Below are 54,075 nucleotides of genomic sequence, written 5' to 3'. Positions count from 1 at the left end.
CACCATACAAATTATTATTATCGTTAATATCAATACCTCAAAACAAGAAAAACTAATAACTATTTATAAGATGATGTAAAGTGAATAGCAAATGATGAATCAAGAAGTTGGAAACACAATTCAAATGATAACAAAGACGATTTCTAAATAATTGAAATCCCAATTCAAGTGATTGAAATCCAAGGGAAGGCAAACATTGTTATTGGCAACAATATAGTAGTAATTTATTTGTATTGCTTTGAGTAAACCAAGTCCATCCATCAAGCCATGCAAAAACCATGTCTAATGATAAAACAAGAATGATAATAAGAGTAAGCTTAAAATGAAGAATGACATCCTATTTTTTTGTGATGCCCAAAATACCCTTGTTTTCTAATGATTACACATATTTATTGCATTGCAATATTAGTGAATAGTGGTAGCGGTTGTGAATTTCATTTATGGTGACAATTGTAAATAGATAGATTTAGTGCATTCCAATAATTGACAATAATGATAGTGGTTATGTATTAAAAGCTGGCAATTGAAAAATAAAACACTCCAATATACTAAAAATTGAGATTAAAATTGTTAATTAGCCACAGTTCACATTCCAATTCCATGATCATCAAAAACAATGATACTGAAACCAAAAAAATTGTGTTCGTGTGAAAAAGTATACTTGTTGCTTTTTCTTTGCATTGGATTGTGCTAAAATATATGAATAAAAGCAAAGGAAAATGGAAAAGTCCAACTATCTCTATCTATGAAATTTCAATTGTCATGAATCATTATACTCCATTATTGTCAAAAATAGCAATAAAAAGAATTCAATAATTTGTTTGTACTCAATTCATACGTAATGATTGTGGTTTATAAAAAAAATTGAAACAATTGTAGTTTTATATGTAATAAAATCACTAATATACAATAAATTTGGTAAATCATGATATTATCAATATTTGATGAGTTAGAGTTGAAGCTATAAATAAAAAAATGTTTGGTTCATGAATTCAAATTTTAATCCTAAGGGACATGTTAACTACATTGGAATGCTTTCTTTCTCTTTCTATTTAATCAAATTTTTAAAAATAATTTGTTAAAGAAAATAAATAACATAAAAATACTAAATTATCATATTGATGATCAAAATTTTACAAAAAAATCTTATTATTTAAAGAGTAATATATTTTAGAATATTATAATCACGTGCAAAGTAAGTACAGTATTTACTAGTTATGTAAATCTAAGAGTACTATAATGCTAAAAATCGAGGATGCAACTTCGACTTCTACAAGCTTTAAACTAGTTGTGAACTTTTAGGCTGACCACAGGTCCACAAAGGCTAGCCAGAATAGTGTTGGAGTTCCACGAGATTAACCAGAATAGTGTTGGACCTTTTTAGCTGGTTATACAGAACACAAGCTTCATTTCCATGACAAAAAATTTCGAGTTGTACCTTGAAGGGGTTCAAGAGGTAATACAGATATTTTTAATCAGGACAGACGTTCATACATCACAAAGAGTAAATTATTCTTATTCTTAGCTATAGCACAGACATTCACCATAAAAGAGACATTGATTGAAGTACAGGAAAGCTCAGCATGTCTGAGACATCATGCTTCAGAAAGAGAACAAGTGTTTGCATCATAAAATTATTATGTTACCGTAAGTTAAAGAAATGCAATAAATCCAGTCTCTAAATGTGATTCCGAAATTGAATCGTTTTGAGAATGAAGCCACTGAAAGAAGGAACAATTCATCTTACTCACTGAGAAGTAGACAGCATTAATGTTCATCCAAGAACCACACAAATCCAACTACAAAAGCAGATTGCTTGTGGCAAGCATCAAACGAAAAACATATATCTGTATTTAAAGCCGTTAGTTGATCACCATATACAGAAGGCACACACTCAGCTTGAAATTTGAGTTAACAGAGTTCCAAAAAGCATGAGTAGAATAACGCACAGCCAACCATTTGGCTGTGTATTAAGAACGAACTAGCGTCACTGTTGATGAGCATATCTTTTGCTATGTTTAAAGAATCCAAGAAAGCTCAATTTTGAAGGCTGTAGTTTGTTTGCGTGCAATGATCCTTTCTTTTTGCTCCCCACCCATTACAGAGGAACTACTGCTACTAAAATATTAAATGTTCTACGGCTACTTTCAATTTAACCATAATAGTTTAGTTAAAGTAAAAGTTATCCAAATCAATATCCACACAATCCTCTAGAAAATTTCCAACTTCTCGTACTTGCCAAAATCAGAAACCTTTCAAAACGTAAATTTACACAGCAGAAATAGCTGCCTCGAGCCCTACTAAGCCTACCACCACCCTCTCTTCACCTGATATGAAGCAGTCATGGTACTCGCCGCTGCCCTCAGAGGCATTGCATTAGTTGCAGAAATGTCAATCATTCAATTCAAAGCATGACAATAAAGCCACATTTTTGCTTAAAAGTAAATATTGGAGTCTTAATTTTCCTTTTGCATTTTCACAATCTCCTCTTCGTTTTGTTCCTTAACACTAATTTCCTTTTCTTAGTGGGTGTGATAGCGATAGTCATGATAATCATGTTAATACTTCCAAATTCACTTCAGTGATGTGATTGAAACAAAAATATACCAGGATTATTCAGAAACTAAAATTGAAATCAAATAATAAATGCAAAGGACTTACAACATGTGCCCCTATTGTTAATTGCAAAGAGAAAGGAAATGTTTTTCTACGATCCAATGTAACAAGTGAATATCATCTCAAAAGTTGAAAAATTCCAGAATTTGCAAATGCAAGGCAAGATCTATGATGTGGCTTGCACTCTTGCAATAACATCATTGGAGTAGACAATCAAATGTTCTGCAAGGTTGGCCATGAACAAGGAGAAAAATCCCAAAAGAAAAACAAGAACTAAAAAGTAAGTCGAGAAGATTTTCAGCAGGAAGCTGGGATCATATGCACAGGAAATGACACTCCTGTGATTTGAGGCATTGGAGCGTTCCAAGAAAATGAATCTGACAGAGGAAGGTACCTTTACACCCTCAAGCTCGATCAAGTGATAAGCAAGATTCTATGTCGAATTAGTTCACTATCGAAAGCTATGAAGTTTACATTAGAAACCTTGGGGCCAGTCTTTCCTCTCCCATTCTGCCCTTACATAGTAATTTGACCAATGAATACCACATTTTATATGCATAATGGAAGTCGGGAGGTTGCCAACCACTCTTTTTGTAGCAACCAGTGCTGAGAGCAGTCACCTATTTCCATATCTTCAAGATCTGTAGGTCGTTGTTCTTCAGCTCTTGTGCTGCTCCAAGTGAAAGATTGTACGTGTGCAGTGTGCAAGACAGCAGCCAGTATTTTGAAAGTGACTCTTCTTCCTCGGTGCCACTAATCTTGCATTCTCAACGAGAGGGGAAATTCAGGATATCCACCATCAAAAGGATATGTTTGTATTCTGGAGGCAACAGTGAGCTACAAAAGCTCTCAGCTACAGGATGCTGCCACACTTTTGAACATTAATGCACGAGAAGGGATTGCATCTTTCCAAGCAGCAAATTGAACCCCTTGTAATATGAACTTCTGAAAAGAGGCACTAAATAATCATTGTCCAAATTCTGGAAATAATTATCAAATACAACAATGATTTGCCTTTCAAATTTTTGTCTATTTCCTATGTAGAAAGTGGGAAGAGGAAGAGCAGGAAAGGCAACGACGGGTTACTGGTCAGGGAATGCCCTCTTTAAATACCAGCTGTTGTTTCAAGAAGAGTGCTTGAATTACAGAAATTCATTCCAATTTATCGAAGGTCTACAAGGATATATGAAAATATTTACAATGAACACAAAGTGCGACATACCTAGAATATCTTGTTGCGTAGGATAAATATGAAAATATTCGTAGAAGTGGAGCAGAGCATTAGAGATGGATTATGCAGCAAATACATAACTAAACAAGCTATACCAGAGATAGAATGCAGTCAACTGTACTCCATGAGGAAAAGCATACAAGGGGAAAAGATAGCAGAAACCACTTCAAATTAGTTGTCTTTTCCTCTTTCAGAAAAATTGATTCTTCAGTATGTATTGCTTCGTTCAGTTTATTATTATCAAGGGCTAAAACAAGTGACCTGAAGTTTTATGTTTTGGGACTCTCAAGTCACCATTATATGAAATGTTGATGGTTAGTGTCAAAAAGGTACTCATCCGACGTTTATACCGTTTGTGTAGAAGGATCTTGGAAAGTTGAAATTTACACGGCAATCACACGAATACAAGGTGTAAATAAGAATGAAATTAAGTCATAACTGTCATCAACACAAATATCCATCAGTGATTTTCGGCTCATTTTCTTTTTGCACCCTTACTACTCTCTCTTCAAATTAATTTTATGAACTCTTCATCTATTTAGGATCAAACACAGACAAATATCCAGCAAGGAGCCTTTTACACGCCTAATGCTGCCAAGTCAAAAGGGTAAAATACCATTGTAACCAACAAAAGGTACACAAGCCTGGACCATATTTAGAAAGGGCCATGCCAAATCCGTAGCAAGAAATATTACCTTAATGCAAGGGATAATGATAAACAAAAGGAAGCCAAAAATATTTGAAGGAAACCAACAACTTACCAGAAAAAAAATTTACCAGAAAACCTCAAATTAAGAATGGGAGCTGCAAAAGAAAGCACTGCAAATGTTTAAAAGAAGAGTACAAGGCATGGAAGTACTTAACTTGGAGAAATGTCCGGAGATGTTCTGCATGGCATATTTATGTAGAAAGAGAATGAAGGACATACAGGAATTGACAACCTTAGTGGTATGCAACATTCTAATCTAAGAGCAATTTTTATGACACAGATAAAACCATAAAGAAAAGGATTTTTTTTTGTACCCCAATACATCTTGCATGTACAAAGTCCTCAATAAGGAATTATATCTTCCAAGACAAATAGGAAAAGGATGACTCTACTGGAACCCATGACAATTTGTGTTCAATACAAAGGTGTTGCCAGGCTGTGCCATATCCCTTCAATTTATCATTTCCTCCATCCATTTCCACAATTTTCTTCACCATTTCATCTTTTTGGTCTTGCTTAACGTCTTATTATATATAAAAGCAAATGAATATTTTGAAGAAAGCTTGGTGCAAAGAGCTAGAAAGGAGCAGATCACTGAACATACCTAAGGTGACTTGAAGATTCTATTGAACTTTATATGCTACAGACGTTCTGGAAGCATACATAAGAAATTCAAAATGACAAAATACAAGCTACTAAGGTATCAATGACCAAAAAATATGATGGTGATAATATGGGTCTTACCAAGTATCCTCTCAACTTAAGGTCAAAAGAAGCTTGCCAAATCTGGATATGAAACAACTATCAACATCTATAGAACCTGAGATCAACTGACCAAGTTCTCCAAGAGTCACGATATTGAAGCGTCACTTTTCAACCAGTAACAAGAAAACCTTAATAGACATTTTCACTTGTGTAACTAAGCTTGATCCAATTGATACATCCCATGGTTTAAGCAGGTTACATGCCAGAAAGAAGTCCCTTTTCTATTCTAAAGAACTTCAACTAAAATTCATCACAGGTAAAAGGATTAAATAGCTCGTGAAGATTAACAATGGTGTAGCAGTTCAGATGGAGTTAATAGGAATAAAATAATATTACAATGATGTCAACAGGAACAAATACTCATAGAGTACAAATGAGTAACAATTTCCTAAGTTGAGTTTACTATAACTTGCAGATTGCATTTTAATGAACTGTGCTGTCTGTTCAAAACAATTTCAAGACTGCACAATTGTCACATAAGTGAAAGCACGGATCTTGATGCTCCTAAGAATTGTCAGGGGGCCATAATGAAAAGTCAATGAATTGCAACGTGCAAAAAGGAAAATAATTTACCTTCAGAGAAATTGTGAGTGCATAACTGATCACAGAATAAACACATCATTGACATCCATGAATTGTCAGTTACATTGCACCAATCATCTTCTTCCCTTTAGTGTCATCAATGTGGGCAGTTTTTTATTTCTGCCATAAAAAGCAGATAGGTAGACCCTCTTCTGGCAATGGCTGAAGCTGAAAGCAATAACGAGCTGTATTCCCTAGACGGGAGAGTGCAATTCTGCACCTCTCAGATACAACAGATTGAGATCAAATTAGAGAAGCCCGGACTGCTCCTAAAAAGATGAAAATTGTTTTGTATTATAGCTTAGAAAGTAAACAGAAAATTGCAAAGCATGCACATAGAAAACTTTTAGCAAGTTTAAGAACAGTCTAACAATCATAGATGGTTAACAACATATTGAAGGTTTCCTTCCTCCATCAGCATATACCAATTGAACAAACGTGGAGAAGAAAGGCCAAAGACTTTAGCCCTCTATTTAATCACAACACAGAAATCCTACTGTACTATACCAAACACTCAAACAGAGCTAGCCAATATGCGAAAGAAGTTGAAAACACTCAAAGATTAAAAGTGTTTAAAAAAATATAGGGTACCTTAATCCAAAGAGATGATGGAGGTCTAGTAACTGTGGGATCCCTCACACTTCTAGCGTTTTTGTTAAGGGATTAATTCTTGATCAACTACTGTGCAGGGATGTCTGTAATCTCGGGCCAGTCTTGTCATTTCTCCCATTCCAACTTTGGTTTCAGCAATGGGCAGTCAAAGATTTCCAAGGAGGTTGCGAGTCCCTCTTCTAGTAGGGATTGGAGTGGAGTACAGGTCATGATTGTTAGCTTTTGAAGAAAACAGTAAGGTGTCAAAGACCTGAATAGTTTAGCATGTTCAGATTCTTAAGGATCCATAATCCAAGAGATTCAAACAAGGCGACAGTCCTCCTGCACAACTCTACAAAGCTACCACCAATGCTCAAGTGTGTGAGAGGGAGCTTCTCCAAACCCCACTCTCTCCGGTAACTCATGAGCTCTTTGCAATAGGAGATCTCAAGATAATGTAGGCTAGAAGGCAAACGACCTCCTAGGAAGCACTATTTGTCTAGTTTCAGATATCAAAGAGGTGGGAGGGATTTATCCTTTTCGGCAGGAGGCACTTGATGAGAGTAATCTACTATAGATAGGGGGGTGGAAATCCTCCCTCTGCAAAAGACATAAGATTAATGCAGAACTCAATAAGGATTGCTATGACATCAGTCAAAAAAAGTCATCTTTGAGTACCAATCCTTTATTCAAGAAGAATGCTTGAATACAGAATTTTTTCAATTTATCAAGCTCCATAAGGTGGCATGCAAATATTTACAACCAACACAGAGTACAACATACCTAGAATATCTTGTTGGATATGGTATATATGAAAACATCAGTAAGGTGGAGCAGAGGACTAAAGATCGATCATGCAGCATATAAATTATTAAACAAGCTATACCAGAAATGGTAAGAAAAAAGAAAATGCAAATGCAAACCAAAGAGGCAGAGTGTAGTCATTTGTTCTCATGCAGGAAAAAGCTTATGAAGGAAAAAGGCATCCAAGAACACACTTCAACTAGGTCTTTCTACATCCAGAAAAATTAGATTTTGGTATGCATTGCTTACTTTATTTTTCTAATTACCATGGGCTAAAATAAGTCAACTGAAGTTTAATTGTTTTAGGATTCTCAAGAAACTATCATTAGAATGATTGATGATTAGTGGCAAAAGAAGAAAGGTACTCATCTAAAGTTCATACCCTCTTTGTGCAGAAGGATCATGTGTCGCTCAAAACTTACACAGTACTCCGACAAACACAAGGAGTCGATAAGACTGAGATCAAGAAACACAAATATGCATTCCAGCCATTTGATCCTTTTTTTTCTTTCTTGTTACCCCATCTTGCAATCTGAAAATCAATTTACTGAAATCTTCATCTATTTAGAATCAGAAAACAAATAATGTCTAGATAGCAATGGTGCCTTTGATATTCCTTCTACTCTAAATTCTAAACTGGTGCTTAGCATCCCCAACCAACATAAAGCACCCAAGTCTAGACTATATTTAGAAGGGGCCACGACAATTCTGGATCTGAAATCCAAGCCTTAACGTGAGGAATGATAAGAGCATGATGTTGAGCCCCAATAAATGCATGACAGATTTCAGCTTGTGATGTTCAGGTTGATGGTTTTCCAGAGTGGTCTATTTGCTGCATGGAAAATTGAGGAAGCTAAAAGATATGTAGAGGTTACCTGCATATTAACAACAAAAATTGTTCAATTAAATAGTAAACCTCAAATTGTACATAAAAGATAAAAGAAAGCACAAAAATAGTTTAAAGAAGGCATAATCAGATGGAAGCATTTAACTTCATGACATCTTAGGAAAAATGTCCTGCAGTCGCATAATGGTGCAGAAAGAAATTAAGAAATTTAGGAATTGACCCCAAAAAATAGAAAAGAAAAACTTCAATGATCTCGTCAGGAGAAAAATACTCATATAGACAGGGTGTCTAACAGTTCCTCTAATTAGAGTTGACTAAAACTTGCGATATATTTGCATTACATTGTACTTTGTAGTGTTCAAACATTTTTAAAAGTTCCCATGACTGTAGCATAGAGAAAGCATAGATCTTGAAGTCAAGCAAGCATACTCAAATACAACAAATTGCATTATGTAGAGAAAAAAGAAGAAAATAATTTAAATTGAAAGTGAATAGCTGATCATAAAATAAGTTTATTGTTGACATCCTTGAAATATGTGCTACCTTGTGCCAATCTTCTTCTTCTCTACTCCAAACATAATGTCAGCAATTAGTAGTTCTTGGTCTCCAGCATAAAAAGGGATGTCACTAGCCCCAATCTTCAATGGCTAAAGATGAAAGCAACCTTCGAGGACTAAGAAAGATGTTTCACCTAGACTGGAAGAGAGCAATTCCTGCATCAAATTTTGAAAAGATTAGAGCACTTCATAAATGCTCCTTAGAAGAAGCAAATTGTCTTTTATTATACTTCAAAGCAGAATTAAAGGATTGTAAAACGAACACATTAACAACTCAGGCAAAATGAGGTCATAGCTTCAAACAGGAAATTATTGAGTGCATCAAAGAAATCACAGAAAACACTTAGCGAGTTTAAGAAGAGTCTAATAATCGTAGATACCTTATAGAAAATTGAAGGTTTTTTTTCTTCATCAGCAGTTGCACAGTTACCGAGGAAAGCATTTGTCTGCCTGAGTTGGTGGCCTACTTGATTGGAATCTACAGAGCAGAAATGTACCAAAGCATGGACTCTTATTTTAAAAAAAAAATTGAAAAAGAAATACAATGGTGAAATCTATAGCTAGAAAGTAATATATTATGAGATTGTTGCATCAGTAATGGCCACTACCTCAACTGTCCTTTCAGCACATCCTAGTTATTCACAACAGGCAATTCGCACTGCAATCACAACAAAAGATGCATTAATTAGTTGTGATTTTGCCTTTCGAGGCTTCAGAGTATTTGGAGAGAATAAAAAATATGAAGAAAAGAAAAAAATTGAAAAGCAAAGAAGTACCTCTAATTATATGAATCGATGATGATGAGGGTCTTGTAACTCTGGGAGGCAGGTCCTCACCAGCAACCAGCGTCACCATCAAGGAACTAGTTCACCCTCGACTACTACGCAGGGGATGCGGGCAACCTTGGGCCAGTCCGGTCCTTTCTCCCATTCTAACCTTGGTTCCAACAGTGGGCAATTCCCAATATGTAGTCTGGTGAGGGAGGCGGGCAGTCCCGCTTCCGGTAGGGACTGGAGTCGAGGGCAATCAGAGATGTGTAGATCTTCAAGAGAGGTGAGGTGTCGAAGAGCCGAATAGTTTAGCACTTTCAGATTCTTAAGGAAGCTCAAACAGAGTGTTCGAAGCGTGCAAGGCAACAGCCAATCCTCCTCTGGAAACGACTCTTCATCACTATCAGAAATCCTCAAGAGCGTGAAAAAGGGAAGTTTCTCCAAACCCCACTCTCTCCTACGACTCATGAGCTTCTTGCAACCGTAGATGACAAGGGATTGTAGGCTGGAGGGCAAACCCCCTTCCGGGAAGCACTCAATTTTGGGACAATTGTTTAAATGCAGACGTCGAAGAGATGGGAGGAGGGACTCCATCTGTTTCGGCAGCGACGTGAGCTTCTTGCAATCGCGGATGCTAATTAGGGATGGCAATGGGGGCGGGTGCCCGCGGGGGGCTCACGGGGCGGGGGTTGGGGCGGGGGGTGGGGCGGGGGAAATTCCCCCCGCTTAGAAACGGGGCGGGGGGCGGGGGTATACTCCCCCGCCCCATCCCCCGCCCCGCCACCCGCAAAAAAATATATATATATATATATATATAAATGACTATATATTATATGTAAGTTAATTAGTTATAAACTTATGATAATGATATTATTAGTTAGATGTATTATATAATGTATATTAGTTTATGTAATATAATTGATATTATCAATTATATGAATAATTATACATGTCTACTAATAGAATTTATTAATTAGTTATACTAAATTTACTAATACATTTATACTAAATTTCTAATTACACTTAATAGAATAACACTTTTTTCTCAAAAAAAAGCACAAACACAATGATGAATTAGTGATTGCATTTGTACTAAAAGTGAAAATTTGACTATTTTAGTTATATTTATTTATCATATTGGATTGTATTCAAATAACTTCTGTTTGATTGTTTTTATGAGTTTCAATTGTAAAATTACAATGAATAATAATTTGGTGATGTGTTGATATTTTAGTAGTTGATTATTTATTAAAATTTAATTATAATAAAATTTTATAATAAAATTTTATTAACCCCCGCGGGTGCCCCCGCGGGGGAAGCGGGGCAAGGCGGGGCGGGGCGGGGCGGGGGGAGCGGGAGGCGGGGGACGGGGCGGGGGACGGGGGGAACTAATAGGCAACGGGGCGGGGGACGGGGGAGGGGTCCCCCGCCCCAACCCCGCCCCGTTGCCATCCCTAATGCTAATCGTCGTTAGATTGGGGGCTGCCAATCCTCCCTCTGAAAAAGACATTAATAGATCATCGTAGCCGTAGACGTCTAAGGATTGAAGTGACGTCATCACACTAGTAGTAGTAGTAGTAGTTATACCACTCTGATTCTCAACACTCCTGCAGTACCTAATTTCAAGACGTTTTAGCATAGGGAACGAGGCAAGCCACTCGGCTTTGACTTTGAGGTCACAACCGCCTAATACCAAGTACTCCAAGGCCCCACCACCCTCCAATTCCAATTTGCAACCCATGTACTCCAGTGATTTAAGTGAGGCAGGCAGTCTACTCATGTGCGAGGGGCAGAGAGACCGACAATCATGAATCGTCAGTTTCTTAAGTCGGGATAATTGGTTGAGCTGTAGGGGCAACTCCTCCAAATTTTCTAGCTCTGAAATATTCAATTTCTTAAGCTTGGATAATTGGTTGAGCTGTAGGGGCAACTCTTTCAAATTTTCTAGCTTTGAAATCTTCAATTGATGAAGAGATGAAAAATTTTGTTGATTCTCTCCATTCAGGATGCTCAATTGACCATTGTCCCACACAAGATTGTCGCAGCCAGATATCTCAAGGCTTTGCAGTGATGGAAGTTGTTGGGGAAGTTCTCCAATCAATTTGGGACAATCACTTATCCTGAGTCGTTCAAGTCCATTGAAGACTTCACCCTCTGGTATGTACCAACTCTTCCACTGTGGCAACCACCCGATTGTCAAATTTTTCAGAGATGGGAATGGTTTGGTTACATTGATGTCTCCATAAAAATCTTGTGTCAAGACTGGTATACAACTCATTCCCACAATTGCAAGTGATTGCAAGGACTGTAGCTGCCCGAGTGTAGGCAAGGAGTGGCAATATTTACACCCAGATAGACTCAAGGATTCCAAACTGCTGAAAGAAGAGTTGCCTAGCCAATCTGGAAATGTTGTCCCGCCATTCCACTGCAGGGTTAACCTTTCAAGGTGTTCCTTGCCTTCCATGTTCGCCATTGATGCATCCATACCAGCAGAAACATTTTCTAGCCCGGAGAGGATTAGCTCACCACGTAGCATAGGAAGCTTGCCCAACTCCTTAATCGTCGAACCACTGTTCTTCCCTATGACAAAATTTGTCAAGACTTGAAGGTTTATCAGTCTACCCATTTGTGGTGGCATTTTCTTCAATGGAGTTCCACTAATATCCAGGCAACATAAGTTAATTAACTTTCCCAAATTTTTTGGCAACTCTTCAAGTTGTCTGCAATTTGACAGCAACAAAGTTTGTAGATTATAGAAACTACATATCCAGTCCGGCAGCACCTTTATTCCTGTTTCAGAGAGATTCAGAAATCGAAGTTGTTTCAAACCACTATATGACTTTGGTAACTTCACAATATTCTCATAATAGGACAAAGATAGAACCCTTAAAGACATGAATTGGGGCAAGGCATCCTCAAAGAATTTGTTGCTTAGACGAATCATAGAATCCGTTCTCAATGGCAAGAATGTCCTTATATTCTTAGTCTGACTCAAGAGATTAAATTTGTGAAATGTGTCATACCAACTAGGATGGTATGAAAAATGTCTTGCACCAGATATTGTAGCATTGCCTTCCTGATGATCTTCAAGCCTAAGGCAGTATTTCCCAAAGAAAAATCTAGCCAGATCGTTGACAAGGTCATGCATGGAGAAAGTATGGTCAGTTGACTGATGAAATAATGACCTCATTCTCAGTTCATGAATGAACTTCTCACCCTTGTTTTCAATTCTTTTATTTTCTCCAGGGTACTCTAAAAGATCATTAGCTTGCCATAACTGAATAATTTCCTCGTTTCTAAACTGGTAATCTTTGGGAAACACAGCACAATAAGCAAAGCACCTTTTAAGATAGGAAGGAAGATGAATGTAGCTTAATCTCAATGCTGGCATGGGGCCACCTGGAATATCCATTTGAGTCCACTCTTCACTTGTCAAAATCTCTTTCCATTCTTTGGGGGTTGTTTTAGAGCGCAAAACACCTGCAACTGTTATCACAGCCAAAGGCAACCCTCGACACTTCTTCACAATTTGGTTTCCTATTTCTTCAAGTTCTGCATTTTCATTGCCATCTCTATTTTCAAACGCATGCTTCTTAAATAAAGACCGGCAATCTTCCTCTAGCATGGAATCCAAATGATGAATTGACCTTTCGTTGGCCATCATCATTGCAACATTCTGATCCCGTGTTGTAACAATGATCTTACTTCCACGTGATCCACCTTTGAAAGGGGTCCTTAATTTTTTCCACTCATTGTAGTTATCATTCCAAACATCATCCAGAACAAGAAGGAACTTTTTATTGGCTAGACCAACTTGTAGCTTTCCTTGAAGGGAAAACAATTTCTCATCCTTGTCAAAAGAAATACTGAGTTCCCTTAGGAGTTCTTTTGTTATCCTTGTAGCATCATATTCTTCTGATACACAGACCCATGCCCTGGCAGGGAAACTCTCTGCCACCCTCGAATCTTTGTAAACTATTTGGGCCAAGGTGGTCTTGCCAAGCCCACCCATTCCAACTATTGGAACCACGGTGAAATTGTCTCCATTTGCATCCTCAGACAGCAACTTTTGAATTATCCTCTCTTTATCAGCATCTCTCCCAAAAATAGTAGTCTCGTCAACCAAAGCTGTTTCAAATTTTTGATGTGACTCTATTCTGGAATGACCAACTTGCAAACCCAAGGGACTAATTTGTTTGTTATATCCCTTCAGCCTCTCCACTATCGTTTCAATCTCAGGCTTAATCTTCTTAAGGAATTCATCACCCGAAGATGTACAAGTGCTGGTAGAGCTTTCGTACTCAATTTCGACCTTAATTCGCAGGGCTTCAGTGTTCATTCTGTCCAGTAAATCCTCTGCTTGATAAAATGTATCACGAAGCTCCTCAAGCCAGTCGTTGACATATCCCTTCGGTATTTCCTTGTTCTCTGCATCATCGAGCACGGCTCCAGCAGTGCGAAACTCACTCTCGAGCTTCTTGAGGAGGAGAGCAACATCGGTCTTCGGATTACGAAACAAATTCACGAATTCCGGCATAGCCATCCTATCGAATAGCACTTGAAGGAAAGCGGAGAGGAATGAGCCTCCCACTACGGCAGCGGCCATATCTCCAGGCGAAGATAAAATGAAAGAAACTTGCACAATGAAAACAACGAGAGACAGACACCTGCAATAAATGAGAATAGTCAATTTTGTTTGGGAAAGTCAAGCTCAAAGAAAGAACATGAACACCAGTTCATTAGGTGTGGCTTTAGTTAATTATAATGAATTAGTTAAAAAGGAAGTGGCAGCCATAGTTCTCAACCTGTCATACACTAACCAGGGATTTTGACTTTTGACAAAAAAAAATTTTGGCCAATTAACACAGACGCATAGGTTAGCGTTTTAAGTCTCTATTTAAATGAAAATGAACTTTCAGACAAAAAAAAAAAAGAAAACAAAAAAATCAGGGAACTTTTTTTTTTTTTTTTTTTGCCTTTCACATAATTTTTTCGTATATTTTTATATTTTCTTTATTGATATTGATTTTTTATGAATTTTAAATTCAGTATAAAACTTGTTAAATTGACTTGTCAGGAATTCAGGAATAGCCATCCTATCAAATAGTTATAGCACTTGAAGGAAAGCGGAGAGGAATGAGCATCCCACTAAGGCAGCAGCCATATATCCATGCAGAGGTAAAAGTGAAAGCCACTTGCACAAGGAAACCAACGAGAGAGAGAGACCAGCAATAATTTTGTTTGGGAAAAGCCAAGCTCAAAGAAAGAAAGAAAGAACATGAACAGCAGCAGACCAGTTCATTTGGTGTGGCTTCATTTGATGTTTTTGTTTAATCAATATGGGTTTAGTTAAAATAGGAATTGGCAGCCAAAGTTGTCAACCACTAATTTGGGTTTTGACTTTTAAGCTGCCGAAAGTTGTCCAACATGCGAATTTTGACTTTTGACTGTTTAGTTAAATTTACCTTTTATGCTTATAATTTGATATTTTATCACGTAACCCCCTATATGATTTAAATATCTATATATAATCCCCTCTTGGGTTAAAGTGTCACCGTTTGTTTTTCCGTTAAAACTAACGAATGGTTAATAGTAAAAAGTTTAAGTCAAACTAATAAATTGATAATTTACCCTTTTCTTATTTCTTTTTTTTTTCCTTCAAACATAAAAAAGAAGAAATTGAAATAAAAATAAATAATAAGAACTAGAAAATTTGATTAAAGATTTGGTTTTAAAATATATAATGATATTTGTAGTAAAAAAAGATTTGATATTTTTTGTTTCTTATATATTTGTTTTATATTTCCCTTCCTTCTTTTTTTTGTTTCTTATTTATGTTTTTGTTCCCTTCCATCTCTTTTGTATTTGAAGAAAATTAAAATTTTGTAAGTCAAAGTGTAGGTTTTCAAAATCATCTCTTTTCTTTCCAAAAAAAAAAAGAGAGATAGAAAAGGAAAAAAAGAAAAAAAATAGTGAAAGGGTGAATTTCTCAATTTATTAGTTTGACTTTGACTTTTTATTATTTACTATTATGAAAAAACTAACAGTGACACTTTTAATCCAAACCATGAGAAAGTGATATATATGCTTTTAAAACATAGGGTGTTATATAATAAAACACTAAATCATGAAAAGTACGTGTAATTTACCCTTTTTTGGTAATTAATACATAGGCCTAATAGGATAGCATTTTGAGTCCCAATTCAAACGGAATTGAACTTTCAGAAGGGGGAAAAAAGAAGGAAAATGGAAAAAAAGGAATAAAGAATATTTAAACTTTTAAAAAAAATGAGAGCAGTCAGCACATAACATTTGAAACAACAAGATAGAAATTGGTAAAAAAACCACACTATTAAATAATAATTTTTCCCTCACTCTCATCATTATTATTCGTAATATTAGTTTAACCTTTTTGCAATCGTGTATAAATCCAATATCAATTCCATTAAAATCATCATATCAACAGCGAAAAAAGAAGTTTATGATGGGAATCAGAATTCAATTCATTCCAAGAATTAAGAGTTTGAAAACCAAAATTCGAAGTTGATACGAATTTGAGTTACACCAATTTCACCTCCAATTTATCTAATTTACAATATTGAAACGTTAAAGATGATTAGAACTTAGGGGGGCACGAAGGATAATCGGGAATTGGCTGAGTGTTAGCTTAGTAGTGTATTAGTTGAATATTAGTTCTTGATTTAATTGAGGTTTCCGCTTGTAACACTTAATCGACGATCATAATAAAATTCCACCTTTTTCTGAAAGCAAAAGGAAAAAAAAAAAAAAAAAAAGAGATGATCGTAACGACCATATGTGACGAATTTTAACAGAATTCAATAGAATTTGCAAAATTTGATGAAGAAAAGAATTTGAAGAAAAATGAAGCTTACGGTCAAACGGTATCGGGCTTGGTACTTATAGTCAGTCCAGGCTTGGTGATATCGAAGAATGATGCCAGGAACTAGGAAGGCTTGGTGTAAAACCTGTGATCAAAGTTCGTTGTTGTTCTACAGAATATACAGAAAATTTATGAGCAAAGAAATTAGAACGTGGTCTGAAAGAAAATAATGGAAACTGAACAAAATCACTGGGCCAATGGCTCAGTAGCCACCAGGGAGGAACTTAAGTCCCTCCTTGGCCTGTAGGTGAGGGTTCGAATCTCACCTGCAATGAAAAAAAAATCTAAAGATTGTGTCATAGCACAAACTGAACAAATACATGGGCCACGGAGCAAATGTGTGCCCTGCACCCTTTTGATGGTGGGAATATATGATCATTGACTGGGGAGAAATAAGTTGTCATTTGATGTGATTAATCTACAACACTACGAAAGTGGAAATTGATTCTTATATGACAGTACCAACTCTTATTCAAAATGCTCCATCTATTATTATGATGAGCGTCCCTCAATTATTTAAGGAATGCAAGTGAAGATCAATCATGCTTATGCGGTTTATTTTTTTTTTAATCTTTTAAATATAGATTTATCTATTTATGCTGACAGTGTATAAAATTATATTTTAAATTTAAGTTGGAATTAGTTAGCAAGCAAACAAGGAGTATATTTTCTCCTTTAATTCTTTCTTTAGATTCTATTTTGCAAGAATTTCTTGTTTTACACAAAGGCCTCCCATAATTCTACTGATTAGTTTTACATCAAATTAGATATGTCCATGGTTATTGCTTCGCAACATATTTGCTGCAAAGAGGGCTGCCACTAGAGGTGTCAAAATGAGTGATTTGGACGGGTTTGAGTTGGGTAAAATGGGTAATGGGTATAAGTGAGTCAACCCATTTTTACCAATTTAATTAGATGGGTATAAATGGGTAAGTCAAAAAATGAATTGGGTAACCCAATTACCCCTTTATAACCCATTTATTTTTATTTTTTGTAAACTCATTTAAATTTATTTTTTGCAAACTTAGTTATCAATTTATACCGCTCGTTGTACCCATTATTAATTTTAAATATTTACTTATAATGTTCAATAAACCTAATTACCAATTTTTTTTCATTTATACTATATGTCGTAAAATTACATATTATTTAATAATTGAATAATAAGAATAAAAAAAATTTGAACTAAGTACTATAAAAGTTAATATAAAACCTTAATCCAAAAATTTTGAACCCCTAACATTTTTTTCATATATAAATTTAAAATTTCATTTTAGAAGGATAAGAAAAGAGGCTAAAATTTATCATAAATTGGTAATGCTAAAAAATAAGCAAGTTAACAAACTAAGAGAAAATAAAATAATAATAATAATAATGAAACAAAAGTAGTTAATATCATGACAAAATGAAAAATTTGGAAAAAAAAGGGTGAGGGAAGAGAAGAGACTTGGGGGAAGAGAATTCTAAATGGGTTAATTGGGTTTGATGGGTTACCCAATAATACCCATTTAATGGGTATTATTGGGTAACCCATTTATATCCATCTATAAAAATTTAAAATACCCATACTCATCTATTCATGGACGGGTATGGGTAAATTTAGTTAAGTGGGTTGGTTTGTCATCTATAGCTGCCACCAGTAGGCCAATATGGATACTGTCGCGAAACAACCATTAGATCAAGATCGAGTGGGGGGGAAAGAATTTGCATGACGTCTCCAATTATTGAATTAGCTGGGTCGTCAAATGCACTGTGGATGACTTTTCTCAGGCAGGAAAGAATTATTGGACGCAAGGATGTAGAAAATGTCGTAAATGAGCATTTCTGACGATGATTATTCAATATCTAGTGCATTTCGCCATTGAAAAGAAAAAGCTAAAATGAAGCAGAAGCAACTTGATAGAAAGGCAGACACGGTGGATGAATATTTCAAACCAACGAAAGCAGAACAAAAAGAAGAAGAAGAAGAATATAGAGGTGGCAAAATGGACGAGATAGGCAGGATTTGCTTGGGTTTGAGATGGAATCGGATCATATGGGTTTGGGTTCAACCTTACCCATACGTGTTTTGGGAATAATTTGGACGGGATCACTTTGGGATATGTATAAATTGATTCCGCCCAATACCCAAATCTATTTTCTATATATATATATATATATATATATATATATATATATATATATATATATATATATATATATATATATTCCTTTAATTTATTTTTTATTTTTTGTATAATTTTAATATTTTTTATTTATTAAATTTCTTTTTGTCTTATTATGAATTTATATTTTCATCAAATGGGGAATGTAATGCAATTTCCAACAAAACCATATTACCGTAAAAAATTATCTTTGAGTCAGCAAATAGCAGCATTGGGTAATCAAATTAGTCCACTAAGCCTGAATAACATTGATTTACACTCTAGAATGATCAATAATTACTTAAAAAAGATATGACATTTTGGTAAAAATGAACATATTTTCTCCTTGAATTAAACCAAAAAAATGAACATTTGGTTTATTCATACATGAAGTTGACGTTTTTACTTCCTCAAAAGCATGAAAACAAAAAGGCAAAGGAAATAGCTAACCAGAAAATAAACATGCAAGTGCCTTATACTCACGATTTCCACTCAAGAGTAATGATGGTTGGCGAGGAAATTAACCGACATTGATTCCTTCGGTTTTTTTTTTTGGGCCAATTACAATAATATTTTTATAACCTAATATATTCTATTCTATAGAAAGGAGAAGTTTAAAAAGACTGTATAAGAGATTAGTAAATATACAGATTCAATTAAATTAAAAAAAATATTTTGACAACTCTTTTAAATTTTTTTTAAAGTAGATGAAATTTAAATCTTCGACTTACAGTCGAAAAAGATAATCCCTCTCTGAGAAAAGAAAAGACAGACTGACAAGTGAAGAAATTGTCCTGTGAGGTGATTACTCAAAAGTGACTGCGAGACCTATGGTACTATTTCAAGAAAAGGGCAAGAAAGGTGCTTTATTTTCTTTATGCAAATTTTTGGCCGAAAGTAAAATAAAGGTTGTACAACATGTCATTCTGGTTTCATGACCGGAATATGCATTCTGAAAAACTCCTTGCCCACTTTTATTATGTATATTTTATCAAATTATACATGTTTGATCTAAAAGTATGAAAAAGTGTTTAAAATGTTGAAAAGAATGTGAAAGTATCATAAACCTTTGTGTGACTCTACATCTGCGTAGGCTGAGCATTCGTGTGAAAGCAGCCAAAGCCTAGAAATTCTGCTTTTGACTATGGGGACTCTGTTTGGATTATAAATTATTTGAGATATTGTTACTGTAGCACTTTTTGTGATGCGATGTATGTGAGATAAAAAGATAATTGAAAAGATAAAAAAATATGTTAGAAATTATAATAATGATATAAGTAAATAAATTTTGACAAATAATCCTCTATCCAAACAAATCCAATTGTATCCTGGTCAGGAAGTCTTGGCCAGTCAGGTTAGGATAAGAATCCAAGACCCGTAATTTGGGGTCAATGAGTAAATTTTTTGTGGGGCCAAGTTTTACTCTTTTTATTTTCTTTTAAAATTTTTTTAACCCTCTCTTTCATACCGGCGTCCTTCCCACCTTAAAAATGTCAGATCCAGGATTCCAACATGAATCTAACAGCGGAAAGAATTTTAAAAGTCATCCCTAACCTCATGAAAATCTTTCAGAATTTCAGGGACAAGTAACATAAATTTTTAGACTTTGGGACGATCCGCTGCCCTTGTTTATGTCATTTGAAGTTTAAAACATAGACTATTTTAGGTTGATTGTGTATTAAAAAAAAGTTGATTATCGACATTTTTGGAAGTTTATAATTTGACTAGTGGTTTTGAAACGGAAGATCAGAACTCAAATCAATCTCCATATAAAGTCAAAATTATCCTCTTTCTACAAATCTTATGGGCACGGGATCAAAAGTTTAAAAATCAAACTCATTTTTAACAATTTTAACTCCATTTGATCTAAGATTTACACTAATAAATGCATTAACATCACCATAACAAGATTTTTTTGGTTTTGGTTTTTGGAAGGGGAGGGGGGAGGCGGAAGGTTCCTAGTATGAAGGCCCTATTTGTTCTACAAATTTCGCAAGGAAAAGGAAAAGGAAGAAAAGAAAAGTAAATTCCTTTGGAAATGTTAAATTCCTCATCTTGTTTGGTTATGCACGAAAGGTAGTAAAGAAAATGATCTTTACAAAAGTTTTTTTCTTTTTTTTGGTCCTATTTGGTTTGTGGATTTTGAAAAGGGAATCCTTTGCTTTTCTTTTTTTTTTTTCTTTTAAATGAAAATTAACTAATAAGAAGATGAATTTTGAAAAGGAGGTAGTGAGGAAAATGATCTCTGCAAAATACTTTTTCCCCTGTTTGATTTGTAGATTTTGGAAAGGAAATCCTTTGCTTCTCTTTTTCTTTTTTAATTATGAAAATTAACTAATAAGAAGACAAATTTTGAAAAGGAAATGGAAACGAAAATCTCTTCTTTTTTTTTTCTTTTCAAAAATTAAAAACTTGACAGACAATCAATTAAAATAAGTTGGCAAAATATTTTAATTTTGACGCCAAACTTCAAACTAAAATTGTTTAGATCACCTCATCCTCAACCTCAAACCTTCACTTGCAAACTTGAATGGAAACTGGAAACTAATTGCAGAGTCTATAAAAAGAATATTAATAATAATAACAGTAATAATAAAGAACAATAATATTTTGCTAAGACCATATGACACGAATTTAACAAAACGCCATGCAATTGCAAAACTGAAAAATGAAAATGAAACTTACGGTAGCAGACAAAACAAGTTTGCTTCGAATGATTTCGGGCTCACAAGTCAGACCGGCAGTTGATGAAAGCTTCTCTATCTCTTCTGCTCCTTTGTTGAATTGGTGGTAATGAAGAATGGTGAGGAATGAAGTTGGAGAAAAGGTTTGGGATCGAGTCTGTGATCAAAGAAAGTCCTTTGATGAGAAAACAAAGTCATCAGAAAACAATATGAAATTTGAATGTAATCTGAAATGATGAGAAGATAACGGAGCAATTGCGTGGGTAATAAATAGAAAGATCAGCGACAAGAAATTGTCCTTTGATGTGATTAATCCAGAATTGTGTGGGAAATATATATATTCTTGGATGTGAGAAAGAAATTAGTACCCCGCTTAAGAAAGTGAAATGCAGGGACAAAAGAGAATGGACGCTGGTTCATCCATTGAGAAATTCTCAATGATTGTACTCAACCTTTGCTTCATGACTTTGCTCCAATTATCAGTCCATTTAATTCCAAAAAAAAAAGAAAGAAATGAAAAAAAAATCAAATTCTAAAAAATTCTAAAAATCTGGAATAGTGTGGGACCTACAAATTAATTTTTCTTTTCCATTTCTTTGGTTTAATGATTTGAACTTGATATCTACTTGCAATTTAAAAAAAAAAATTATTCTAAACCAAAGTTGTCTGACAAGTTCTTCATTATGAAGATCATTATAAGAAAACACCAATAAAATCAAGTTTACAAAACATAGTAAAGAAGTTGTATACTCAGTATTGAATTAAAAAAATGTGTTAGTATGTCAAATTTATATTGTAGCTCATGTTTCTATATTCTATTTCTTATCACCCTACATATGGAAAAAAAATCTATCAATGTGAACATATCGCAAAGTTTTACTTTAAAGTACTCAATGAACAATAAGTTAATTGTAATACATGTTTAATAATGGGATATATTTGGAGACAATAAACAAAATTCTAAGAAAAAAATATGTAATATAAAGCTTTTAATATGAAATTAAATTTTGTAGATCAATTGATTTACTAATATTCTAAAAATATTTAGAGAAGTTAATATTTTCCACAAGGCAGAAAGTTTAAGTGAAGGGGAGGCAATACTATTTTTCTAAAATTCTAATTTGAGGGGTGGGGGGAGGCAAAACAATGACTGTAATAGGAAACTACCAATACTTTTTAGGGGTCAAAGGGGATTAGGCAAAGTTGGGGTTTTGGGCCCCGGGGATTGGGGGAAGCTACCCCTTCCGGCCCTAGGACTTTTGAAGATTTTTTTTGGTCCAATTAATACATAAGCATAGGATAGCATTTTGAGTCTCTGTTTAAATGAATATGAACTTTCAGACAAAAAAAAAAAAAGGAAACAAAAAAATTAGGGAAGTTTTTTTTTTCTCTCACATATTCTTTTGGCATATTTTTTATATTTTCTTTATTGATATAGATTTTTTTTATGAATTTTAAACTCAATATAAAACCTGTTAAATGAACTAAACACCAATTGAAACGTTAAAAAATGAGAGTGGTCAACACAAAACTTTTGAAGAAATTGAAAACAGAAGAGAATTGGTGAAAAATATAAGAACTACACAGTTAACAGTAACTTTTTTTTCCTCCTTTTCGTGATAATCATAATTATTAGTTTTAACTTTTTGCAATCATGTATAAGTCCAATAACAGTCATCATATCACCTGAGAAAAAACAAGTTTCTCACATGAATCGAAATTCAATTCATTCCAAGAATCAAGAGTTTGAAAACCAAAGTTGAAAGTGGATACAGATTTGCATTACATCAATTTCAACTCCAATTTATTTAAAGTTTACACTATTAAACATAACCACACCACGTTCAAGATGATTAGAACGTAGGGAAGGATTAAAGATAATCGGAAATTGGCTCATTAGTTCAAGGGTACAAAACAAAAGAGTCACCTATAATCAAGCGAATATATAGGAAAGTTTCCGTGATTTCAAAATATACAATCTAATAATTTAAACTAAAAAGGCAATGAAAATCATTAAAACTAATGTGGGTTGATGAAATGACAAAAATATCCTAATCTATATAAGGATAAAATGTAGAAAAGCTCCCTGTGATTTCAAAAAATATAATTTTCATCCCTTTCATACATAAAATAGTCGTTCTGATTTAGTTAATATCTGTATATGGGATAACATGAAGATCACAAAAAATGCTCACAATCATTCATTGCACACGTAAAATACAACAGCCCTTTAGATGGCTTTTTTGATCTCAACAATTTTTACTTTCATTTTTTCTAAACACTCACAAATCTTGTACTGGTATCATAGGGTCTAGTTCTATTGCCCACTCGAGATATTGAGAAAGATATAAGCAACTATTTTGCAAAATTTTCCTTCACTTTATACAAAGAAAAATATTGAAATTCTTACTTTAAATTCTTAAAAACAGACCCTCTAAAATAATATTATTATTGGAAAAAACCAAATTTTAAATTTTTTCAATACCTTAAAAGTAGTGTGTATAATACTAGTGGTTGATTTTTCTCAAGAAACTTTACTCCCTTTTCAATATATTTTTCTGAAAGTGTTTATGTTTTGAAATTATAGATGATTTTTTTTTTTTTTTTTATGTAGGTTGGCTTAACTATAGGATGCTTTTCTGTAAGGGATAGAATAGGTATATCAACCAAAATTGATTATAAAAAACTGTTTTCAGGTACAACGAGTTGCAAAACAAGTGCGTGTGCTTTAAACACATTAATTTTGACGATTTCCATTGATTTTTCAGTTTCGTTCGAACCATGAGATGTTGGATTATATGTTTCGAAAGCACTGGGGCTTTTCTACATGTTCGCTTAACCAGAAATGCCTTTTTTATTTTTTGTCCTTAGTTCAATATTAGTTCTTGATTTAATTGAGGTTTTCCCCTTGTAAAACTTTATCAATGATCGTAATAAATTTCCTTCTTTTGCTAAAAATAGTGGCTGTAATTACCCTATTTGACAAATTTTAACAGAAATCAATAGAATTTGCAATATTTGGTAATGAAAAAGGAATTGAAGAAAAATGAAGCTTACGGTCAAATGATATCGGGCTTAGTACTTAGTAGTCAGTCCAGTTCTGGATGAAGCTTCACTGCCTGTCGACTCCTTTTGATGTAGACTCTGTGCTCAAAGTTCGTTGTTGTCCCACAGAATATACAGAAATTCTACGAGCAAAGAAATTAGAATGTAATCTGAAAGAAGACAATGGAAACTGAGCAATACATGGACCAGAGAGCAAATGTGTGGCAAAACACTGCACTGAGCCCTTCTGATGGACCAGAGGTCTGCCAGCACTAGGCCAATATGGATATATTGTCGCGACACAACCATCCCTTAGATCAGGATTGAGTGGTGGAAAAAAAATTTGCATGATGTCTCCAATTATTGAATTAGCTGAATTGTCAAATGCACACTGTCAATGACTTTTATCAGGCAGGAAAGAATTATTGGACATAGAAAGTGTGGTAAATGAGCATTCCTGACAAATATTATTCAATGTCCAGTGCATTTCGCCATTGAAAAGAAAAGCTGAAATGAAGCGGGACATTGATTCCCTGGTGATCAAGAAAAGGACAACACAGACTGGCAAGGGACAAGAAATTGTCCTGTGAGGTGATTTCTCAAAAGCGACAGCGGGACCTATGGTACTATTTTTGGCCGAAAGTAAAATAAAGGTTGTACAACATGTTATTCTGGTTTCATGACCGGAATCTGCATTCCAAAAAACTCGTTGCACACAACCTGTTTGAAATCTGAGTTTTTTTGAGAGTTTATCTAAAACTTTACTGTAATGTACTGTAAAAGTTTTTGGAACAATTTTGTAGAAGTTTTTGTAAGGTGAAAAACTTTTTTGTAAAAATTTTTGGAATGTGAAAAATTTTGTAGAAGTTTTTATAAGATGAAAAACTTTTTTTTTCCTTTTGTTTTTTTTCTTTCTTTTTATCTTTTTCTTTCCTTTTCTTTTTCTCTTTTTTTTTTTTCCTTTTCTTTTCTTTCCTCTCCTCTTCTTCTTCTTCTTCCTTCCCCCTCCCCCTTCCCCGTTACCTCTCCTCTGCCTCCCACCTCCAGCCCCTCCGCCAGCACCACCCCTGTTCTTCTTTTTTTTTTTTTTGCTTTTCTCCTCTCCCCCCTCCCTCTCCCTCCCCCGCCACCCCTTTCCTCCCCTCTCCCCCGCCACCCCCAAACTGTTCCACCATTCTTTTCCTCTCCCTTCTGCCCGCCACCCCTCTCTCTCCCTCCCCCGCCACCCCCTCTGCCCACTCTCCCCCTTTCCTCCCTTCTCCCCTCTCCCTCTCCTCTCCCCTCCCTCTCGCACTCCGACACCCGAGGAAGGCGGGCAACTGTGCATTATTATTATTTTTTTTTTGCTTTTTCACTCCCTCCCTCCCCTCCCCTCCCCTCTTCCCCTCTCCCTCCTCCGCCACCCTCCCCCTCTTTGCTCTGCGATCTAGTCGTGCGACCAGATCGCACCTAGCAGAAGAGGGGGAGGGTGGCGGGGGAGGGACTCAAAATTTTTTTTGAGGTTATCGGCGCCGGGAGAGGTGGTGGAGGTGGTGGCTGGTGTGGTGGGTTGGGTGAGGGTGGAAGAAAAGTTTTTGGGAAATTTTTTGTGTATGGATTTTTGAAGTGTGTAGGTAAAAAAAACTTTTTGTGTATAAATTTTTTTGGGATTCCTGTAGTAAAAATTGTTAAAAAACTAGTAGCTAAAAAACTTGTTAAAAAACTAGGGTGCCAAACAAGCCTGTAACGTATTCTGACTATCTTAGGTTGATTATGTAATTTAAAAAAGGTTGATTATGGAATATGGCATCACATTTCTTAAAGCTTATAATCTGACCAGTGGTCTGGAAATGGAAGGACTTTATAGTTTTAGAGCTCAAATCAATCTCCATATAAACTCAAAATTATCCTCTTTCTAAAAATCGTATGGGCATGAGATCAAGAGTTTGAAAATTAAACTCATTTCATCAATTTCAACTCCAGTTGATTCAGGATTTATACTTTAACATAACCATAGCATGACCTTAAGAGGGAAAGGGTGGGGGAGGAGATTCCTAGCAATAAGGCCCTATTTGTTCTCCGAATTTAGCAAGGAAAAGGAAATCAAAGAGAAGAAAAGTAAATTACTTTGGAAATGTTAAATCCCTCATCTTGTCTGGTTATGAACAAAAGTAGTCAGGAAAATGATCTCTACAAAAAAAAAAAAAAAAAAAATTCTGTTTGATTTGTGGATTTTGAAAACGAAATCCTTGCTTTTCTTTTTCCTTTTTATGAAAATTAACTAATAAGAAGACAAATTTTGAAAAAGGAAATGGAAACGAAAATCTCTTTTTTTTTTTTTTCCTTTCTAAAAATAAAAAACTTAACAGACAATCAATTAAAATAAGTTGGCAAAATATTTTAAATTTGATGCCAAACTTTGAACTAAAACTGTTTAGATCGCCTCATTCTCAACCTCAAACCTTCACTTGCAAACTTGAATGGAAACTGGAAAATAATTGCAGAGCCTATAAAAGAATATTAGTAATAATTACAGTAATAATAAAGAACAATAATTAATTTTGCTAAGACCATATGAAACGAATTTAACAAAATGCCAAGCAGTTGCAAAAATTGAAAATTAAAAATGCAGTGAAGTCGAAGCGAAATGAAACTTACGGTAGCAGACAAAACAAGTTTGCTTGAAATGGTTTCGGGCTCTCTATATCTTCTGCTCCTTCGGTGAATTGGTGGGCTCTGTATCTCTTCTTTCAGTCCAGAGGGTGAATTGGTGAAATGAGAAACGGTGACGAGTGAAGTTGGAGAAAAGAGGTTTGGAAATAAGAAGATGTTTACCAAGTCATCAGAAAACAATATATGAAACTGGAATGTAGTCTGAAACGATGAGAAGATAATGCGTGAGTGATAACCAACGAATAAATAGATGGACCAGCGACTAGAAATTGTCCTTTGATGCGAATAATCTAAAAGAGTATGGGACCTACAGCAATTATTATTATTATTATTATTATTATTATTTGGTGCAAGGGAAATGCATTCAAATAATTCTAAATTAATGACTGCATAGCAATTAACTACAGTCCAAATCCCATAAATATGTTTCTTTCCGATCTTTGTAATATTGAAATAGTAACATTTAATATGGCTATACGAGCTTAAAATAAAATTAGAATTGGTTATATTTCCTACCCTACCGTCTTTAGCTTCAAGTTTTGTATAGAGGGGAAACATATTACTTTGCTATATATTAATTTGAGGAGTTAACTAATCTACAAAAGCATGGAGATCTAGCGAAACTTACTGACCAATTAATTAAGCAATGCTTTTCTTTCTTTTTTTTGGAAAAAAAAATGACACAGGGAGTTTCCAAGAATAATTTGAAGAATTAATATGTAATTTACACGATTTGAAAAGCCAGTTCAAAGGACAAAACTGAACAGAGGGATTTTGAAGGCAACAACCTTACGAGAAACGAGAGGGCGAATGCGGTCTCAGCGAGGACGACCTTGACCCGTCCAGCGTCCCGGAAACTGCAAAGAAAAGACAATAATGAGATCAAGAACAGTTAACCAAGACATTTTGTATCAATGAGATTTTTTCTTCATTTTTACTTTTCCACCCTTGCTCGCATCCTTTCCACCTCCTCGTGTCACGTCTACTATTCAAATCTTGAATCTTTATAATGGACAGAACTCTAAAAGTCTTCCACTAGCTATTGGATCAACCACAGTAGTTAGAGATTGTTCATTATCCCACAAAAAAAAAAGAGCCTCATTTGTGGGATAATTTTATTATTATTACTACTTGCACAAATTTGCCCACTTTGAGTCCCTCTTTAAATTGAAAATTAACTTGAAAAAGAAAAAAAAAAAAGGCAAATGAAGAGCGAATGTCCTCCTTTAATTCCTTCTTTATATTTCACTTTGCAACAATTTCTTGCGTTGCGAAAAGTCTCCCCATAATTCTACTAACTTGTTTTAATCACATCAAATTGGATGATCGATTTTTATTGTTTGTCAATATATTATTGATTGCAAATAGGCTGTCACTAGTAGCCAATATGGATATTGTCGCGAGACAACCGTTAGATCAAGATCGAGGAGGGGAAAAAATGCATGACGTCCAATTATCGAGTTACTTCCATTGTCAAATGTACAGTATATATAACTTTTCTCAGGCAAGAATTATTGGACGCAGAAAGTGCCGTAAACGAGCATTCCTGACAACGATGATTCAATTTCCAGTGCATTTCCCATTGAATAGAGAAGATAAAATGAAGCAAGCAACTTGATGGAAAGATAGACTTGGTAGACGAATTTTTCAAACCAATCAAAGCAAAGGAAAACAAACAAACAAAAACAAACAACAAAGAAGAAGAAAAGAAGAAAGAGAAAATTAATGGTGCTTGGTAAGGAAATTAATCGATATTGATTCGATTTGGTGGCTCGTGGAGGGAACGCGGTTAACTATAGCCCTCTTTCAAGAAACGGAAAGGAAAGTCGCTCTATTTACTTTGGGGGAAGTGAAATGAAGGTTGTATAACTAACATGTTATTCTGGTTTTATGACGGAAATGATATGTGTGTGCGTTCCGAAAACTCCTTGCACAATTTTATTTGTACTTTGTCAAATTATACATGTTTGAACTAAAAGTATCAAAGAGTGCTTAAAATGTTGAAAAAAAATGTGAAAGTATCACAAACCTTTGTAGACTCTCCAGTCTCCATTTGCATAGCTGAGCATTTGTGTGAAAGCAGCCAAAGACTAGAAATTCTGCTTTTGTCTGAATATGGAGACTTTTGTGTAAAAGCAGGGAGTCTTGTAAAAGCAGCCAAAGTGTTGCTGAACCCTGATCAGGAAGTCTTGGCCGGTGGGGTAGGATAAGAATCCAAGACAACCAACGACCTCACTGATCTTATGGCTATGGATAAGAATGGAAGACTTCGATAAAGATTTTAGTTTTCAAGTAAAGAAACTATCAAAACAAGCATCTCTCCATCAACAACAGAACAAAAGAAAGTATACTTTGCTGAAGTGTAGAAGAGTTTCCTGGCAATTTGGCTGAACAGAGATGGCCAAGTTGAGATTGGTCCGAGTATTAATCGTCCTACTAGTACTCATGCTATGCAAGGGTATGACTTTAGATTTTTTATACCACTAGTAATAGTTCACTAGCTTTGCACGTGATGGTAATATTTTAAAATATATTATTATTCTTTAGATACTAGAAATTTTTTATGAAATTTTGATCATCAACATCATAATATAGTATTTTTATGTTATTTATTTTTTTAAGCTAGTTGCTTTTAAAAATTTTATTAAATGAAAAAAGACAGAAAACATTCCAATGCAGTTGACATATCCCTTAGAATTAAATTTGGAATCATGAACTAAACACTTTTTGATTTATAGCTTGAACTCTAACATATCAAATGTTGATAGTATCATGTTTTACCAAAATTATTGTATATTCATGATTCTATTGCATATAAACTACAATCATTACAATTTTTTATAAATGAAAAATATAATTAAGTTAGAAAAATAAACATATATGTAAATTGAATTCTTTGTATTATGTTAATTCTATTTTTGTCAATAATGGAGTACAAATTATCCACCACATAAAGTTTTTTTTGTTTGTATATCCTGACAATTGAAATTTTATAGATAGAGATAGTTGGTGTTTTTCTATTTTCCTTTTTTTATTCATATTTTTAGCACAATCCAATGTGAAGCAAAAGCAACAAGTTTACTTTTTTCATATGAGCACAATATTTTTTATTTTGGTACTAGTTTTTTTTTAATGATCATGGAATTGGAATGAGAATTGTGGCTAATTAACAATTTTAATATTAATTTTTTGTATATTGTAGTGTTTTATTTTTTAATTGCCAACTTTTAATCCATAACCGCTATCATTATTATCAATTACCGGAATACACTAAATCTGTCTAATTACAATGTCACCATAAATGAAATTTACTTAATTTTAAATATTTTCATTTCATAACCGCTTCCATTATTCACTAACATTGCAATACAATAAATATATGTAATCATTAGAAAAATAAGAGTATTTTGGGTCACAAAAAATAATTTGGATATCATTTTCATTTTATCATTCTTCATTTTAAGTTTACTCTTATTATAATTCTTATTTTATCATTGGAGATGGTTTGATGGATGGATTTGGTTTGTTCAAACCAATACAAATAAAGCATTACTATATGTGGTTTGCCTTCCCCTAGATTAATAACAATGTTTGTCTTCCCCAAGATATCATTGATTTGGATGTTGTCTGTGACATTGTTTGAATTGTATTCTAACTTTTTAATTCATTAGCTATTTGCTATATGTCATTTTATAAATAGTTTTCAATTTTTTTCAGTTCTTCTTGTTTTGATTGATTGCTATTAATTATAATAGTGATTTGTATAGTGCTATTTTAGATTTTTTTTTTTTAGTTTAATGCTACTATTTTAGTTATAAAGGTGTCATCATTTTTTGCATATTGAAATTTCATTGGGTGCAACATGAAAAATTCTTCATATTGATAAAAAGTACATAATTGTAAAATTTGCTCATGATATTTGTATGAAAATATACAGATGAATAAGGATTCTCTTCTCCTTGTATGTTTCCCCATTTTCTAGAGAATATCTATTTTTGACATTGATTTTTTTTTTTAACAATCTCAACTAATGACTAATGAGAAATTTTTCATACTTCAATTAAGAAATTTTGATACGTATAATAATTGGAGATGGAATCCAAGAATAGGTAAATAGTTTTTAATAAGCAATTTTTAATTATAATTACCAATACCATTAAGATGTAATCAATTGGAGCGTTTTATTTCTTTTAATTAGCGCCACATTAAAATGCAATAATTCTAATTAAAAGATATGGGGGTAATTTACAGATAGCAAAAACTAAGACAAAAAAGTGATTGCACAGTTTGCACTTACACTCCCTAATACCATGATTCATACTTTTTATGTAATAACGATGATTTACACTCCCAATTCATGAGAAATTGTTGTAAAAGTATTTACGCGGAAGAAAATGATGCTTATGAGAATTCATTACTATTAATTTAATATAATAAATAATAGGAGGCAACTTTATGCTAAAAAAGAAAAAAACAGAAGTATATGCTTTAGGTCAACATATATCTATGTCTGCTGACAAAGCACGAAGAGTCATTGATCAAATTCGTGGACGTTCCTACGAAGAAACACTTATAATACTAGAGCAGTACCAGACACGAGATAGATCTTCCAAAGAACAAGGCCCTTTTCGAATAAGTCAATTCATTTGGGACCCTGAGGAAGCGTGTTCTTAGCTATGATGGTGATCCAAATTGAATTCATCAAAACTTTCTTTCTATCGAGAAATACCAACTTCTCTTAGTCAATGAAAAAACACCACCTTCTAAGGATAAACTATGAACGCATCATCTATCTAAAGGTATGACCGTCTTTTCACACCTCTCACATACAAAAAAAATGTATTCAATCTACTTTTTTTTTTTTTTCTCTAAAGCTTGTATCATTCATAACCAAATCTTTTACATCAGTTTACCAAGCATAATAAGCTAGATACGAACTGTATCTTCATCTGTGACTTAGGCTTCGATCAATTCACAATAACTATGCAGCCATCTATTGTAACAAGGTTCAAGAGCTCTGCCCTTTACTTATTTCATCGTATGAGAATCAATCAATGCTCTTTCAACCAGTGTTATATACTTTGTCATAGCGGCTAAGCATCGCCCAGCCTCGACTGATGTTAGAAAATGCTTCTATACCTGACACACATACTTGAAGCACACCTTCGATCATTTGTGTGCAAGGAGCGATAAGTATAATTTTTTATTAAATCTCTTCAAATAAAAGGTGTATCTAAAACAATCACTTACCTATTACTGTTTATTGACTCATGGGGTTTGGATAAAGAACGAGTCATTTTGGGCTGGTGGGATGTAAATCTATCACTTAGATATAGGAACAAATTTTTTTTTTTTTTTTTTTTTTTTTTTTGTGTCGACACAGGGGTGTCCGGGTCAAGACCCGAAGGCGGCCCGACTAATCCCCTGCGGCCCGGGAGGAGAGGCCCCATCCCCCCGAACACGGTAACCCTGCACGACTCGAACCCCTGGCAAGCGCTCCTAAGGAGGCGTACGCTGCCAGATGAGCTGCCCAGGAGGGGTAGGAACTATTAGACGAATTAAAATTGACTTATGTAACGACGCAAGTACTTGATCATACAATTGAACGTCCGATGTGTTCAATTAAATTTCTCCAAAAATGCTAACTCATACAGCTCCAAACGTCTATACAGAATATATTTGCAGTTGATTACGGTTTTCACCTTCACTTTCACTCAGCTCGGTGTCTTTATCCATGTTTGGTAGTTATTTGTCTAACAAAAGCAATCCAGTCACCACCACTCGATTAAATGGGGTTTAAACTTGATTGCATCCATACTGTTGTGGATTTGGGGTCACAGAGTTCGAAATCTCAAATTAGATAATATTTTGGTTCTAAATGTATGACATTAGGATGAAGAAATGATGGTAACATTATCATTTGCAGATTAAGGACCAGATTGACAAAAGGGGGACTGGGCTTCTCTCCATTACTCATCCCGTCCAATTTCCCACAATTCACTCTTGGATGAATTCATGTCAAACAATTGCAGGCTGAATTTTGAAGAGGTTTGAGAGTTGCTGCAAATATTCTTAATCAGGACAGACATGCATCGTAAAGAAATTCACGAAGTAATTTGTTTTGACGTGTCAAGACATCATGCTTCAGAAAGAGAACAGTCATTTGACAAGCATCCGCACCATAAGATTAATATGAAACTATAAGTCAAACAAATGCAGTAAAGCTAGTCTCCAGACGTACTTCTGAACTTGCGTCCTTGAAGCCACCGAAAGAAGGTACAATTCCTGTTGCTCTTTAAGAAGCAGATTGCATTAATGTTCAGCCGGGAACTACACAAATCCAAGAGGCCGAGCAGACTGCATGGGGCAAAGTATGAACTGGATAAAGTGTATCTGCAATTTCAGAAATCGAGTTAACATAGTTCCACTTGGCTGAGTATGCAAGGAAGAACAAGCTCCAGTGTTGATGAACATATTTTTTTGCTAGTTCTAAAGAATTAAGAAAGCGTGACAGTAAAGAATCAAGTAAAAATGATATCACTACTCCGTAAAAAATGGCATTTTGAAGGCAGTAATTTACTCCCTATTTGAGTGCAGGGATCCTTTCTTTTTGCTCCCAATCAAATACAGAGGAGGTACTGATACATATATTAGATGTCCACCGGCTGCTTTAGCTTTTAACCAAACAAATTTATTCAAAATAAAAGTTGTTCCTAATCAATATCCACACATTCCTCAAGAAAAATTCCAACTCCACATCGTTGCCAAAATCAGAAACCTATCAAAACATGAGTTTACAGCTCCGGATCACTTCCTCAGAGCCATCCCATTAGTTGCACAAAGGGCAATCGTGAAATTCAAAGCATGAGAATCAAGCAACATTTTCACTTTTAAATATCGCATGAGTCTTAATTTTTGTTTTGCATTTCCACTGTCTGTTTATTGGTAGCCCTTTAACACTAGTTTCCTTTTATTAGTGAATGTGATAGTGATGATTTGAAGCTTTTCCGTGACAAATGTAGGTGCAATCATGTTAACACTTCCCAAATTCACTTTAGAGATGTGATTGAATCCGCCACATGCTAGGAGTATACAAAATTGAAATTGAAATAAAATAAGAAATGAAGAGGAAATTATACAATGCACCCCCTATTGTTCATTGCATAGATTGAGGAAAACTTTTCTGTGGTCCCATCTAAAATGTGACTACGGATGAATGAAGCGAAAAGGAAGAAGAATGTCATCTCAGAAACTCAAAAATTCGTCAATTTGCATGCAAGACAGGAAAGGAAGTATAATGTGGCTTGCCCTCTTCTCTTTCAATGAAATTGATGCAGTAGGCAGATCAGATATTTTGCAAGGTTAGCCATAAAGAAGGAGAAAAATCCTGAAAGAGATACAAGAAGCTGAGAAGATTTTCAGCTAGAAGCTGGGATCGTATGCACGGTATATGATGGCTCTGTGACTTGAGGCAGTGGAGGGTTCCAAGAATATGAATCTGATGGTAAAAGACACCCTTACGTCCCTGAGGTCAGGCTCAAGCAACTGATAAACAAGATTCAACCATCAGCAGTTTACATCAGCAGCCTTGGGTCATTCATTTTCCTCCCTTGCTCCCATTGTATAGTGATTTTGCAAAACAACAGCCGATATTGTTGTAGTGACCCTTCTTCATTTGTACCACTAATTTTGCATTCCCTAGGCAAGGAGAGAATCTACAGTATCCACTATCAAAACAGAGTATCGTTGCACTCTGGAGGCAACCCCAGCATAAAAGCTCAGTTACAGAACGCTGCCACATTTCAGAACATTCAGGTGTGAGGAGGGATTGGATCTGTCCAGGCAGCAATCAAGCTCCCAGCAATATGTAATCTGAAAAGAAACATCAATTGATCGTAGTCCCAGCTCTACTAAGCCTTATCAAATAAAATAATGATTTGCCTTTCGAATTTTTGTCTATTTCCTGTTCAGAAAGCGGGAACAAGGCAGGAATGGAAACTAATGGCTCAAACCCCACTTACTGGTCAAGAAATGCTCTCTGAGTACCAGTTCTTTATCGAAGAAAAGTGCTTAAATTACAGAAATTCGTTTCAATTTATCAAAAGTCCACAAGGATATATGAAAATATTTACAATGAGCACAAAGTGCAACATACCTAGAATATCTTGTTGCATGGGGTAAATTCAAAAATATCAATAGGAATGGAGCACTGCACTAAAGATGGATTATGTAGCAAATTCATAACTATACAATCTAGACCAGTGATCAAATGCAGTCAATTGTACTACCTGCGAAAAAGCATACAAGAGGAAAAGATATCAAACACCACTTCAAATAATTCTCCTTTTCTTTTCCAGAAAAAATGATTATTGAAAATGTTTTTCTTCCTTTCTGTTTCTCATTGCCAAGGGCTAAGCTAAGTGACCTAAAGTTTTATGTTTTGGGACTCTCAAGTAACTATGATCAGAATTGTTGATTTTTAGTGTCAAAATGTGCTTACCCAACATTTATACCCTCTTTGTCTACAAGGAGCTTGCAAAGTTAAAGATTTACACAGCACTCAGACAAACAGAATGTGTAGATAAGAAAGAAATTACTGTCTAAATTTGAATGGCTCTTTGATTGGCTTTTTCAAAACTGACAAAGGGCTACGACAGCAGGACCTTATTTCTTTCTATGTGTTCCTCATTGCTATGGACATGTTCTCTGTAACCTTTTCTCTGGAACATAACTCATGCTGATTTTGATTTTCATCCAAGGTTTCAGGAGCTGAGGTTGTCACACTTACTTTTTCTGATGATCTTGTTCCTATCTCCACTGCAACAACTAAATCCTTTCGAGGTAATGAAGAAGACGATCAATGAGTGGCTTACTTTCTGATCGTAAGCTAAATTTGCAAAATTGTCAACTATTCTTGCTGGAATGGAAGAGGACAGTGCTGAGAAGTTGTGTTACATGTTGCAAATCTCTAGAGGTTCACTTACCTGTCAAGTACCTGGGTTTGCCCATAATCAGTACTAGCAGGTATTAGTCTTACAAAGATTGTCAACCAATCTTTATCAAATTGGAGCGAAAAATTAAAGGTCAGGCTGGAAAAAAACCTTAGCTATGGGTGTAGATTGCAATTGATAAAATCCGTATTTACTGGTATACAGTTACACTAGTGCAGTGTGCTTATCCTGAATCAATTGTCCATAAAATAAGCAGCATGTTGGCTTCCTTTTTTTAGGCAGCTGTAGAAGTTAAGACCGTGTACGAGACTAAAGTGTGTTGAAATGAGATATGTGCACTTAAGAAAGAAGGTGGTCTTGGGGTGTTCAACCTTGAACTGTGGAATAAATGTCTAGTTTTAAAATTGATTTGGAATGTCTGCAGCGAGAGGGATACATTATGGGTGTCATGTTCATAATATTCTGCTGAAGGATCAGTCATTTTTTGGGAGTGAAGATTCATGTTGCTCAATCAATCTTTTTGAAGAATCAGTTTTTTGAAGAAAGCTTTTAGAACTAAGAAGTATTGCTCAATCACTTATTGATCAAGTTGTTGGCAATGGCAGGAGTACTGGTTTTTGGTTTGATACTTGGCATCAACTGGGACCCCTATACAAATATTTTACTGAGAATATGTTGCACAGTTTTTGCTGTAAATCCACCTGCTCAGGTTGCAGAAGTTATTGATGGAGTGAATTGGAGATAGACAATAGGTTGAAAATATGCGGTTAGAGAATAAGAGATGCCACTCCTGATTTGCTAGTGCCATTGATGGATCATACAGATCAGACAGTAGGATGTCCATCCTTCAGGAGTTTTCATTGCGGAGTCAGCTATGCAAGCATTACAGACTCCAGGAAATTCTGTGATTTGGACAAAGTTGGTTTGGGAGCCAGGGTGTCTTCATACTGTAGCTTCTTGGTTAGAGGAACTTTTTCACAATGGACAGACTGAGGAATGGGTGGGTTGAATTGACTTCGTGTTTGTTCTGCAGAAGGAGGAGAGTATGGAACATTTTTTTTAATTTTTTATTGAGTGCTGTCTGACTAGGATAGTTTGGCATCAAGTTCAGCAGATGTGTACGACATACAGAGGGGATTGTTCATGGCATGAGGAGTTTGCGTGTCTTGCTGCTCACTGGTCTTCTAAGTCCATCTCTTATCAATTAAAGAGACTTTGTCTAGCTGCAACTGTGTGCTACATCTGGAAGTTTAGGAATTTTGTGATCTTCCAGTCAGGTCAAGCATCTGCTAGTGGAATTGTTGGAACTATTATTGAGGCAATGAGAAATTCTACTAGCTCATGGGCAGGTTTCAGCAAACTAAAGAGAATTGGCAGTTGGTGTCACATGGGGTTTATCTATGAGTCGCCTGGACTATATTTCTATTGCAAGGGAAAACTGTACAATGGTGGTAGCCCAGAAAGCATCTAAATAAAATAGGTGTAATAGGTATGGAGCATTTAATGTGGAGAAATCTTAGGATGCAGTTGCATAATGATGCAGAATGGGATTAAGGAAATTCAGGAGTTAACAGAAAAAAAATCACTATAATGATATCATGAACAACAAATATTCATATACAAGGGAGCATAACAGTTCCCTAATTGGAGTTAAATAGAAGTTGTGAATTATTTGCATTACATTGTTAGGTGAAGTGTTCAAAAAATTTCAAAAGTTCCCCTAACTGTGGCATAGAGAAAGCACATGTCTAAATGTCAAGGAAACATACTGAAATTGGAAGGAACTTAGTATGCCAAAAACTGAAAGTGCACGACTGATCACAGGATAAGTTTACGTTCGAAAATCCTTGAATTATCAGCTACATTGTTCCCATGTTCTTCTTTTCCAGCAATTATTAGTTCTTAGTTTCTATCATAAAGAGGGAGGTCGCTGGTGTCCATATTCTGCAATGGCTAAAGATGAGGGCAATGATGGTCCTTAGACTACTAAGAAAGGTGTATCACCAAGACTAGGAGAAAGCAATCCTTCTCCAGGCAGATAGATCAAATTATAAATTTATAACAAGATTAGAGCACCTTAAAATTGCTGGTTAGAAGATGCAAATTGTGTTTTATCATAATTTATAGAAGAAATATAGGATTGTGAAACAAGCACATTAACAAGTCCACCAGAAGGACCTCAGAGTTTCAAACATAAACTATTAAGCGCATTACATAAATTATGGAAGACACTTAGCAAGTTCAAGAACAGTCTGATTATTGTAGATACCTTACAGAGTAAGAAGTTTTTTTTTTCTCCATCAGCATTTACCAATTGAGGAAAGCCTTGGTCTGCCTGAGTTGGTCGCATTACTTGATCAGAATCTACAGCGCAGAAATGAACCAAAAGCATATTTTGAGAAAAAAAAAATGAAGTGAAAAAGTTCTCCTAGAAGAAAATAGAAGATTAAGGCATAGTGTTACAGTAACAAATCTAAATTAAGGAATATATTATGATCTTACCTACCTTGGCCGAGATTGTTGCAGCAGCGATAACCTCCACCTTCAAAACACACTAGCTATTCACAACTGGCTATTCCTATTGCAATCATAAAAAGAGATGCAATAGTTAGTTTTGATTTTGCCTTCTGAGGCTTCAGAGGATACTGCTAGAATGGAAATCTGACGACAAGTGATAAACAAGAAGTACCTTTAATTACGTAAAAAGATGATGATGATGATAAGGGTCTTGTAACATTGGGAGGCAAGCCCTTACCAGTACCCAGGGTCATCATCAAGGAACTAGCTCCAAATCGACTATTATGCATGGGATGCGGGCAACCTTGGGCCAGTCTTGTCCTTTCTTCCATCTTAACCTTGGTTTCAATAGTGGGCATTTCTCGATTTCTAGTGTGGTGAGTGAGGCAGGCAGTCCCTCTTCCGGTAGGGATTGGAGCCGAGTACAGTTTCTGATATATAGTGTCTGAAGGGAGCAAAGGTGTCGAAGACCAGAATAGCTTAGCTTTTTCAGATTCTTATGGGCCCATAATTGGAGAGATTGAAGTGTGCAAGGCAGTAGCCAATCCTCCTCTGGAAATGACTCTACTTCATCATCGATACCACCAATTCTGAATTGCGTGAGGGAGGGCAGTTTCGCTACACCCCACTCTCTCCGGCGACTTATGAGCTTTTTGCAAGTGGAGATGTCAAGGCATTGTAGGCTAGAGGGCAAACCTCCTTCCGGTAAGCATTCGATATTTGGACAACAGCTTATAAACAGATGCCGAAGAGATGGGAAGAGGGAATCCATCTGTTGCGGCAAGAACTTGAGCTTCTTGCAATTCCAGAGATGAAGCTGCGTTAGCTTGGGAGCTGCTGGCAACCTGCCCTCAGGGAAAGAAATTAGATCAACCAAGCCGGAGATGGATAAGGTTTGCAGTGACGTCATCACACTAGTAGCAGCACCACTATTTTGGCTCCCAATCCCAGTACTTTTGCAGTTCAAAATTTCAAGGCTTTTTAGCATAGGAAACCGGCCAAGGCACACAACTTTGTGAGAATCATAATTAACTAATGTCAAATCCTCCAGTTGCCAGTTTTCACTCTCGACTTCCAAGTTGCAACAACCTTCATAATTAAGTACTTTAAGTGAGGAAGGTAGGTAACTCGGGAGAAAGGGTAAGAGAGACCCACAGTCAACTATGCTCAATCTCTGAAGCTTGACTAACTGGTTGAGCTCTAGGCACAACCCTTTCAAACTCTTTAGATTTGAAATCTTCAGATCACAAAGAGATGTGAATTGTTGAATGTTGTTTCCATTGAAGATACTTAATTGACCATTGGGAAGAACAAGACTGTCGCACCTGGATATCTCAAGAATTCGTAGTGATGAACATTGTTGGGGGAGTTCTCCAATTAGTTTGGGGCAATCAATTATATAGAGTTCTTCAAGGTTATTGAAGACTTCATATTTTGGTATGTGCCATTTCTCCAACTCTGGCATCTTCTCAATTCCCAACTTTTTCAAAGATGTGAACGCCATAGTTGCCCTAGTGTCTCCATAAAAATCCTCTGTTAAAGCTGATATGCAACTCATTCCAACAATTTCAAGTGATTGCAAAGATCTTAGCTGCCCAAGTGCAGGCAAGAATAAGCAATATTCACAACTAGATAGACTCAAGGATTTCAAATTGGTTAGTGAAGGGCTGCCTATCCAATTTGGAAATGTTGTCCCACAATATCCTTCGATCTTGAGAAGTTTTATGCTTGAATGAGGTTCTAAATTATCAAGCACGTCTTTCGCAACTTGCGAATCATTGGTATCACCATTCCATTTCAAAGCTAACTTGTCAAGGTGTTTCTTACCCTTTAGGTTCACCATTGATGCATCCCTACCACAAGAAACATTTTCTAGATTTGAAATGAAGAGCCCACCACGAAGCTTACGAAATTTGCCCAACTCCTCGATCATTGAACCACTACTCTTGCCTACTATAAACTTAGTCAAGACTTGAAGGTTTCTGAGTCTACCCATGTGTAGTGGCATTGTCTTCAATGGAGTTCCACTTATATCGAGGTAAGACAAATTAATTAACTTTGCCAAATTTACTGGCAACTCTTGAAGTTTCTTACAATTTGTCAACAGCAAGGTTTGTAGGTTATAGAAGGTGCATATCCATTCTGGTAGGGTATTCACGTTTGTGGAAGAGAGATTCAAAAAACGTAGGTGTTTCAAATGACTAATTGAGTCGGGCAACTTAATGATATGATAGCCCAACAAAGACAGAACCCTTAAGGACTTGAATTTGGGCAACATTCCATGTAAAAATTTGGGGCTTACTTCATATTTCTGGTTTGAATTTTTACTAATACTTAATGATAAAAATGTTCTCAAGTTCTTAGTCTCCCTCAACAGTTCAAATTTATGATAGGTGTCATAAGAACTAGGATGGTAAGAAAAGTTACTTATTCTACCTGTTGTACCATGCCCTAGGTGATGATCCTCCAGCCTGAGACAATATTTTCCAGAAACAAATCTAGCCAAATCGTTGACAAGGTCATGCATTATGAAAAAGTTGGCAGTTGACTGCTCAAACAATGACCTCAATCTCATCTCACGTAAGTACTCTTCACCTATTTCTTCAATTCCTCTATTACCTCTAGGGTGCTCCAAAAGATCATGAGCTTGCCATAATTGAATTATTTCCTCTTTCTCAAACTGGTAATCCTTATGAAATATGGCACAAAAGGCAAAGCACCTTTTTAGATGTGAAGGAAGATGATTATAGCTTAATCTCAATGCTGGCAAGATGCCATCGTGATTGTCTGTTTGACTCCACACTTCACTTACTAAAATATCTTTCCACTCTTCAGCAGTTGTTTCCGAACGCAAGAGACCTGCAACTGTTTTCACGGCCAAAGGTAATCCTCCACACTTCTTCACAATTTTCTTACCTATCTGTTCGAGTTCTGAGCTTTGATTTCCATCTATATTTTCAAATGCGTGCTTTTTAAACAATGACCAAGAATCTCCCTCTTTCATCAAATCCAGATGATAAATTGACTCTTTTTTACACATCATTAGTGCAATTTTCTCATCACGTGTAGTTACAATGATTTTACTCCCTTGCAATCCACCTTTGAAAAGCACCTTCAATTTATCCCAGTCACTGTAGTCCCGATTCCAAAAATCATCTAAAACGAGAAGAAACTTTTTCTGAGTTAGCCCCAATTGTAACTTCATTTGAAGGGAATTCAAATTCTCGCTCATATCAGAAAATGGAATACCGAGCTCCCCAAGAAGTTCTTTTGTTATCCTGGTAGCATCGTAATCTTCTGATACGCAAACCCATGCTTTTATAGAAAAATGGTCTTGCACCCACTTATCATTATAAACCAATTGAGCAAGAGTGGTCTTACCAATTCCCCCAAGGCCAACCAATGGAATCACAGTGACATTGACTCTATTTACACTCTCAGATAGTAGCACTTCAATTATCTTCTCTTTATCAACTTCTCGACCATACACAGTGGTCTCATCAACCAAAGAAGTGGAAGGCAGTCGTCGACATGATTGAATTTTTTGTTCAACAACTTGCAGACCCAGGGGATTAATTTGTTGTACGAACCAATCTAGTTTGAAAACCATTTTTTCTATCTCTGGCATCATCTTCTTAAGGAAATCATTACTGGAAGATTTGCTGTAAGTGGAAACACTTACCTGACTAGCTGAGCTTTGGTGTTCGGCTTCAACCTCTAGTCGTAGTGCCTCAGTGTTGATCTCATCAAGTAATTCATCTGCCTGGTAAATGGTATCATGAAGCTCATCTAGCCATCCTTTGACAGATTGGTTCCTAGTTTGCTTGTTCTCTGCATCATCAAGCACAGCTCCAAGTACTAGTAAGTTCAGCTTGAGTTTCTGGAGGAGTTCTTCTTCATTCTTTCTTTTTTGAAACAGACTCACGAACTCTTTTGTAGCCATCCTATCAAATACAACTTGAAGGAAAGCCGACAGGACAGAACTTCCCACAGCTAAAGCAACAGCCATATCTCCTAGGCACAGGTCAGGAAAGAAAAAAGCTTGTAGCCTCAAACAAGAAAGAAAGAACAGCCCCACAAATAATGTAGGCTTCTTAATGGAGTTGGAGGCTTAACCTTGTGACCTCAGAATGGATAGAACACACAAGTACCTTGAAGATACAAATTGAAATAGTTGAAAAGTAATGAGTGAGAGAAGTAGATTTAACAAAAAGAAACTATTACAGCAGGAAAAGTTTAGCTGGCTTAGTTTGCACTTCGTGCGAAGTTTCTACTTGCACAATTTTGACTGAATGTGGGCTGAACTAATACAAATTAAAGGTTATGGACTGTTGACTAACTAATAAATGTTTTAGAGATGCTAAATGAAGTTAAAAAAATTAAGTTAATGCATATATATACACTCAAAAGGATACCTAAATGAATTCACTGTCATTGGTATTTTAGCTCATTGGCACGGGACCTTTTTTCTTTTTGTTTGATTAGTTGTATATCTGTGCAAGGCAAGTATAATTTCAGATAAGAATATCAACAATGCTCTTGCACATCTGTTTAGAAAAATTCGTATATTCTAAATGTTCAAATACTATGCAGATTCTGAAAAAAAATTTTATAATCCGTTTATTTTGATGTGGTAGTATTGACTGACTACTGCAATACACACAAACAATTGACCTTTTTTTTTGAGATAGTAATTTAACTTGTGCAATGCTTATACATATAGAACAATACAAAGCTACATATTCATTTTCATTTAAATGCAAAAAAATACATTGATCCATTTTCTTATGAGCAAATATTTATTTTTTAGCAAAGTCAATAAATTCAAACGTAATGATTAAACCCTGGTAAGTAAAGTCATTCAATACATATATTGAAAAAGTTCAAATTTATTTAAGAGATAAAAGTCTAAGAGAGAGAGAGAGTACAGAAGGCATGGATACAGAGATAGATAATACCAAAAATGCCCAAATGCCTGAACACAATTTCTTTTTCTCTTTTGTCTTGCTTTAATGTTTCCATTGAAAGAGAACCTCTATTTTTGGGGATTGTCTTGAAATAAAATTAACTGCGCAATTAACCTATTATGGGATTTCTATTGTTTGATAAAGTAGAAAAAATGATTTTGAGGGGCTTTTCCTAAGAATCTAATTCAATTTCTATTTTTCTAATTGATGTAATGACATTGAGTTCAAGTAGTTTCATGATTACATTTTGCTCTTAATTTATTCTTTTTACAGATTGTGGTTAATACTGGTAAATTTTCCTTTTTGTGATAAAAAGAAGGAAAAAAAATATCATGTTGAGGAGATTGTAAGTGCTTCACTGACTTGTTTAATGGGAGGTCATCTACATTTTTTTCATTTTAGTTTGAACAAGCAAGAATTATCAGGCTCTAATAAATAAACCTAAAATGTTCATATAAATTTTAGAGGAAACGTTCTCAAGTTAGATGAATTTTTTAACTCAGAGATTTCATGAATGGAGAGACAAAGAAGTATAATAAACTAGCATTGTGACCCGAATTATTTACTATTCACTTATTCAGTCCTATTTCACTCAAAAGAAAAAGGATAAAGGCAACTTTTTTTTGAAAGACTGAACAAAAATGGACGCTTTCTATAACAAAGAGCAGTTTGAGAAAGCATATTTGAAGCAGTGACAAAACTTGCTTTAGAGCACTGTACTGCATAGACCTGTAATTTGGGTCAAAGTGAAAGTTTTTAATTTTAATTTTTTTTGCAGCGCGAAGTTTTACTTATAATTAACTTAACTTATTTGAAATCATTCTAAATTTCAGGGACAAATAACATAAATTTTTAGACTTGGGGGGCAACGGTCCTCTGCCCCTGCTTCCGTCATTTGAAGTTTAATAGGATTGCACAAAACTATAGAAAATTTTAACTGCCTTATTTCCTAAATAATCTATTAGAAAAGAATTTTTATCATCAGTAGTAGTTGTACACTTATAGTTGGAGTTACCATTAGTATGATTTTTGTTTAGTGCTATTCTTATTGTTATTATGCAGCAGTAGGAAATAGGGTCTATGGTTCAATCTCGGGACTTCAGCTAAATTCGAATCCTATACCTCAAACAATTATCCCATTAACTGTCTGAGAAAACATAGAAATTAATACAAAAAGTACGGAAATTAGAACAGGAAGAGCACAACCATGTATTTGTTTGTCAAACTCAACCCAATTCTTACTAGTATACCAGAAAAAGTGCACGAAAAAAAAAGTACTTTTTGAACTTTTATTTATTCTATGTCATGGAATTCAAAACACCAAACTTTGGTTAGCTTTAAGGAAATTCTAGCCTCGTAAGATAATTTGTAGAAAGAATATTCTTCCAAGATGCATCCAAAATATTAAAGAGAGTGCTATACCGACTTGAACTTGAAATTTAAGGTACCATTGAAAATAGAGGACACCTTCTCATGACTATCTTAGGTTGATTATGTATTAAAAAAAAGTTTATTATGGATTATGGCATCAGATTTTTTGAAGTTTATAATTTGACCAGTGATTTGGAAACGGAAGATCTTTATAGTTTTAGAACTCAAACCAATCACCATATAAACTCAAAATTATCCTATTTCTACAAATCTTATGGGCATGGGATCAATAGTTTAAAATTCAAACTCAATTTCATCAATTTCAACTCCAGTTGATCCAAGATTTACACTAATAAACGCGTTAACATCACCATAGCATTGGGGGAAGATTCCTGGTACTAAGGAAATCAAACTCGTTTTTTTTTTTGTTTGGTTTGTGGATTTTGAAAAGGAAATCCTTTGCTTTTGTTTTTATCTTTATGAAAGTTAATTGATGAGTAGACGAATTTTGAAAAGGAAGATGAATATCTATTTTTCTTTTTTCTGAAAATTAAAAACTTAATAGAAAATCAATTAAAATATTCTAACTAATATTGTTTTGACCACCTCATTCTCAACTTCAAACCTTCACATTCAAACTTGAATGGAAACTGGAAAACTGATTGTAAAATTTATTAAAAAAAATATTAACAATAACAAAAATAAAAATAAAGAACAATATTTTTCTAAGAACATATGACACAAATTTTAGCAAAATGTAAAGAAATTGCAAAAATTGAAAATTAAACATGTGGTGGAGTCAAAGTAAAATGAAACTTACGAGTGCTTCAAATGATTTGGGGCTCACAAGTCAGTCCACAGCTTGATGAAGCTTCTCTACCTCTTCAACTCCTTTGGTGAATTGGTGGTAATGAAGAATTAATGCTGTAGTGAAATAAAAAATTGTTACCACTAAATTTGCAGAAAAGGTTTGGTATAGAGTCTGTGATCGAAGAAATTCCAAGAAATAAGAATATCTTGAGAAAACAGTGAAATTAGAATGTAGTCTGAATTATATGAAGATAATGGAGCAATTGCTTGGGTAAACTTGCCTTCCTTTTGGTGGGAGTAATAAATAGGAGGACCAGCGACAAGAAATTATCCTTTCATGCATTAATCCAATAGAGTATGGGATCTACATCAAATTTTTTTTTTTTTTTAAAGAAAGAAAATGGAAGTTGCTACTTGACTTTTCGCAAATTTTCTACCAAATTGCCACTACTTATCTTTTAGCAAAATTTTTAAAAGATATGTTAATTTCTAAATTAGCAAATTGGCCCCTAAATATCATTTTCCTGGAAGAGTGGTTTTCATATTAGATGATAGTAAAATTCTAATATTTGGTAGTAGTACTAAACAAAAAAATTCGAATCCAAAATCTGAAAATAGAGAGAATTCTAAGAACCCTTCACTGTTTACTGAGCCAACTCCAACGATTGGGTATACCTTCTACGTTTTATACTGCAACATCTTTTTCTTTTGTTCTTTTTTCCCCAGTTGCAATCATCTGAAAAAATAAACAGTCTACTAACTATTTACACGTCTAATTAGGCCATTGATTCTTGTTCTTTTTCAGAGCATGTAGAAAAGCCGCCCACACTGCTAAGCCAATATTTTGTGTATCCTTGAAAGAAAACCTTTAGATCTACCTCCACTCCATCTAATCCCATCAGCAAAATTGTTCAAAAAAAAAGAAAAGATAGAGGAAGCATGACCTCCAAGTTCAACTAATCACATCACCAAAATTGTCAAAGAAGGCACTGTAAAAATGACTTTTTTCAGAAACCCTTTTGGATGCAATTCAAAGAAAGTGTGGCAGGTGAGTACCGTGACACTGATTACAAATATTAAGTTGCAGATAAACACGCACGAAAAAAAAGACTAAAAGTAAAAAAAAAAATTAAAGGCTAAACACAAAATTACAAATTCTAAATTATAGTGTTGACTGGGCGCCCAAAGATAAATGACACTTCAGCACTCAATAGAAACTGCAATAGATCAAGACATCAATACTGAGAAAGAAAGAAACAAATTGCAGATATAAGTATTGAACATGACAACAATACTTCCTTAATGTAACTGGTAAAGTGATGATGCCACTTATGATTGAGATGTATACCAAACTTGGATTCCAAATTCCAGATTAGCAGACTGAGTTCTGTATTTTTAGCCTAAAAGATAGATGAGGTCGGTTATTTTGTTAAAAAACTAATTCTACTTTGCACCCTTGAACTTGTGCTCCATTTTAAATTTATACCCTAATAATTAATTTTGGACACTACTGATATTTCAATTAACGTTGTTAAATAAGCTATTTTCCATTAAACTTCCAATTTACATCAAATCATGGGGGGTGAAGTGGATGTTTTGAAACATTAGGATGGTTATGTGGCAATAGATACCACAAGAAGTTATTAGTAATTTACCCAAAAATAAAGTAAATGAAATGTTTTCTGTAGACCATCCAATTGACAGACACAAATAATTAGGAAAGAAAATTTCTAAAACTGATGGGATTCAAAGAGTAATGAACCATCAACAAGTGGATTAAAAATTTGGAGAAGGAAAATTTTAGTTAGATTAATAAGAACGAAGCTCCTTTCAAAGTCATTGTTTAATCGCATTATTCAACAATGGTGAAAATGAATCAAATTTGGTCCACTTTGTTTCAGGAGTGAATCGATAAAAAGACTAATCTAGGCCGTGATTTTCACAGTTTTACTCAATGTAGGACAAACAAATGCAATTTATACGTTTTTCATGGTTGATTAAATAATAAGTTTTTAGAGTTGCTAAATGAAATTGAAAAGATTGGTTAAATCATCGTCATTAAATCATTACAAGCAAAGAGTTTAGTAATAGCAAGAAGTTTTTGAGGAAAAAAAAAATACCCCAACATTAACTTTTATTTTTTCTCTTTTATCATAGAATAATGTCTCCATCGTAAGAGAAACTTTTATTTTTGTCTTGAGATAAAATTAACTTTTCTGTTGCTTTGGTATGGGATTTCTGTTCTCTAATAAAATGAAACAAATTATTTGAGGGATTTTTCCATAGAAAATAATTTTAATAGGATTGCACAAAATGAAAGAAAAATTAAAGTTTTATTTATGGTTGGGTTTGTAGAATAGTTCGGGTTAGAAAAGATTTATAATTGTTATCAATAATTTTCCAGGAACACGATCCCTATTGCTGCTTATAAAAAAAAAATCCAAAGTCAATAAATTGTGGAACTTCCAATGGAGGAAGACAAAAAATTAGGAAAAGAAAATTTCTAAAACAGCCAAAAACTGCATATGAGTTGATACTTTTAGCACACTTAAATTCCCTAAGTCCACTTAATTTATAATCATCAAAAGGAGATATTTATTTTTAAAATTTTCGATGTAGGATATAAAAACAAACTCAACAAAATTTTCCTATCAGGTAAAGGGGTATTGCTCACATTCACATATGATACTAAGATGTGCCTCAGCCATTTTTTTTCTAAATATATATTCTTATTCTATTTAGGACAATTTTGTAGGCCATTCTATGCTAATTATTTTTGTAACAAAGTTGTCTAAACCAAAAATAAATTTTCACGCTCCTACCTCACATGCTAAACAACGATAAATTTCTTTTCTAATTTGTTCATCAGTTTTGACATTTTTTCACAAAGCATCAGTGTTAAAGTGACTTAAGATTGTTTTAACAAATATCCAACTAAGATGATTGAATTCAAGCCACTGGTAAAGTTTCGAAAATTTTTATCCTCCCACAACTTTGCCACTTTTGAACCTGTTGCACAAAGCATTAGTGTCAAATGATTTGAAGATCATTTTACCAAATATCTAGGGTTGAAAACAAGTCTCAACGAGTTGGATAGAAGTATGTCAGGATGAGCTTGAAGATTAAAAGTAATGTTTGAATTTTGCTTGTATTTGAAATTTTTTTGAAAGAAACTAATCGAGTTTGGCTTGAACTTTCAAATGTATGTTCACGGAAAGCTTGACTTGTTAAAGTATTGTGTTCAAGCATATACAATCAATTCCGATAAATTAGGGATGTGATTAAAATCAATTACGCCTATTCAAGAGACAAGAGTATTATATGTTTGCTATTTTAGAAGATAAGCAATATACGGAAAGAAAAAAGTGGAGTTAAAGAAGGAAACTATAGGTATATTTTTATAAATTTACTTGCCTTATATGGTTTTCAACATATCGGACAATATGAAAATCATGATTGATTCATTAATATTTTCAAGTATGAAGTCATGTGTGAGATTGGATTAATATCTAAACAAATAAACTTAAATGAACCCAGCTCGAATCGAGTTCAAGCCAAGTACAAAGCTAGTTGATTCAATTTATAGCCCTACAAATATCCCACTAATATTATGGAAATTAAGCTGCCGATAAAATTTCAACAGTGGATTTTTCTCAAGTGATAGGCCCAAGTTATAATTCACAGACAACATTTAACAACCAAATAGAGTACATTAACACTAGTTGGACCTCCAACATGCTAGAGTAGAAGTAACATCTAGAAGTAACAGTAGGAGTAGATGATATCGATCGATAATTAAAAAAAAAAACACACACACACACACACTAGTACAACTGTGGGACACAAATCAATGCACAACTTCACAATACCAAAGCTCTAACTTAGACAGACACCGAATCAAATAAGCTAGGGAGACTAATCCCAAGCTTACTAATGAATCCTAACTCCTATTTCCTATTTCCTATTTATAGATGGTACTAGGCTGTGAGAATTTCTAGAAAGCAAAGGATTATTTCCTATAAAGTTGAGGCGGTGGAAATTACAAGGTGTTACTTCTAGACTAATCTAGAGATGAATCTTCTACAGATATATAGAGAGAGAGGCCGCGCATTTCCCGCACCAACATCACCAAACGGTCCAAACCCAAAAAAAAAAAAGGAAAAAAGAAAAAAGTCAATATTTTACCCATAACTAACCTTTTGTCAAGCAACAGCCATATCTCCAAATCGCAGCTTTTAGGTCAGATCAAACAACGTTGGCTTCTTAATTTAGTTGCAGGCTTACTTTTTTTATGACCTCGGAATGGATAATATAGCACGCAAATACCTGGAAAATACAAATTGAAAAAAGTTAAAAGAGTAATGAGAAGGAGAAGCAGATTTGGAAAGAAAAAAAAAAAAGGAAAAAAATTCATTGGTATTATAGGCCATTTATTGATCAGCCGTACACAACTGCAAAGAAATTTTTTAAAATTGAAAATGCAATGAAGTTGAAGGAAACTAAAACTCACTGTAGCAGACAAAACAAGTTTGCTTCGAATGATTCGGGGCTCACAAGTTGATCAGTCCAGAACATGGAAGTTGATGATGAAGCTTCTCTACTGATCTTCTTCGCCTTTGGTGAGTTGCTGGTGATGAAGAATGCTATGGTGAAAGGAAAAATGATTGGGACCAATGGTTGCTACTTTTTCTTTTGGCAGATTTTCAAAGAGTTGTTAGTTTCTAACCAAGTTGGCCCCCTAAACATCGTTTTCAAGGAACAGTACTTTTTATATTAAAATAAAAACGGAAGGAAGGGGCACAGTTTGCAATGAGTTAGAGAAGCAGATTAAAATAAAGAATCTTTTACTTCTCCCAATAAAGGATTTTTTTTCTTTTAAATTTTTTCTCCCAATTGCAATCATCCGAATAAAATAAAATGTCTACCAAATATTTATACTTCAAATTAGGTGACTGATTCCTGATCTTTATTTTTCAACACTTATACAAAAGAGTCGGCACACATTTATTAGGCCAATATTTGTGTATCATAGAAACAAAACTATTAGTTCTGGATTCCAGGAGAAAAAAAAGGAAAAAATGACTTCCAAATCCAAGTAATCACCACGGCGAAAAAAACAATAAAGCATGACCTCCATATCTAACTCATCAAATCACCAAAATTGTAAAAAAGGACACTGCAAATGACTTTTCTTCGGTAAGAATTATTGGGTGCAATTCAAAGAAAGTGTGGCAGATGAGCATCTTGACGCTAATTACAAAAAGACCAAAAATCTAAAAAAGGACTTAAATGCTAAACACAAAAAGGCTAGGGATAATTTCAGAAACCCCCCTTGAGGTTTCTTAAAATTTCACTTAGCTCCCCAAGGTTTCAATAATTACATAGACCTCCATTGATCCAATCAAATGACTAAAATGTCCTCCACTTAGTAGTTAATTCATAAAGTGACATTCAAAGCCGAAAAATTATTTTTATTCTACCTGCCATTTTCTAATTTCAAAGAACAATTTTCATCAATTTTTTAATTTTCATCTCTTCCTCCTTTCCTCCATCCCTCTTTCATACTATTTTCTCTTTTCTCCTACAACCGCTTCTTCCTCTCACTAAAAACCATACATGTGACGCCCCGAAAGAATGAGTGCGAGAACCCAAAAATTTTCTAAGTTTCTAGGGTTTATTTTATTGATCGCCCGCCTTTTTCGACATTTTCTTTATAAGAAAATTCCCCAGATAATTTTATCGAATAAATATAGTTTTTAGATGATTTTTCTAGTATCAGTTAGTTTTTGAAAAATTAAGAACACATATCGGATGTGGGGCCCACTAATGAGGAAAGTTCAGTAAAATTCGGCCAGTTAGGTTAAGTTTTGGATACTGGGTTTAATTTATCGGGTGTTATAAGATAATTAGAGGTTACCAAGTGGATTGGTGTGAGAGGAACAAAGAGATAGCTATGCATTTAATGAAAGTGACAAGTGTCACTTAGAGATTAAGTCTTGATTCTTGACCACTATTCATCCTTTTACTATTTAAATCAAAAATTGACCAAAATTCACCCTTATTTTCAAGCTTCTTGGCCGGCCCTTGCTCAAGAAAAAAGAAGAAAAACTACTCAATTTTCTTACCTTCAATCTTGCTCAATCTTTCATTCCAACCGGTTAATTTTCAAATTACTCCATAAAACCTATTAATTTAGGGGTATTTAGGTGATTGGTGAAGTTATTTGGAAGGTTAAGGTGCTAAGTGGTCTCTTTTCTTTGGTTACTAAGGTGAGTGACTATGGAACCTCTCTCTTCTATTTAATGATGTTTAATTAATGACTTGTGGTGGTTATAAGTGTGATTTGGTGGATTATTTCTTGATTTTAGTTAAGATTAGTGAATTTTTCTATTTATGTGGGATTTTTCTGTTTTCATATGATTAATATTATGTGGCCATGTATGATGGTTGGAAATAGTTTAGAATGAAGCCTTAGGGTTAAGATAGCGGCTATTTGCGGAAAATTTCCGCATTGAACGGAAAATTTCGGAATTAGGGTTTCGATTACCCCCTTTCTGCCCGGCACTGTTCATCATAGTTAGAGGCCGAATTAGCCTTGGATTAAAACATTAAAGTTGTAAGGAATGATATTTTAGAGATGCCTGCAAAATTTCAGCTTAATCGGAGCAACGTAGCCGGTGAAAAGACCGAAATACCCCTGCTGCCCTGTTTCTATCCGAACTTGATAATTGCTTCTGTAATTGGTTAATTTGGTTGGGAATACTTCTGATTTGGTTGTTGACGTCTTCTTAAGAAATGTAGCCTGGTGTCTTAGCTTTCGGATGGCTTTGGAATCACTTGATTTGGACTTAGGTAGCCTGAATTACGGTTCGTTAACCAGAATGCAGTTTGTTAACCTGTTTTTGCGGTTCTGGTTTGGTATGTTGACATTTTGACCTAGTTGCATCACAAACTGGACTGAGTGGCCTTCTTCAATATTGTAGACCTTTATGTTAGCTTCGAAACGGTATAAAGTTTATCCAAATCCGAGTCCCGTAGCTCCAGTTATGACCAAAACAAGATCGGTTGTCCGAACTGCCTTAGAATTTCGACAGTTCTGACAGGAATGTTTTGACCCATTCTCCTCCATGCTCTGTATTGATTCAGCTTTTGGTCCAAACATGAAAGTTATAGCCTTATGTCCTAGCTTTCCAACGCCTTTGGAATTTCTTGATTTGGATTTGTGAGCTGTGAGTTATGATCCAGCAAACAAACCCTGTTTGTCACCCTAAGACGTAAATTTCTGGTACTGTTTTCCATAATTTCGACCTGCTTCCATTCAGATCTAAATTAAGATGTCTTCAGGAGAATTATAGCCCTTCCTCATAGCTTCGAAATGGTGTCTCGCTCACCTTGATCTGACATTTCTAGCCTAACTTTTGATCAAAACGGTTTGAAATGGCAGATTTGGCCATTTCCGTTTGCCGTTCCGCGCGCGCGTGCGCCCATTTTGCCATTTCCGCACTTGCATGTGCCAATTTTGTCGTTTTGCTTGTTTTGGGCATGTTAGTGGCCGTTTGTGATAATATGTGATACAATTTTCTATTTCAGACAGTGGTGAGTTAGGCGGAGCCGGTGGGGCCCACTACAAGCGAACACGCGCGAAGTGATTTTGCTCTTGTACTACTTTTGTATTTTGGGTAAGTATTCAGGCCGTTTATGTGTATAAACTGCTTATGTGTTTTGATATGAAAAGGGGAACTTAGGCGAGGGTGTACTTTATCACACTCGAACTAAACCCTAATTTGTACCTATGTTTCTCCATGAGATGTGTATATATGAATTATTTTGGGGTTGAACCCCTTGAGCTTGGAGCTCGGGGTGACTTTCGTGAGTTCGTGAAATATGTTGGAGTTGTGGGCCAGATCTCAAGATCTGGATGGACTATTCGAATCGGCCGGGGCTTGGTCGGAGCCAGTCCAACCTAGTCTGAGGTCACCAAGTTTGTAGGTTCCAGTTGTGAATCAAATTTGTGACCCGAGCTTGTGACTCAAGCTCAAGTTTGTGATTTCGTTCGCCCGGGCAAGTTTGTGAGGTGACTGGCCAGTGAGGGTGATAAGGTGTTCGGTGGGTATACAAGTGGAGTTCTACGGACCTTATTTATGGTCGACGAAGTGTCGACAGGAGATCACGCATGGCAAATGACTTGGCTTTGGAGCCAACCTGTATCCTTCCTTTGTATTGTTACTTTTGTGCTTGACTTGACATTTTGTGAAATAGTTGTTTCTTTAAATGTGAAATTTACGCTTTTACCCCTATTTACTTACTAAGTTTCTAACTTACCCCGTTTCCTTTGTTTTCCTTAGCAGGGGACGACGCGGGGAACTTCTTGGCACCTTCACTAGTATAGTTAGGTTTGATTGTAATAGTCGGACAGTTAGGATGTTTGTTTTTGTTTTGGTGGTTTGTATAAGGACCCTCCTTAGGGTCTACCTTCTGCTAGTTGTTATTATAATGTATTAGAGTGGTTTGACTCGATACTTTTGAAGTTGTAAATAGAACTCTTTTGGCGTTAGATATAT

At 34.9% G+C, this 54,075-nt stretch overlaps 2 protein-coding genes and 1 non-coding gene across 25 annotated transcripts; all 3 read right to left on the bottom strand.

Moving 5' to 3' along the window:
* Positions 1–2,910: 2,910 nt before the first annotated feature.
* Positions 2,911–10,245, bottom strand: LOC113727192 (uncharacterized). Of its 5 annotated transcripts, XR_011839333.1 has the most exons (9): positions 9,479–10,245; positions 9,311–9,360; positions 9,083–9,180; positions 8,689–8,858; positions 6,495–7,094; positions 5,895–6,172; positions 5,301–5,386; positions 4,609–4,651; positions 2,911–3,561 (listed from the first exon to the last, which is right to left on the bottom strand). It is a non-coding gene; the product is annotated as an uncharacterized protein (transcript). The 5 variants fall into 5 exon arrangements; XR_011839331.1 differs by lacking the exon at positions 5,301–5,386; XR_011839330.1 differs by lacking the exons at positions 4,609–4,651; positions 5,301–5,386.
* Positions 10,246–10,686: 441 nt separating this feature from the next.
* Positions 10,687–27,130, bottom strand: LOC140004387 (putative disease resistance RPP13-like protein 1). Of its 10 annotated transcripts, XM_072075704.1 has the most exons (5): positions 26,884–27,130; positions 24,259–24,389; positions 21,203–21,358; positions 16,366–16,482; positions 10,687–14,139 (listed from the first exon to the last, which is right to left on the bottom strand). In XM_072075704.1, exon 5 carries the CDS (start codon positions 14,076–14,078, stop codon positions 10,761–10,763), a length of 3,318 nt encoding a protein of 1,105 aa, XP_071931805.1. In that variant the 5' UTR covers positions 14,079–14,139; positions 16,366–16,482; positions 21,203–21,358; positions 24,259–24,389; positions 26,884–27,130; the 3' UTR covers positions 10,687–10,760. The 10 variants fall into 10 exon arrangements, 8 of the variants coding, with proteins under 8 accessions (XP_071931805.1, XP_071931800.1, XP_071931806.1 ...); XM_072075699.1 differs by lacking the exon at positions 16,366–16,482 and having other exon boundaries at positions 24,259–24,618; XM_072075705.1 differs by lacking the exon at positions 16,366–16,482 and having other exon boundaries at positions 24,259–24,416.
* Positions 27,131–33,931: 6,801 nt separating this feature from the next.
* On the bottom strand, positions 33,932–50,706 carry LOC113727189 (putative disease resistance RPP13-like protein 1). 10 transcript variants are annotated; one of them, XM_027251217.2, is made up of 9 exons: positions 50,025–50,706; positions 49,711–49,840; positions 45,525–45,628; positions 38,539–42,517; positions 38,352–38,427; positions 38,119–38,213; positions 35,687–35,893; positions 35,054–35,186; positions 33,932–34,770 (listed from the first exon to the last, which is right to left on the bottom strand). In XM_027251217.2, the coding sequence occupies exon 4, from the start codon at positions 42,373–42,375 to the stop codon at positions 38,623–38,625; it is 3,753 nt and encodes a 1,250-aa protein (XP_027107018.1). In that variant the 5' UTR covers positions 42,376–42,517; positions 45,525–45,628; positions 49,711–49,840; positions 50,025–50,706; the 3' UTR covers positions 33,932–34,770; positions 35,054–35,186; positions 35,687–35,893; positions 38,119–38,213; positions 38,352–38,427; positions 38,539–38,622. The 10 variants fall into 10 exon arrangements, with proteins under 10 accessions (XP_027107018.1, XP_071931797.1, XP_027107019.1 ...); XM_072075696.1 differs by having other exon boundaries at positions 38,356–38,427; XM_027251218.2 differs by lacking the exon at positions 35,054–35,186.
* Positions 50,707–54,075: the final 3,369 nt, after the last annotated feature.

The sequence above is a fragment of the Coffea arabica genome, chromosome 2c (assembly GCF_036785885.1).
Source record: "Coffea arabica cultivar ET-39 chromosome 2c, Coffea Arabica ET-39 HiFi, whole genome shotgun sequence".
In the NCBI taxonomy this organism is placed as follows: Eukaryota; Viridiplantae; Streptophyta; class Magnoliopsida; order Gentianales; family Rubiaceae; genus Coffea; species Coffea arabica.
Note: the sequence above shows the minus strand (reverse complement) of the source record. Positions and strands in the feature narration are given on the sequence as shown.

Bases quoted from the DNA above. Each gene is read 5' to 3' on its own strand.
- LOC140004387 (XM_072075699.1), bottom strand. From the start codon at position 14,078: ATGGCCGCTGCCGTAGTGGGAGGCTCATTCCTCTCCGCTTTCCTTCAA.
- LOC113727189 (XM_027251217.2), bottom strand. From the start codon at position 42,375: ATGGCTGTTGCTTTAGCTGTGGGAAGTTCTGTCCTGTCGGCTTTCCTT.